Source organism: Rhinopithecus roxellana, chromosome 4, assembly GCF_007565055.1.
Source record: "Rhinopithecus roxellana isolate Shanxi Qingling chromosome 4, ASM756505v1, whole genome shotgun sequence".
Taxonomy (NCBI): domain Eukaryota; kingdom Metazoa; phylum Chordata; class Mammalia; order Primates; family Cercopithecidae; genus Rhinopithecus; species Rhinopithecus roxellana.
Genome location: NC_044552.1, coordinates 21,977,867 through 22,049,513, shown reverse-complemented (window position 1 = coordinate 22,049,513; position 71,647 = coordinate 21,977,867). Strand labels below are relative to the sequence as shown.

At 42.6% G+C, this 71,647-nt stretch overlaps 9 non-coding genes and 1 pseudogene across 9 annotated transcripts; 9 read left to right on the top strand and 1 right to left on the bottom strand.

Annotated features, from left to right (window-relative positions):
* The first annotated feature begins 7,383 nt into the window (after positions 1–7,383).
* Positions 7,384–7,455, top strand: TRNAA-AGC. The gene has a single exon. It is a non-coding gene; the product is annotated as a tRNA-Ala (tRNA).
* A 14,150-nt stretch (positions 7,456–21,605) lies between these two features.
* TRNAF-GAA lies at positions 21,606–21,678 on the top strand. The gene has a single exon. It is a non-coding gene; the product is annotated as a tRNA-Phe (tRNA).
* A 5,476-nt stretch (positions 21,679–27,154) lies between these two features.
* TRNAA-UGC lies at positions 27,155–27,226 on the top strand. The gene has a single exon. It is a non-coding gene; the product is annotated as a tRNA-Ala (tRNA).
* Positions 27,227–32,325: 5,099 nt separating this feature from the next.
* Positions 32,326–32,397, top strand: TRNAA-AGC. Its single transcript has one exon. It is a non-coding gene; the product is annotated as a tRNA-Ala (tRNA).
* Positions 32,398–36,845: 4,448 nt separating this feature from the next.
* Positions 36,846–36,918, top strand: TRNAF-GAA. The gene has a single exon. It is a non-coding gene; the product is annotated as a tRNA-Phe (tRNA).
* Positions 36,919–41,855: 4,937 nt separating this feature from the next.
* Positions 41,856–41,927, top strand: TRNAA-UGC. Its single transcript has one exon. It is a non-coding gene; the product is annotated as a tRNA-Ala (tRNA).
* Positions 41,928–46,891: 4,964 nt separating this feature from the next.
* LOC104673275 lies at positions 46,892–47,854 on the bottom strand (annotated as a pseudogene).
* Positions 47,855–47,965: 111 nt separating this feature from the next.
* Positions 47,966–48,037, top strand: TRNAA-AGC. Its single transcript has one exon. It is a non-coding gene; the product is annotated as a tRNA-Ala (tRNA).
* A 10,305-nt stretch (positions 48,038–58,342) lies between these two features.
* On the top strand, positions 58,343–58,416 carry TRNAF-GAA. The gene has a single exon. It is a non-coding gene; the product is annotated as a tRNA-Phe (tRNA).
* An 883-nt stretch (positions 58,417–59,299) lies between these two features.
* On the top strand, positions 59,300–59,371 carry TRNAA-UGC. The gene has a single exon. It is a non-coding gene; the product is annotated as a tRNA-Ala (tRNA).
* The last annotated feature ends 12,276 nt before the right edge of the window (positions 59,372–71,647 follow it).

Sequence of the window (71,647 nt, the reverse complement as noted above, 5' to 3'; positions counted from 1 at the left end):
CCCATTCTGAATTAATTTTTTTGTATATGTATAGAGATAAGGTCCACTTCTTTCTTTTGCATGTAGATATCCACTTTTTCCAATACTGTTTGTTGAAGGATCTGTCCTTTCTCCATTGTGTAGTTCTTGGCATCATTGTCAAAATTGTTCATCCATATATGCAAGGATTTATTTCTGGGCTCTCTGTTCCATGAATCTATATACCTGTCTTTAAGTCAGTACTACAACCATCTTTTTTTTTTTTTTTTTTTTGAGACGGAGTCTCGCTCTGTCGCTGGAGTGCAGTGGTACAATCTCGGCTCACTGCAACCTCTATCTGCCGGGTTCAAGCAATTCTCCTGCCTCACCCTCCCGCCGTAGCTGGGACTATAGGCGCGCACCACCATGCCCAACTAATCTTTTGTATTTTTAGTAGAGAGAGGGTTTTACTATGCTGGCCAGGCTGGCCTCGAACTCCTGACCTAGTGATCCACCCGCCTCAGCCTCCCAAAGTGCTGGGATTACAGGCATGAGCCACCGCACCTGGCCCCTACAACCATCTTAATTAACATTGCTTTGTAGTATGGTTCAAACTCAGGAAGAGTGAGTTCTACAACTTTGTTCTTCTTTTTCAAGATTGTTTTGGCTATTTGGGTTCCCTGGAGATTCCATGTGAGTCTTAGGATGGTTCTTTCCTATTTCTGCAAAAAATGCCATTGAGTTTTTGACAAGAATTCCATTGAATCTGTGGATCACGTTGGATAATAGGTGCGTATTCACAGTATTAAAGTCTTCCACTCCACAAGCACAGGATGCCTTTCCATTTATTTGTATCTTCCCTGATTTCTTTTAGCAATGTTTTGTAGTTCTTTCTGTACGAAAACTTTTACCTCCTTGGTTCAGTTTATGCCTAAATATTTTATTCTTTTTGGTGCTATAGTAAATGGGATTGTTTTCTTAATTTTCTTTTCAGGTTGGTCATTGTAGTTTGTAGAAATGCAACTGATTTTTGTGTGTTCATTTTATACCTTGCTACTTTCCTAAAGTTGTTTATTAGTTGTAATAGCTTTTTTGTGTGATATGATCATGTCATCTGTAAACAGATAATTTTAGTATTCTTTTCCAGTTTGGATGACTTTTGTTTCTTTTTCTCTTCTTCCTTTTCTTTTCTTACAAGACGAGGTCTGGCTCTGTCGCCCATGCTGAAGTGCAATGGTGTGATCTCAGCTCACTGCTGTCCGGAGCCGTGAGGCCCGGAAATTGCCGCGGTCTTTGTTGCTTAAACTCAGCATTGCGGAGACAAGATGGCGCACTTCCTGGTTCTTCATCATCAACTTTTCCCGTGCGCGCGAACTTTTCCCGCGCGCACGTAGGTAACTTCCCGCGCCCGGGAAAGACTAAGTCTACCGAGCATGCGCCTGGTGACATCGCTCATTATTCTCCTCCCCACCTGCTCTGCCGCACTTCCTCTTCCCTGCCAGCCTATATAAGGCATTGCACCACCGCCATTAAACGAGACTTGATCAGGATACTGTCTTGTCTTCATTTCTTGTGTCTCTTGTCTCTCTAAATTCCCACCCCCTCCTCCAAGGTCTGTGTTAACGATCCCGCTGGACGGGACACACTGCAACCTCCGCTTCCCGGGTTCAAGTGAACCTTGCCTCAGCCTCCCAAGTAGCTGGGATTACAGGTGTATGCCATCGTGTCTGGCTAGTTTTTTGTGGTGATGGGGTTTCACCATGTTGCCTAGGCTGATCTTGAACACTTGGGCTTAAGCAGTGCACCCTCTCGGCCTCCCGAAGTGCTGGAATTACAGGCGGTAGTCACCGCAATGGGGCTCTTTTTCTTGTCTGATTGCTCTGAGTAGGACTTCTAGTGCTATGCTGAACAGTAGTGGTGAGAGTAAGCCTTCTTGCCTTGTTCTAGATCTTAGAGGAAAAGCTTAAGGCCACTGAATATATTACCTGTGGGCTTTTCATATATGGCTTTTATTAAGTTGAGGTAGTTTCATTCTATTCCTAGCTTGCTGAGTGCTTTTATCATAAAAGTGTGTTGAATTTTGTTGAATGCTTTCTCTATGTCACTTGAGATGATCATGTGATTATTGCCCTTCATTTTATTAATATGGAGTATTGTGTATCCCTGGATATTTCACTCCCAGGAATGCTAATCCTCTGATATTACCCTTCGTGGTGATGCAGTTTTTGGTATGCCCCCAGTCACCCTGGGATGACGGTGGTGCTGGCAATGTTCTTTTTCTGACCACACCCTACTGTTATGTTTCACTTATTGCTGACCAGTTGTTGCATTGTTTTCAACAATGCCCTGAGGTATAAATTCCTCTATGAACCAATCCAATCAAAATGTAGCTCCTTAAATGGAATAGTTTCTGATGTAAGTATTTGATATTTGTCCTGACCCCAAAAGGGTTCCTCCTAACTGTCTTATCTCCTGATGCTCTCCTGCATAATAGCCAGACTACAGTTTAAGATCCATCTTTCTTAGATTCACAAATTTCCTCCCAATTACCTTTCATCAGAATCTCCACCATTCTTGAGAATGCCCTTAGCTTTCAACTTCTCTATTCTCTGTTACAAATTAAATCAGTTATTTTGGGAAGGATTGGAAGCTATCTACTTTTTGGCTCACTTCTTCTTTTTTTTCTTTTTTTGGGATGGAGTCTTGCTCTGTCACCCAGGCTGGGGTGTAGTGGCGCAATCTCAGCTCACTGCAACCTTCACCTCCTGGGTTCAAGCGATTCTCCTGCCTCAGCCTCCATAGTAGCTGGGATTACAGGCACACACCACCATGCCCAGGTTTTTTTTTTTTTTTTTTTTTTGTATTTTTAGTAGAGATGGGTTTTCGCCATGTTGGCCAGGCTGGTCTCAAACTCATGACCTCAGGTGATCTGCCCATCTTGGCCTCCCAAAGTGCTGGGATTATAGGCATGAGCCACCATGCCTGGCTGGCTCACTTATTTCTATAGGAAAAATCTCAGAGCTAGGACTCTGGAGCTAGAGGTGGGAACAATTGCATGCTTCTCTTTGTGAAAGAAATGTTCTAGATGCTAAACACTCAGTGGATGGAGTGCAGTAGTCTGAAATCCTCTTGGCTTGTATTTCCTGTTTTGAAGCCACTGCCTCACATGCTGCAGTAAGAGCTATTAGCACCTCAGTATTCTCTGTGTGCCATGCTCAAGGTAGAGTATTAACTATCTAAGGATGGAGGAAAAGCTTCTTCTCTGCCCACTGAAATTTGCTGAAAATGAAGTGACAAAGGCAGATTAATAAAAGAAAAAGACACACAGCATTTATTTAACATACATAAGCATGGGGTAATTGTAGAAGAGTGATTGCCCAGTGTCCTAGTGAAGTTCAGATGCATATACGCCCTTCTTCATAGGGGAAGGGGAGATTGAAGCTGATCATTTTGTATTCGTTTTTTTGTTTTTGTTTTTTTTTGAGACGGAGTCTGGCTGTGTCGCCCAGGCTGGAGTGCAGTGGCCGGATCTCAGCTCACTGCAAGCTCCGCCTCTCGGGTTCACGCCATTCTCCTGCCTCAGCCTCCCAAGTAGCTAAGACTACAGGCGCCTGCCACCACGCCCGGCTAATTTTTTGTATTTTTAGTAGAGACAGGGTTTCACCGTGTTGGCCAGGATGGTCTCGATCTCCTAACCTCGTGATCTGCCCGTCTCGGCCTCCCAAAGTGCTGGCATTACAGGCGTGAGCCACCACACCCGGCCCTGTATTCCTTTTTACAGTGACATTATATTGATGTACCATAGTTTTCTCAAATTGACCCTTTTGTCAGACATTTGGCATTTGGACTGTTTCCTTCTTCTTCTTCTTCTTTTTTTTTTTTTCTTTTTTTTTTTTGAGATGGAGTCTAGCTCTGTCTCCCAGGCTAGAGCGCAGTGGAGTGATCTTGGCTCACCGCAACTTTCCCCTCCCAGGTTCAAGCGATTCTCCTGCCTCAGCCTCCCGAATAGCTGGGACTACAGGCACCCACCACCACCCCCGGCTAATTTTTTGTATTTTTAGTAGAGACGAGGTTTTTCATCGTGTTAGCCAGGATGGTCTCGATCTCCTAACCTCGTGATCCACCCGCCTCTGCCTTCCAAAGTGCTGGGACTACAGGCGTGAGCCACCGTGCCTGGCCCTGGATTGTTTCCTTCTTTTGCTTTACAAATAGAGTTGTGATGAATAGTCATGCATCTATTTCCTTCTTATTTATTTGTTTGTTTGTTTGTTTATTATTTGAGATGGAGTCTTGCTCTGTCGCCCAGGCTGGAGTGCTGTGGTGTGATGCTGGCTTACTGCACCCTCTGCCTCCTGGATTCAAGCAATTCTCCTGCCTCAGCCTCTTGAGGAGCTGAAATTACAAGTGCCCGCCATCACATCTGACTACTTTTTGTATTTTTAGTAGAGACAGGGTTTCACCATGTTGGCCAGGCTGGTCTCAAACTTTTGGCCTCAAGTGATTTGCCGGCCTCAGCCTTCCAAAGGGTTGAGATTACAGGAGTAAGCCAATGTGCCTGGCCCTTTTAATTTTGATAGTATATATTAGGGATAGCTTTGTAGAAGTGAATTTGTGGGTTAAAGGGTAAATAATTATACCCTTTTTCTAGATACTGCAAATTTTCTGCCCTTGAAATTATACCAATTTCTCTTCCCACCAGTACTCTATGAAAAGACTAATTTCTTAGCAACCTTGACAACAAAGTGTGCTATCCAATCTAATTTAGTATGTATTTCACTTATTATGAGTAAAGTCAGTGTATTTGGGGTATCCATCACTTTGAGTATTTATCATTTCCGTGTGTTGATTTCAGGTTCTCTCTTCTAGCTACTTTGAAATATACAATACATTGTTACTAACTACAGTCACCCCACTCTACTATCAACATTAGAGGCTGGCTGTGGTGGCAGGCACCTCTAATCCCAGCTACTCGGGAGGCTGAGGCAGAAGAATCACTTGAACCTGGGAGGTAGAGGTTGCAGTGAGCTGAGATGGTGCCACTGCACTCCAGCCTGGGCAAGAGAGCCAGACTCCAACTCAAAAAAAAAAAAAAAAAAAAAAAGAACCTATACCTTCTATCTAATTATGTTTGTACCCATTGACCAACCTCTCTTTGTACGCAGCTCCAACGCACACACCCTTCCCTGACCCTGGTGTCTATGATTCTACTTTCTACCTCCATGAGATCAACATTTTTAACTCCCACATATGACTGAAAAGATGTGAAATTTGTCTTTCTGTTTCTCACTTACTTTACTTAACATAATGACCTCCAGTTCCAATTACAATGGATTATATTAATATCTTTCCTAATAATGAGTGATCTTTACATGCCTGGAATAAACCCCACTTGGACATCCTGTATTATTGTTTTAAATGTGCTGTTGGATTCTGTTTACTATTAATTTTATTTAAGATTTAGGCATTACATTTCATATATTTCATATGTGAAATTGACCTGTAGTTTTCATTTTTAGTGCAAACTGAAATGTTTGTGATCAATGTTATACTAACTTTATAAAATGCTGTTTCTTAATGCTTCGAATAATTTAAGTAGCATGATGATTTTTTTGATATTTGACATTTTGGTAGAATTTCTTTATGAAAGTATTTGAACTTGGTGCCCTTTTATTGAGTATGCCTGTTAAACTATTTTTCTTAACTTGTCTGTTTAGACTTTCTGTCTCTACAAGGCTTAATTTGAGTATGCTACATTTATCTACAAAATCCACCAAGTTTGCCAGTTATTTGCTAGTTGTGTTATATTATCTCCGATGATTTCAAAAAAGGTCTTCTGTGTTGATGATTATTTCCTTCAGTTAGTTCTAATTTTGTGTATTTGCACTTATTTTCTTTGTTGGCTAGAGGTTTGTCTATTTTGTTGACTTTCAAATAGCCAACGTTTTTGTATCTTTATTAGTTCTACTTTGTTTCTAACTCATTCTCTGAATTTGTCCTTATAACCCTTTCTTCCTCATGCTTTTATTTTATTTTGTTTTCATTTAATAGCATCTTGAGCTGTGTTTGATTCATTTGTTGTTTTTCGTTGTTATCGATATAGGTATGTGAGGGAATAAATTTCCTTCTGATAAATTCTTTAGCTCTATCTCACAGATTCTACGTCACATTTGCACTTTTGTCCTTTTCAAAAAATTGTGTAATTAAAATTTGTATTTCCTTCTTGACTCGAGTTGTATTATAGCATGCTTTAACATTTTCAGGTAGAAGGGACTTTTATTTTTTATTTTATCAATTTCTAGTTTTATTGCGTGATGGTCAGAGAATGGTCAGAGAATGATGTTTGTGTGATCAACATGCTTTGGAACTTACGGAGGTTTTCTTCTGTGGTCCATTTTCATGTATGTTTCACAGGTACCACAAAAGAATGTGGTGCGGAGACAAGTATACTGGACCCAAACTCTCTCACCACACTCTTCCCCGTTCCTTGATTATTTCCGATAGTGCCCCTGAATCCACATTTTTATGAAAAAACCCACTTTATTCTTCTTGTATGCGACCCTTTGCAAACTTTTTTATTTTTTATAAAGTATTCAAGTGTGATTGACGTCCCTTTAATCTCAGTTGGGCTGATAATAGGATTGGATAATTCTATTATTCATCACATCCGCTTATCTTGTCTTTCTGCCGGTGTAAGCTAGTCTCCAGATATTGGCTGAGATCCTGTGGGTTCGTTGGGCTGGGAGGCAGAAGACCAGAGCTCAGAGGATGAGTTTAGTGAGCCAGACCCGGCACATGGAGGGCTTGATGTATCGTTCATGCTCGTGTTGAATGTATACTGCCCTCGTATCTTTTTCTGCCGAATCGGGACTGGACCAGGAGCAGATTCTGCCCGAAAGGGGGCGCGATCTGGCGCGTGCTCCTCTTCCTAGCGCCCAAGTCCGCGCCTCGCTGGGCTCAGCACCCCGGCCGCCGGCGGGACGGACGCTAGGGTCCAAAGCAGTGGCTGCACCGACACGTACCTGTCTGCTTTTGTCCACCTGTCTTCCCTCGCCACCTGCATCTAATATGGTCTCTAAATGCCTCGCTTTGTACTTTGTGACTTTCTCGTAGCCCTTTAAAGCAGCGGAGAAAGAAAGGAGACAGTCAAGACTCGGGAGAAAATGTTTCATCCCTGGTTCTTCTAGTGGTGGCCAGGAAGTGACTCCGGACTGACGAGCAGAAAAATCCCAGGACCATCAATAGAGGTCTTTGGTGTAGAATGCGGTTTGCTCAGCTGTCAGCAAACAGGGACACAAAACCTAAATTTAAGATATAAGAAATAACTAAATAAAGTAGACTTTGGCTTGTTACAACTAATTGCTCTGAAACGTAGCAAAATGGTCAGATTCTGTCTTGAATATATTCTCGAGAGACCGATTTCAGTAAGGGGGTGTAGCTCAGTGGTAGAGCGCGTGCTTAGCATGCACGAGGCCCCGGGTTCAATCCCCGGCACCTCCAGTTATTTTTGTGTTTAAATTCTTTTCCATTGCTTTACTTTCTTTTCCTTGTTAAACAGAAAGCAAACCTATTTCACAAAGGTTTCGCCATTAATGTTAGTGCTGTTCCATTTCTACTCCTCGGCCTTGACACGACTCACCGGGGGCTGCCCCAGCAAAAGGTGGAAAAGATGGAGCTGGAAGACAAAGACGGCTCCTGATTCCAAAACTTCAATGGCCTCGCCAAATTGACGAGCTCATTAACCTTCGGGGTATTATTACTTTGCAGTATTATTACTTAAAAAGTAGGAAATAAAAGATAAATGTAGAAATATTTAATAAAAGAAAAACGTAAGCTCTCAGACAATTTCCTTTCTTTTCTGGTCCTTGTTTAGCCATAATCCATTGCAGGCTGAGCACTGAGAAACGCAGAGCCTTCCAAACTGGGAAATTGAGAAAGTTATTTTCATCAGGGAATGTAGAGGCGTCACACTTCTGCCGAAATAGCTCCATTGGGAAGCATGCTCTGCTGAAGATCTCAAAGTTCACGCATTGATTTCCAGTTTTATTCTGTCTTTACTCTTGCCGGATAATTTGACTTCCCTTAGATGACGTTACAGAAGTAATTTTACCTAAGACAGGGGCGCCCTCTATCGTAAAGATATTTTTCAGACTCTTGGTCCACACAAGAGTTGGTGGCACCGGAGAGCTTGTTAGAAGAGCGAAATCTCAGCTTCACCTCAGACGTATTGAACCAGAAGCAGCAGTTTAACAGGATCCACAAGAGATTCTTTTGCATATTTAAGAAGCATTATGACGTGCTTTGACGTGGAGTAAGGGTGTATGGTATAAATACACGGCTGTATTTTTTTCCCCAATTTTCTATTCTAACACAGAAAACATAATTGCAAAAAAATTCATTTCTATTGCTGAATCATTTTTGTGTTCTTATCATTGACTCTGTTCCTTCTCTCTCTGGTAATATTGTGTTTATTAATATTTTTTGAATCACTATTCATGATTGAATATGATGTGAAGTTTTCTTTTTCTTTCTTTTTTTTTTTTTTTTTTGAGACAGAGTCTCGCTCTGTCGTCCAGGTTCGAGTGCCTTGGCGCGCTCTCGGCTCACTGCAACCTCCGCCTCCCCGGTTCAAGCGATTCTCCTGCCTCAGCATCCCAAGTAACTGGGACAACAGGCGCGCGCCACCGCGCCCGGCTAATTTTTTATATTTTTAGTAGGGACGGGGTTTCACCATATTGGCCAGATTGGTCTCGAACTCCTGACCTCATGAGCTGCTTGTCTCGCAAAGTGCTGGGATTACAGGCATGAGCCATCACGCCCGGCCTTCATTTTCTTTTTAATAAAAGTTTCTCAAGTTTTGCAATAAAGGCTGTGCTAACTTTTAATGTAAACTGGGAAGTTTGTATCTTTGCTCTGAAACATTTTAAATAGGATAAGACCTTGTAATCATTCCAGAATACACAGCCCTCTCCTCATCAACTACCACCAAATCTTCAGGAACTTTTGTATTAACTGCATTTTGTATCCTAAGCCCTGTGATAGATTTTAAAGATCCCAAACCCTTGCTAATCCTAATGAACGTGTGAGCTGAAGGATATTGCAAGAATTGGGAAATCCTTGGTTTCCGATATACTGTTAGGCCACCTCTCTCCCTGTGAAGTGATTAGGAAATTTTCAGTGGAGAAAATAAGTTCCAAAAGTCATTCTTTCTCAGATTAAGATGTCTTGGGTTTCAGTTTACTTCTTTAAAGAAAGATTCGGAGCTAGTACTGAGGAGCCACACTTTCTTGATGTGGGAAATAGATAATTTTCTGTTCTGTTGACGTTTTTTCTCTCTCTTCTCTCGTTTTGAAAGTACAGTTCCACAATGTCTCTTTGCCACTTATACCCACTGTGGAAGGAGAAAATTAGTCACAGGCTTCAATCATGGGAATTAATTTGCAAAGGAATATAGTAAAAGTGTGAGGAAGAATATCATGAATTATTACCATTGCTTTATGCTAGGGCTCAGGCCCACATGGAAATATTTTTTTCTGCTCACCACAATAGACTTTAAGGAAGTCCACCTCTGTAATTTAAGGTAGAAATGGATAGGATGCAAAAATCAAGAGTTTAATATAAGTAAGCTATAGGAAATACAGGATGGAGATTTCAAAAACATCTTGGGACAACGAAAACAAATGACATATGACAGACAGAAATACTTCTTTGAGAGCAAACAGTGCCTATCTTTGGCCTGGGACAATAGTGAATCATTTTAAGGTACATTATAGATGAATTTTGGAAATTCAACTATATTTTATTTTGGGGTTGTACACTTCAATGAGATCATATTTAAAGAATTTTTTCTCCAGGGAGAAATTAAGAACCTCTTTCAAAAATCAGCTGGGCATGGTGGCGGCCACCTGTAATCACTGCTACTTAGGAGGCTGAGGCAGGAGAATTGCTTGAACCTGGGAGGCAGAGGTTGCAGTGAGCCAAGATTGTGCCACTACACTCCAACCTGGGTGACAGAATGAGACTCCATCTCAAAAAATAAATAAATAAATAAGGACTTCTGAGAGGAATGAGGATGTGGCCATGTGTGAGACCCTGGGTGAATGTGTGGGAAGCAGCAGGTGGGCAGGACCATTGGTTGCACAGTGACATGGAAGCAGACACTATTCATTAGGCCATGTAGTCAATCTGACTCAAAAGGTAGAGTTTTATTCTTTTCAAAGACATATTTAATTAAAGAAAAAAATATTATTTAACCCTTTACTGTCTAGTTCAGGAATTTTTTTTAATATTCAATTAAGTTGGGAGACTTACAACAGTGTAATCAAACCTCCTTCTCCCTGTCAACAAATCAAGATGTAAATACCAAAGAATATAGAGTGTGAATTCAATTTCTAGATTATCATATAAAAGTTCCTTACGTAAAAACTATTACTCCACCTTTTTGATCTGTCAACTTTAGGAAAACAATACTCAACCCGTTACAATCTTCTCTCTGGTTCTAGATGCACTAGAGATGTCTTTCCCATGTCTGCAGGCTCCCCGAACAGAGTAATTAGGTATGAATGAGTTCTATCTCCCGAGATAAATGGTTGGTTCCTCAGAAAAATCTCATACATTTAGAACTCATCCTATGTCTCCCCATGCATAGATATTTCTGAATGCTTACAGAAACTTAATAAACAATTCTCACAGTGTTCTCTGTACCTTGGGGCAAACAGAGTCAAAAAAAAAAAAAAAAAAAAAAAACCCAGAAAGAAAGAAACACCTCCTTGTGAGGAACTTCGGGTAATCTAACTAGTATCTTGGTTTCTTCAGGTGCAAGTCAGAGAATAATCACATGATGACTCTGGAAACTTTCACATCATCAAACAGCCTAGATAATTTTCCTCACATCCTCCTAGCACTTTCACGTACATACACACACACACACACACACACACACACACACACACACCCCACAGAGCTTGTAGAGTTTTTTGAGTGACACGTCTCTAATACTCAATTTCAGTGAAACCTGCCATTTATGTTTCCTCTTACCTATTCCACTATCCCCATGAGCCAACTGAGAGAAATTCTGCCAAACCATAAGGTGTTCTCAACTTCGAAAGGGGCTCAGTGATATACTTACCAATATAGGTAAAGTCATACACATGGAGGATGAGAATGAAGACGAATGAGAAAATATAATCCTACTGGGAAACTGGCAGGAAATGAGACTTTCTGGGTCTTTTGCGAAAGTTTCAAGGCTATGGTGATAACCAGTGTGAATTCCAGGGCTGAAGATCATCTAGGAAGAAGTTCATTTTTTTGCTTTTCACAACTATCAGTAAATAAATTCTTGATCTTCATATCTCAAAGGACACTTTGAGTTCTCATTGTACTCACACTTTATTGGTGCCTTCTACTCACTCCCACCTCCACGTGTTCAGGTCAGAGCACTGGGCTGAGTTCACTGTGTTTCATCAATGGGCAGGATCCTAAGGAAGAATATGGTAAGTTCAACACGTTCCCAAACAAACTCACCTCCTCCTCCTAATATCTTGTTCATTCCTTCAAAGAACAATAAGCCTCTCTATTCTGCTTTTTTTCCTCCTGTTTGTGGAGGCTTTCTTTTACGGATTCCCCACTTTCTGGCTTGCTCTGTAGATCCAATAAGTCTTCGAATCCTGTGTCTAGCTACCTATGAACGTGCTTTCAAAATTTCAAAGTTTTTCTCCATCCTTGAATCTACTATTTATTTCATGTCTTGAACATTATTCTGGACTACTCCATGAACCTCCTCAGTTGCCTTCATGCTGTAATACAGTCAAGAACCCCTTGGCAATGAATAACAAGTTGCATGTGGTTTTATTCTCACCTGGGGTTTTCTCATCCAAGTTTTGCTCTTACCATTCCTGAGGAGCAAACGGCAATAGCAGAAGTGTTTTATTTAGGAAAAAGCTGGTCAGTTTTCTAATGCAACTTTCCAGTATTTTGTGTTCCATTTCAAACTTTATTTGCCAAAATTTCAATATCCCCCACAGCTGGGGGTCTTCTAACTTAAAATGGTCACAAATCCTGCTTCTACACCCAACACTCAGTGCTAAAACAATGAACCCAGGAATGGTGACCCACAGAATAGAGTGACATATTCCTTTATTTTTCATTTTATTTAATTTTTTACATCTTTAGATTGGAGAAAAGTCTTTTTAGGGTTTTTTTGGCTTTTGTTTGTTTGTTTGTTTTTTGAGACAGAGTCTCACTCTGTCCCCCAGGCTGGAGTGCAGTTGCGCCATCTCAGCTCACTGCAGCCTCCACCTCCCAGGTTCAAGAGATTCTCCTGCCTCAACCTCTGAGCAGCTGGGATTACAGGTGTGTGCCATCATGCCTGGCTAATTTTTGTGTTTTAAGTAGAGACAGGGTTTCACCATGTTGGCTCAGCTGGCCTCGAACTTCTATTCTTAAATGATCTACCCGCCTCCACCTTCCAAACTGCTGCGATTACAAGCATGAGCTACCGTGCTCGGCCACCTTTTAAATTTTAAAGTTATTTTTTATTTCCATATTTTTATTGTTTTCATATACTGCAATAGTACTTGGAGGACCACACAAATATCTCTTGCCATGAGGAGATGTAGTTCAACGATAGTACGTGTGCCTTACATATAGGAGGCCTCAGGTTCAGCTCCCAAGCACCTCCAACGGTCAGTTTCCAAGTTCTTAATACCACTCCTCAGTACAATGCACACTCAGGTGTCTTACTCTCTTTTCGTTGCCTGCCACATGAGAAGTAAACACGTGACTCAAGACGTTAATTTTTTTTTTCTTGAGGTTTTTTTTTTTTATTTTATACTCTAAGTTCTAGGGTACATGTGCACAACGTGCAGATTTGTTACATATGTATACATGTGCCATGTTGGTGTGCTGCACCCATTAACTCCTCATTTACATTAGGTATTTCTCCTAATACTATCCCATCCCTCTCCTCCTACGCTGAAACAGGCCCCAGTGTGTAATGTTCCCCACCATATGTCCAAATGTTCTCATTGTTCAATTTCCCACCTATGAGTGAGAACATGTGGTGTTCGGTTTTCTGTCCTTGTTGTAGTTCGTTCAGAATGATGGTTTCCAGCTTCATCCATGTCCCTACAAATGACATGAACTCATCCTTTTGTATGGCTGCATAGTATTCCATGGTATATATGTGCCACATTTTCTTAATTCAGTCTATCATTGATGGACATTTGGGTTGGTTCCAAGTCTTTGCTATTGTGAATAGTGCCACAATAAACATACATGTACCTGTGTCCTTATAGTAGTATGATTTATAATCCTTTGGGTATATACCCAGTAATGGGATGGCTGGGTCAAATGGTATTTCTAGTTCTAGATCGTTGAGGAATTGCCACACTGTCTTCCACAAAGGTTGAACTAGTTTGGAGTCCCACCAACAGTGTAAAAGTGTTCCTATTTTTCCACATCCTCTCCAGCACTGTTGTTTCCTGACTTTTTAATGATTGCCATTCTAACTGAAGTGAGATGGTATCTCATTGTGGTTTTGATTTGCATTTCTCTGATGGCCAGTGATGATGACCATTTTTTCATGTGTCTGTTGGGCTGCATATATGTCTTCTTTTGAGAAGCATTTGTTCATATCCTTTGCCCACTTTTTGATGGGGTTGTTTGATTTTTTATTGTAAATTTGTTTAAGTTCTTTGTAGATTCTAGATACTAGCCCTTTGTCAGATGGGTAGATTGCAAAAGTTTTCTCCCATTCTGTAGGTTGCCTGTTCACTCTGATAGTGGTTTCTTTCGCTATGCAGAAACTCTTTAGTTTAATTGGATCCCATTTGTCTATTTTGCCTTTTGTTGTCATTGCTTTTGGTGTTTTAGACATGAAGTCCTTGTCCATGCCTATGCCTTGAATGGTATTGCCTAGGTTTTCTTCTAGGGTCTTCACGGTTTTAGGTCTAACATTTAAGTCTTTAATCCATCTTGAATTAATTTTTGTATAAGGTGTAAGGAAGGGATCCAGTTTCAGCTTTCTACTTATGGCTAGCCAGTTTTCCCAGCACCATTTATTAAATAGGGAATCTTCTCCCCATTTCTTGTTTTTGTCAGGTTTGTCAAAGATCAGATGGTTGTAGATGTGTGCTATTATTTCTGAGGGCTCTGTTCTGTTCCATTGGTCTACGTATCTATTTTGGTACCAGTACCATGCTGTTTTGGTTACTGTAGCCTTGTAGTGTAATTTGAAGTCAGGTAGCATGATGCCTCCAGCTTTGTTCTTTTTTGTTTAGGATTGTCTTGGCAATGTAGGCTCTTTTTTTGGTTCCATATGAACTTTAAAGTAGTTTTTCTCCAATTCTGTGAAGAAAGTCATTGGTAGCTTGATGGGGATGGCATTGAATCTATAAATTACTTGGGCAGTATGGCCATTTTCACGATATTGATTCTTCCTATCCATGAGCATGGAATGTTCTTCCATTTGTTTGTGTCCTCTTTTACTTTGTTGAGCAGTGGTTTGTACTTCTCCTTGAAGAGGTCTTTCACATGCCATATAAGTTGGATTCCTAGGTATTTTGTTCTCTTTTTAGCAATTGTGAATGGGAGTTCACTCATGATTTGGCTCTGTTTATCTGTTATTGGTGTATAGGAATGCTTGTGATTTTTGCACACTGATTTTGTATCCTGAGACTTTGCTGAAGTTGCTTATCAGCTTAAGGAGATTGTGGACTGAGACAATGGGGTTTTCTAAATATACAATCATGTCATCTGCAAACAGGGACAATTTGACTTCCTCTTTTCCTAATTGAATACTCTCTATTTCTTTCTCCTGCCTGATTGCCCTAGCCAGAACTTCCAACACTATGTTGAATAGGAGTGGTGAGAGAGGGCATCCCTGTCTTGTGCCAATTTTCAAAGGGAATGCTTCCAGTTTTTGCCCATTCAGTATGATATTGGCTGTGGGTTTGTCATAAATAGCTCTTATTATTTTGAGATACGTCCCATCAATACCTAGTTTATTGAGAGTTTTTGGCGTGAAAGGCTGCTGAATTTTGCCAAGATGGTAATTTCAATGTTACGTTATTTAGACTTCATGAGCCTCAAAACCACTCAAGGCAGCTGGCAGAGTAGAATAAGCTTGTCGTTGATTAGTTTCCTATGGCTGCTGTAACAAATTATCCCAAATTGAGTGGCTTATAACAACAGAAATTTATTATTTCACACTTCTGGAGGCCAAAAATCTGATATGAGTACAGTAATGTGCTACATGTTGACGTTTTAGTAAATCACAGACCGCATATCCTACGGTGGTCTTGTAAGATTACAAAGGAGCTGGCCGGGCACAGTGGCTTACACCTGTAATCCCAACACTGAGAGGCTGAGACGGGCAGATCACCTGAGGTTGGGGGTTTGAGACCAGCCTGACCAACATGGTGAAATTCCCATCTCTACTAAAAATAAAAAATTAGTCGGGGATGGTGGCGCACACCTGTAATCCCAGCTACTTGGGAGGCTGAGGCAGGAGAATCACTTGAACCAGGTAGGCCGAGTTTGCAGTGAGATGAGATCCCACCACTGGAGTTCAGCCTGGGCAACAAGAGCAAAACTCTGTCTCAGAACAAAACAGAGCAAACCATCTGCTAAATTCTAATATAAATTGGGGAATTTGTGTCTTTGTCTCAGCCTAGCAACGTTTAAAATGGAATGGGAACCATCTGAGAAACACATATTGTCCAAATCTTGACATCATTTCAGAACACTATCTTGCCTCTTCCTCACCTCAACAACCAAACAATCAGCAACAGTGGAATCTACATGTGTGTGTGTGTGAGTGTGTGTATGTGTGTGTATATATATTTATCTATAGATGACAAAAAATATTTCTCTAAACTATTTGATAATGATTTTCAGACATTATGTCTTTTTATTCCTAAATACTTCAATGTGTATTTCTTAAGAATGAGGTCAATTTCTTACCACAGCACAATTATCAAATTTAGTGAACTTAACATTGATAAAATAGTATTATCTAATATACAGTCTATACAAATTTAAATCATATCAATAAAATATTTTATAGAAATTTTTCTCCCAAACTAGGTGCCATTTCAGAATCACACATGAATCTAGTTGTCTTGACTTTTCAGTCTCCTTCACTTTGGAACAGATTCTTAATCTTCTTGTCTTTCACGACATGAATATGTTTTTGAAGAGCATATGCCTGTGGTTTTGTGGAATGTTTCTTAATTTGTGTAGCCATGGTTAGATTCAGGTTATGGAAATGTCACAGAAATCATGTTATCCTCTATCACACCAAGAGGCATGTGATGTCAGTTTTTCTCATTATTGTTTATTATTATTATTATTATTATTATTATTGAGATGGAATTTCACTCTTCTTGCCCAGGCTGGAGTGCAATGGTGTGATCTTGGCTCACCACAACCTCTGCCTCCCAGGTTCAAGCGATTCTCTTGCCTCCCAGCCTCCTGAGTAGCTGGGATTACAGGCATGCGCCACCACGCCCAACTAATTTTGTATTTTTAGTAGAGATGGGGTTTCTCCATGTTGGTCAGGCTGGTCTCGAACTGCCAACCTCAGGTGATCCCCCCCCAACTTGGCCTCCCAAAGTGCTGGAATTACAGGTGTAAGCCACCACGCCCGGCCCAAATGAGGATTTTCTAATTTTATCCTTACTTCCACATTTATCACTTGGCATACAACTGTAAGGAAAATCTCACCATCTTCCATATTTATTTGCTTAAGTTCCCAAGATTGATAATCACTTATTGTCATCATTAATGCTCAAAATGTGTCAGATTTGACCATTTAGATCCCTTTCAAGCTGGCTTCTGTGTCCTTTTAATCATATCCATCAATTCTGAGCACTTATATTCTGGCACAGCAAGATATCTTAGGTTCATCTTGTAGTTTCCTTGGCACGGTCCTGGAGTCAGTGTAGTTGACACTAGTAGCTACTTTCTATTAGTATGGCTGGTTCCTTTTAGTAGGGAATGGTATTTGAAAATCAATACATAGAATTATCTTTGCTCATTGCATCTGAGGTATCATTTATTCTAGTCCCAGTTAGCAGAGAGATCTGTGGAGAAATTTTACAATTAAGTGTGTAACTTCATACTGATGCCTCTAATTCCCATCATCACCAATAGGACTATTCTTTACCATCCTCCTTTCCCACAGTGAGAACCTGCTTCCAACAACACACAGGTGCACACACTCTCATTTTCCCAATCCTAAAATTCACACAAAATATCAGAATTGCTGTTGCCTTAGCATTACAGAAAATATTCCTGATACATAGAGTTTAAGATTTGCTTGCTGTTATTTTTCTTTTTACAATGAGAACAATGTGTAAACCATTTTCTTAGGTCAATTCTTTCCTGAATTTTCAATGTGGTTGTGTTATACTTTTGAAATGCAGTTAATTTGCTCTATTTGGAAATAGATTTGCTGATCCCAAATCAGGAACAGTGCTTTTCTTTTTATGGTGAAAAGCGGTTACCTTTTCATGGTGTAACCGTGCCTAAGAGAGGGGGCACTCAGATATAGGGAAATCAAAAACAGTGGAATTGGAAATACATGGCAATTGTCTTTACGACATAGAGCACGTACTCAGATAATGGTGGTCACCAGTGTTCCAAATACACAGGAGTTATGAGGGGGTATAGCTCAGTGGTGGAGTGTGTACTTATCATGCACAAGGTCCTGGGCTCATTCCTCAGTACCTCCTGAGATCTATTTTCTTCCTGGTGGCACTGTAAGAAGAGCTCCATGACCTTCCCCAGCTGTCCAAAATTTCCTGCCTTGTCAAGATATCTGGGTTGACCTCTACATCTCTCTCTCATACAGAGAGGTAATTCTTGTTCATTCACTTAAGGTTATTTGCTGCTTATGATTATCCACCTATTCTTTCTAAGCAGTCCCAGTAGTCACTAAGGTGAACCACACAATATGGAAGCAAGTACTATTCCTGGCGATCCAGCCAATTTCTAGCTGTAAGAAATAATCAGAAACCACAGAACTGTGTGGCTTAAGTCCTTTTGTGTGTGTGGTGTTTGTTTGTTTGGTTTTTTTTGAGACAGAATTTCGCTCTTGTTGCCCAGGCTGGAGTGCAATAGCGCAATCTTGGCTCACCACAACCTCTGCCTCTTGGATTCAAGTGATTCTCCTGCCTCAGCCTCCCGAGTAGCTGGGATTACAAGCATGCACCACCATGCCCGGCTAAATTTTGTATTTTTAGTAGAGATGGAGGTTTCTCCCTCTTGGTCAGGCTAGTCTCGAAATCCCAACCTCAGGTGATCCATCCACCTCAGCCTCCCAAAGTGCTGGGATTACAGGCTTGTGCTACCATGCCTGGCCTTGCGTTTCTTCTTCTAAACAAGGTTTCAGAAGCCCTACAAGCTTTCACTAAACGATTTCACTGCCAGTGGCTGAGGACCTGATATGCTGGTGGTCACTATTTCCATTAGAAACCCACAAACTCTAAAACTTAATGTAAACTATTTAACTACAAGCATACAATAAGTGGCAAACATAATGACAAATGACAAAAAGACCACAGTCACTTCAGCTGACATTTGGTAGGGGGAACATACTTCTCTGGGTCTTCTAAAGAAGTTTCTGCCCTGAGATGCAAGCACTCTGAACTCCAGGGACCAAGACCAGTATAGGATAAAGCTCATTTCTTTGTTTTCCATAAATAAAAATAATGAATGAACTTTTATTCTCCCAATCCCAATGGATCCTTTTCTACTGGCTGCACTTATTCTCCAGGAATAACCTCTTTCTAAGCTACTGAACAACCCATACCTCCAGATTAGAGCTCTTTGCACAGTTTCTGATGCTGGTATCACAGGGCTAAGCAGAAATCCAAGGGGGGATACTCTGCAAGTATCTCAATACTATCTCGTTGAAAGGAATTCTCCTTCTATTTTCAGCTCTATTTCATTTAAACAAAAGATAAAAAATTAAGTTACTAAACACCCGGAAGGCAGAAAAGCGATCTCTCTCTCTGCATCTGTAGAAGCCAAGTAAGCGAGTGGGCATCCGTATGCATCCTTTCTTTTACTGACTTTCTAAACGCTGTAATGGTCCACCACCTACCAGGTGGTCACAAGCCATCGCTAAAGTCAGTTTTGAGGTTAACCCACTCGACTTGTGAGGGATTCACCTATATTACCTCTGCACCTATAATAGAACTAAGAAGACGGTGGCTGCACACGTAGTTAACACCTATTGTACCGCGACTTTGCCTTTCCGTAGCCGCTGTGCGAATCTGCAGAGTTCTTTTGAGCCAAGAGGTGGACGTGAGGAGTAAAGAAGCTCATTTCAAACTCCAGGAGGAGTTTCTTCAGGGTGAAATTGACTTTCTATCGGCTTCATTCTAAAGGAAATATGTGGAGCAAACAAACAGGAACTTTCTTTCTCATCTTTTGCATTTCAAGCAAAGCCTAATAAAATTAGACGTTTCCACTGTCGTGCTCAGTCTCGAAGCTGTCGGCGGATCCCGCTTCTAACTCTCAACACAGACACGCAGGAAATCGGGAAATCCCTGCAGCTCCCTCAGAAGCTACAGTCTCAGCGGTTCCGGAACCACAAACAAAAAAACGCAACAACACGTGCTCCCCCAAAGAGCCCAGCCTATCTATCGAGCGACGGAAAGAGCGGCGAGGCGCTCTCAAAGCCGTGGCAGTCTGGACAAAACGAACTGGGTCTCCTTCCTGGTCGAGCCTACTTCCCTAGGGACAAAAAGGAACCTTTCTTCCCTCATATCCAGAGGAAACGACGGAGAGATGCATGCTTAGGCTCACTGTACCATTCCGTCCATCCAAGTCCTAATAATCTTGAGGATGCTTTTCCTTGCCCTCTACCCCTCTCCCTTTTTGTGTTTCTTTCTCCACTTCACCGCACCTCGTCTCTTCCCTCTCTCCACCAGCTGGCGCTCGGCTCCTCTCCACCTTCCCTCCCGTTTACTTCTGAATGAACTTTTCACAATAGTACAGTGCACTCCTAGAACCATTTACACACATTTTAAGCACTGTATTGAGATTTATATATGTAGCCACTGTTTTAATTTCCACATCACTTTCCATTTTTTTTCCCTTCTCTATATGCTCAACTTCAAACATTTCTGCAGCATAGGCTGAGGCTGCGCTCAGCTAGGGAGAGAGGTCAGGCGGCGGGGATAAACCTAGAGGAATGTTGTTTCCTGTCTGGGGAGGCTCAGGCCTTACAAGAGGGAGAGGAAGAAAAAAAAAAAAAAAGCCTGTAAAAGAATCTAAATTTTTTAACAGAAAGCCTGGACTCTCTCGGAATAGGTGACCGAGTTTGAAAACTGTCCAGACATAGGGACGGTTTTATTAAAATTCAATTTGCAAGTCATTGTTGGCTGTAGTTATTTCCTCATTCCAGAGAGGATTGTTTCAGAAATTCGGTAAACTCTGAAATTGTTTCTAAGTTATTTAACAAGAGGAGTCCAATGTTCTCACACTTTTGAAGTTATATAAGAATTTCTAGGCTGAGGTGGGAGAACTGATTGAGCCGGGAGGCGAAAGTTGCAATGAGAGGAGATTGCCACTGCACTCCAGCCTGGCAGAGTGGGACTGTCTCTCTCTTTCTCTCTCTCTCTCTCTCTCTCGCTGGAATCTTCTCTCTCTATATATATGTATTTTTATATTATATAATATTTATATCATAATATATTTATATTTTTAATTTTAAATTTATATATTTATATGTATTATATATATTGCGTGGTCACACTAAAATAAACATATGTTTGCCGTTTCCACTCCCTGGGTCTCCGTACCACCTAAGGTGGATGTGTTAGCACTAGACTGGTAAAAGGACGAAAACAGAGAAAAAGAATTGGCTCGCTCAGGATTTCTTCAGTTGCAAGCTATAAACCTACTACCACGTTAACGTGTCCAATAATCTTCTGTTCCTTTTTGCCGTGTCATTGAAGAACAAGACAGAAAACAAAACAAAAAAGTAGCCAAAAGAAGAGAAAAGAAAAAGTCTGGATAATTTCATTTTAGTTTTAGATAATTTCCCTTAGTTTTCTGAGCAGTGTTTCCATGGTGACCAAGCATGGGAGCATCTTCCTGATCTGACCTATTCCTCGCTTTTTCTTTCTTTTTTTTTGTTTAGAGACGGAGTCTCACTGTCGCCCAGGCTGGAGTGCAGTGGTGCGATCTCAGCTCACTGCAACCTCGAACTCCCTGGTTCAAGTGATTCTCCTGCCTCAGCCTCCGAAGTAGCTGGTACTATAGGCGTGCGCCACCACTTCTGGCTAATTTTTATATTTTTTGTAGGTGGGGTGTGTTTCACCACGTTGGCCAGGCTGGTCTTGAACTCCTGACCTCAAGTGATCCACCCACCACAGCCTCCCAAAGTGCCGAGATTACAGGCGTGAGTCATCGTGCCCTGTCGTCTCGCCTTTTCTTTCCCGTCTTTTGCGGGGGGAAATTGGATCCTATTTTCGGACATAAATTGCAGCAGAACTTGTATTTTTGGATTGGCGGGAAGGTGAGTGAATGACGGGTGATACTGAAGACAACAGAATTAGGCATTGGAAAACGCACTGACCTTACAAATGGCAGTTTTTACATTTTGAAGAAATGACTAATGAAACAAGTCCAGGGCAGCCGAAATAGCTCAGTTGGGAGAGCGTTAGACTGAAGATCTAAAGGTCCCTGGTTCAATCCCGGGTTTCGGCAGATGCCTTTTGGTTATTTGCATAATTGTCTTTCCATTATACAACACTTGCACACCAATTCCAGAGGTATATATATAACTCCAATTTTTTCGCTGTTTTTTGAAAATTCCATAAAGGTAATGTACATATATATGTATGTATATTTGTATCACTCTCTCCAGTGAAATCTTCCATGAAGTGTTAACTGATGGCATGTAAATTATTTAAAATCTTAAATCTAGAAAGTTACTAATTTTAAAATCTAAGAAATTCCAATATGCTATAGACTGTGGCAATTACAATTCATTTCTGATTTGATGTTATTTATGTGTGTTGGGTGGGGGTATTTTAAATCACAAGAAATGTGAAGAAACCTGTAAAAGAAGAACTATGTGGTGGTGGTGGTGGTATATTCAAGAAACATTTTGCAATTAGAAACCCCTCAGTTTGTATCTTAAGTCACCTCCATAGCTCTGCAGTTAAACTGCTGGAAAAATAACTTTTGTTTTGTTTTGTTTTGTTTTGTTTTGTTTTGTTGAGGCAGGGTCTCACTCTGTCACCCATACTGGAGTGCAGTGGTATGATCACAGCTCACTGCAGCCTCAGCCTCCCTGGACTCAAGTGATCCTCACATGTCAGGGAGGATCTGAGACTACAGAAATGCAACAACAAGCCTGGCTTTCTCTGTCTCTCTTTTGTACTTTTTTTGTAGAAACTGGGCTTCACTATGTTCCCCCGGCTGTTGTTGAAATCCTGGGCTCAAGCAACCTGCCCACTTCTGCCTCCCAACATGCTGGGATTACAGGTGGGAACCACCGCACCAGACCTAATTACAGGAATATTTTAAGTTTCTTACTGACAGGACATTTCTTCAGCCTGGAATCCTTGTCTAGAATTTCCAAATCTTAAGTTATTTCTGTATTGGTATCCAGGAAAGAATAAAAATAAGTATTTCTTTTCTTTTTTCTTTCTATTTTTTTGGAGACGGAGCCTTGCTATGTCACTCAGGCTAGAGTGCAGTGGAAGGATCTCAGCTCACTGCAACGTCCGCCTCCCCCGCACAAGCAATTCTCCTGCCTCAGCCTCCCAAGCAGCTGGGATTACAGGCATCCACCACCATGCCCGACTAATTTTTGTATTTTTAGTAGAGACGGGATTTCACCACGTTGGCCAGGCTGGTCTCCAAATCCTGACCTCGTGATCCACCTGCCTCGGCCTCCCAAAGTGCTGGAATTATAGGTGTGAGCCACTGTGTCCAGTCAAAAATAAGTATTTCTAAATTAATTATTCTGTCAAACATTCATGAGGGGCCCTAGAATACTGGAAATGAAAGCAAATGGGCAGCAAAGTCAAGACTCAGGTGCATGTGCCCCATTTTCCTTTTTTCACTTCAACTCCTCTCGAAATTCTGTGTTGGGATACTGGGCCTTTTTTATCCTGAGTTTTTTTTTTTTTTTTTAATATCTTTTCTTCTTTCAAATTTGTGTTTCATTTTCAGTGTTATTTTCCTCTTACTCCTGCATACTGTGTGAGGAGACAATGATCTACAGTACTTTCAACATCAGAACTGCAGCAAATTGTGAAAGGAAAATTGATACCAAATAAGAAGCAACCTCAGGGTGGGGACACTGACTGTACAGGAACTAGGAATCAGATACTTTATCCTTTAAGTCACTGACACTTTCTCAACTCAGAAGCTTGTGTTTTATTTCAGTAAGAAATATTTGATGGGGTGGGCATGGTGGCTCACTCCTGCAATCCCAGCACTTTGGGAGGCCAAGGCAGGTAGATCACCTGAGATCAGAAGTTTAAGACCAGCCTGGCCAACGTGGTGATACCCTGTCGTTACTAAAAATACAAAATAATAATAATAATAATAAATTAGCCGGGCGTGGTGGTGGATGCCTGTAATCCCACCTACTCAGGAGGCTGAAGCAGGAGAATCCCTTGAACCCGGGAGGCAGAGGTTACAGTGAGCCTAGATCACACCATTGCACTCCACCCTAGGCAACAAGAGCAAGACTCCGTCATAAAAAAAAAAAAAAAGGAAATATTTGATTACACAAATGGCAGCGTTAAATGTTTTCTTGTCTAGCACAGTAATGATTCCTTTACATTTTGTTGAAATCGAAGGCCTAGGGTAATTCTAAGCATGATTTGTCTCTCATTCAATACCTTAAAAATGAGGCTAATAATGATTATGTAAAATGGGATGTTGTAAAGGTCTAAGGAGATCATGCATAGGAATGCATTTAGTCAGGTCCCCTCGTGGTGTGAAACCTAATTACCGGCAGGCCATGTTCCATGTCCTTTGGCTCTGGGATTCTCCCAGAACAGCACCTAAATAGATAACATTGTCTCTAGACAATGCTGTCCAATCAAAAGATTATACAAGTCTTCTACTTTAGCTTCTGGGATAAAAAGAATTTTTTTTAAAAAAAATACAAATCATAAACGAGAGCCACTTCTGTAGTTTTAAATTTTCTAGTAGTCACATTTAAAAAACAAACAGGCAATACTTATTTTATATCATTTTTTAATAATTTCAACTTTTAGCCAGGCAAAGTGGGTCATACCTGTAATTCCAGAGCTTTGGGAGGCCGAGGTGGGCAGATCACCTGACGTCAGGGGTTCGAGACCAGCCTGACCAACATGGTGAAACCCCGTCTCCAGTAAAAATACAAAAATTAGCTGGGTGTGGTGGCGCACACTTGTAATTTCAGCTACTTGGGAGTCTGAGATAGGAGAATCACTTGAAACCTGGAGGAAGAGTTTGCAGCGAGCCCAGATAGCGCCACTGCACTCTAGCCTGAGACAGAGCAAGACTGTCTCGAAATAATAATAACACTAATAATAATAATTTCAACTTTTATTTTAGATTCAGAGGGTACGTGTCCAGGTTTGTTACATGGGTATATTGCATGATGCTGTGGTTGGGGTGGGATTAATCCCATCACCCGGGTAGTCAGCATAGTATCCAATAGTTAGCTTTTCAAGTCTTTCCCCTTCTCGCCTCCCCCTCTAGTAGTCCCCAGTGTCTATTGTTTCCATCTTTTGTGTCCAGTTTTACTAATATATGTAAATCACCTTGCATGTCCAAAATATTGTTTTAACAAGTAATCAATCTTAAAATTATCAGTGAGATATTTTATGTTTAAAAAATGATACTACATCTGGCCAGGTGTGGCAGCTCCTGCCTGTAATCCCAGCACTTTGGGAGGCCGAGAAGGGCAGATGACGAGGTCAGGAGTTTGAAACCAGCCTGGCCAGCACGGTGAAACCCCATCTCTACTAAAACTACAAAAAAAAAAAAAAAAAAAAAATTAGCCGGGCATGGTGGCACACGCCTGTAATCCCAGCTACTCAGGAGGCTGAGGCAGGAGAACGGCTTGAACCCGGCAGGCAGAGGTTGCAGTAAGCCAAGATTGTCCCACTGCACTCCAGTCTGGGTGACAAAGCGAGACTCCACGAAAAAAAAGAAAATTATGTCTTTGAAATCTGGTACATATTTCTCACTTTCAACACATCTTAACTTGGACTGGGCAATTTTCACTACTCAATACCCGTTGTGGCTAACAATAACCATATTGGACAGTGCAGATTTAAACATATGCTTTACATATTTTTAGGTTTTCAAAATTGAGTATGTATGACAGAGTATGTATGTCTTCAAAATTAAATGTTTAATTTCTCAGAAGAATGCTGTGTTAAATGAGTTCATCCTACAGATTATATGCAAAAAACATGTTGTTGGTAGATAGCCTGAAAATAGCTACAGATGCTTAATGATTTAAAATTCTCCCATTTTTATCAGGCAACCTTCTTACTATGAATTCCCAAGAATCCAATAGACGGCCAAGTTTCTCTTGGTGTAACACAACATAAAGATGAAGGAGTTTCTGCAAACTGTGCTAATATTGCTTTTACAGCATCAAAGAGCCAAGATAATCCTTCCCATCATTTACATGCACACACAGACAGAGTTAGGCAGGCAAACACACATGAATACACATCAGTTTTGTATATAACAATTTTCTAGTTTCTCCTTCAGTGAAATCTATCACTCATTGTTTCCTATTTTTATTCTAGAAATCCCATCAGCCAACTGAAAAGCCAAGTCTGCCACACAACTTGCAATCTGCCAGTTTTTAAAGGCATCAATGTTATTTTATTAACATTGGCAAAGGCTCGTATATGGGCAAACCAGAATGAGCAAGAGTTAATAGTCACTAGAAATTTGGTGCTGAGAAATGGGTTTTCTTCTCATCTTCTTATATAGTTCAAAGGACACACAATAAGTCCCAAGAGTCAAGAACTTCTTAGGAACAAACTTGTTTGTTGACTACAAATATCACGAATAGGTTTCTAATTTCCATATCTCAAAGTACACTTAAAAGTCTTTATTCATCCTCCATGTAATGTGTCTACTACTACTAATGCTTACAAATCCCAGGCTGGAGACGGAGTTAATTGACTGAGTTCTCTATGTAACATCCTCACAAACGTGCCCCACAGATACTTTAAATTTAGTATGAGCCAAACTAACTCATTTCCATCTTCCAATCTATCTCCCATTCCTAAAAGCTGTTAAAACCTCTCCCCTTTTCTGCACCTGCTTGTGTTTGGCAATAGACTTTGTTTTTTTAAACCATTCTTCAATCCTGTTTGTATTTATCTTCGGTCTTATTCTCATAATTCAACCCTTCTCTCCATCCCCATAGCTGTTTTTCATTCACGCCTTATGAATCCCTTCCCCTCCCCTTCCCTCCCCTCCTCTCTTCTCTCCCCTTCCCTTCCCTTCCCTTCCCTTCCCTTCCCTTCCCTTCCCTTCCCTTCCCTTCCCTTCCCTTCCCTTCCCTTCCCTTCCCTTCCTTTCCCTCTCTGTTGCCCAGGCTGGAGGGCAGTGGCGCAATCATAGCTCCCTACAACCACCAACTCTTGAGCTCAAGCCATCCTCCCTCCTCAGCCTCTGGAGTACCTGTGAGTACAGGCGTAAGACGCCACACCAGCTAGGGACCCTTATGAAAAACATGCTGAGTGCCTCGCTCTCAGGTTTTCTTCTGATTGTGGCTTTCCTCCACCAAGTCTTACCTTTAACATTCCTATTGAGCAAACAACAATTATGAAGCGTTTTAGGCAGGAAAACGCTGAATTTCAATGGCTTCGTGTGTTATCTGGAAGAAATCGAAAGAAACGAAAACCAGAACTTGATTCTTGCCAAGCATAATAGAAGGAGACCCGAATAACTCAATGTCTTGAAGCCACAATGGAAACTTCTTGTAGTTATTACCTGACACTTTTCTAATCTTTTGTTTCTCATTTCAAGTCCTACATAGTATTCTAAAGAATCTGTATCCCCCGTTAGTTCCAAGTATCTCCTGCTCAGAACGGCTCTCCACACTCCATAATACTGACCACTACTACCAGCATGCTCACGGAGAGTCTCAGGAAATGAAAGTTACCTCCTGGAAATTATTACAAACAGGTCTTTTTAGCAAGGGGGTGTAGCTCAGTGGTAGAGCGCACGCTTTGCATGTATGAGGCCTCGGGTTCGGTCCCCGACACCTCCAAGTGATGGTTTTGCTCTGGCAGTTCTCAAGCAGCAGATTTCTGCCTTTTCGCATTTTTCTATCCTATTTCTGCACAAATAGACAGTAAAAATGTAGCCCAATACGCAGCCTCAAACTATCTCCACTGGCTATGCCTTGAGCCTCGACATCACCTAAGGCCATTGCCACAGCAGAAGGAAGACAAACAAGAAATGAGGGAGAAAGAAGAACGGAATCTCAACAGGGTCTCTGGAAACCAAACAAAAGCGTGCACATTCACAGGCGGCTCGCGTTCCCTCCCATTTTGTACTATGATTAAAGAGACGCCAAGACAAAGGAAAAGAAGGAAGAAAAGCGCTCTGCAGGCATCTATTTTTTTTTTTTTTTTTTTTTTTACGTTATTTTTGTTTTCTGGGTTAAAGAACAGAGCGAAAGCCTCTGTCCACTGATTTCTCCACCGGTCTCTCCTTGTCGACCTGAGCAGAGAGCGCAGCCACCAGTGTGATCCGGTACTGAGACAAGGACTGTTGTGGCTCTCCAGCCGCTTGAGATGGGAGTGGCAGGACACTGGACAACCGAACGAAGACCATAGGGGAATTAGAGGCCTTCAACGTGCGAGGAGCAGAAACCAATACGGATCAACATTCCGTACTAATATTCCATAAGACTGATTTGTATTCCTGTATTTCCTCAGCCACTCCGTTTTCCTCGTTACAATAAAATATTGCCTGGAAACTTCTGGTAACAGCAAACGGAGGCCCCATATAAAAAACTAGGAAAAGATTTTCTGTCACAATGGAAAATACATGCAGACTAAAAGGTAAGTAGATCACAGGTGTGTTATGCACTTCCTGCCCTGGGAAAAACCAGACAAACTTTTCATGTTCTTTCTCCATCCATCTGATTACATCTGCTTTTTTTGGAGAGGGAACTCCCAAGAAATCCTATGCACTCATGATACCTTTTAGGGTTTCCAGTGATGTATGATTTCCAAACTGCTGTTCTCTCTGTACGTATTTCCTGTTGAATTAAAGTGTCTTTGAGAGGCAAGAGAGTATGACGTTTGTTCCTAGTCCACCAGCCTGTCAGGCTGGCATGATAGATACACTCTATGAGGCTGACATGACCTTACTTGCTTCTTTTGTCCAGTGAAAATGTCTATAACCAGCATCCAGGAAGGATACCGTCTGGTGAAACCTGCTTAGCTGAGGACTGGCCGTGTATGTGCCTCCAGGCCAATCATATGTTTGTTTTGAGATACATTTTTTGGAGGAAGGTAATACACACATGCCATGTATTTTCTTTTTGTTTCATACTTTTCCTTCTTTAATTTCCTGATATCCATTGGTTTTCTCCAGGCAAACGGTGGCATGTTAGCCACAGTGGACACTGCACAGGAGAACAAGGGGTGGGGGATTTGGGTGCTGCAAGCAGAATAATAAATTTCAGGCCCAACCTTAGGTCTATTGAATCAGAACTGCTGAGTATGGGGCTCAGCCTCCTGTGTTTGAATAAGCCCTCAAGTGACCCTGATGCTAAAGTTTGTGAAGCACTGCTCTAGAAGTTTCAGGAGGTCCCAGGGTCAGGCACCTGCTGAGGAGGAAGAGTTGGTCCTGGGGTTCCCTACCTATTCTCAATAAAAAACTCAAACCTACGAAAAGTCAGTGAGTATTGTATTCATCTTATGTCAGGGCTGGGGTTTTACCATTTCTTTGACCCTTTGAATATTTTAGGTAACTTTTCAGGTCACACACAACAGACTGATTTTCCTCTGGAAGAACTGACAGGAATTCTCTTGAACCAGGAGACTCTTTTGAGCTGAAATATCTGGAGCTTTCTCAAGCTATTTGGGCCCTTCAATTTGAAACCCAGGCTTGGACGATTCTAAGCCCTATGACAGAGAGCAATCATTTTCTCTCCACCTTCAGGGTGGGGACTAACCCTCAGGGTTGGGAGTACTGCTGTCTCTTCAGCCCCCACCAATTCTACCAATGCTCTGGTTGTTAAAATCCAGTGTATGCATGAAATGTAATAAAAGTATCTTCGCAGCAGTAAGTAGAGAGTTCCTTGTTGTGAGTAGACCATTCCTCTTCCTCCTTGGAAAACATTCTCTATCCACTTTCTACATTTTCACGTTTGTCTCTTCCTCTACACACACACCTCAGCTGCTGCTTTATTTCCACTTGTCTCATGTAAGGATCTTCTTTTATGTAGTAACCTTGGCTTTCCCAGTGTTCGTGCTTCCACGAGTTGGATGTAAGTAATATAGGAGCACACTGCAAAAGTGTAGGTGATACTGTCCAGAAAGGAACCCGAATTTCAGAGGCTTGCTGATGTAGAAGAAAGCCAAGATATTAGACTCATAGAGCTTCTCTCTGCTAGGTAGGTTGAAATCTGGACACCCTGAATTCCATAAAAACAAGGTAGTTCTCCTTCTGAAAACCCTCTTAAGTTTAAAATATACTGGGACTGCCCTACCTTTCTTGTTTTCCATGACTTGTATTCCAAGCTTGACAAGCTAAAACAAAAACAAAAGGAAAGAACACTCTTCCTATCTATAACAAAGGGGCTTAAGCAGGAGGGTCTCTCTTCCTGGTTCAACACTCTTCCCTCGCGAACAGTAGGGATTGGAAATAGGCAGCTTCTCTGTCCTTTCCTCGGAAGCCACCAATACCACCCACCTGTACCAAAACTCAAGAGTACCCGTTATCCCCAGTGTCCGAGTCAGTAAAGGAGCTGCGAGGCATTCTCAATGCTGCGACTGCCTTAAGCAAAACGAGAGAGATCTTGCGGGAAAGCGTTTTCAGTTCACTTCTACAGGGAATGAGCCCTCTCGCTCATCGCGGACACCGAGGAAACGCAGCGGAGATGGGCTTCCGGGCTGCACTCCGCCTCCCGGCTCACCCAGATCCTCTGGCAGCCTCGGGCGCTCGCCCACTTCGCTTCTCCTCCGCCTTTGCCGCCGCAGCCGTAGGTTGCGCATCCCACCGCGTCCCTGCTTCCCTCTCGAGCTCTTTTCGCAGGCGGTCCTCGTTCTCTCCATCCGTCGTTTCTTGAGTGTCAGAACTGGAGCAATAGCGTCCCTAAGACGAAATCCATGCTGGGTTTCGAGACCACGGTGCTGGCCCAGGCGCTGGCGAGGGTAAGGACGGGCAGCGACCCACACTCCTGGGTCTTCATTTCTAATAGCTGGGAATTCCACTTTCTCACCTCCTCACCTGCACCTAAATCCCCGAGGCGGTACTGACCCTTCTGTTTTAGTATCCACCTACGTTAACTCTTGATAGAAGAGTACAGCCCCTGAAGGAAGAGGGAAAAGAAATGTGAGAAGGGATAATTTAAAACAAGCTTTTTGGTTTGAAAATATTTCAAACCTACAGAAAAGTTGCAAAAATAGTACAAAGAACTACCATACACACGTTACTCAGATTTAGCAATTCCCGGTATTTTGCCACAATGATTCTCCCCTCTCTTTACTTCTAAATACACACACACACACTATTATTTTTCTCGTGGACTTTATTTTTATTTATTTATTGAGACAGGTCTTGCCCTCTTGTCCAGGCTGGTGTGCAGTGGTGCGATCTCGGCTCACTTCAACCTCTGCCTCCGGGTTCAAGCGATTCTCCTATCTCTGCTTCCCGAGTAGCTGGGATTAGAGGCATGCACCACTACGCCAGGCCAGTTTTTGTATTTTTAATAGAGATGGAGCTTCACCATGTTGGCCAGGTGGTTCTGGAACTCCTAACCTCTGGTGATCTGCCCGCCTCGGTCTCCCGAAGTGCTGGGATTATAGGCGCGAGCTAACCCTGCGCTTCTGTGTTCTTTTAAATCATCCCCATCATTCTGGCACAGCAAGATATCTTAGGTTCATCTTGTAGTTTTCCTGGCACAGTCCTGGAATCAGTGTAGTTGATAATAGTAGCTACTTTCTATTAGTATCTCTGGTTCCTTTTAGTAGAGAATGGTATTTGAAAATCAAAATATAGAGTTATCTTGCTCATTGTTTCTCAGGTATTTCTTCCAGGCCCAGTTAGCAGACAGATCTGTAGGGAAAATGTACTTTTTGTTTTCTTTCTTTTTTTTTTTCTTGAGACAGAGTCTCACTCAGTCGCCCAGACTGAGTGCAGTGGCGCGATCTTGGCTCGCTGCAACGTCCTCCTCCCGAATTCAAGCGATTACCCTGCCTCAGCCTCCCGAATAGCTGGGACTACAGGCCCGGCCCCTACACCCGGCAAAGTTTTGTATTTTTAGTAGATACGGGATTTTGCCATGTTGGCCGGGCTGTTCTCGATTTCTGACCTGAAAGAAGTGATCCACACGTCTCAGCCTCCCGAAGTGTTGAGATTACTAGCGCGAGCCACTGCGCCCGGCTATGTATAATTTCATACTGATGCCTCCAATTCCCATCAACACCAACAGGACTATTCTTTACCTTCTTTTTCTTACAGTGACAACCTGGTTCCAACAACACACACACTCTCTCACACTCATTTTCCCAATCCTAATATTAACACAAAATCTCAGAATTCCTACAGCTTTAGCTCTACAAAAAATAACCCTCATACATAGAGTTTAAGATTTCTTTCCTCTTCTTTTTGTGCTTACAATTAAACAACGAACTGTGTAAAGCATTTTCTTAAATCAGTTATTTCAATGGGGTTATGTTATTGTTTCACAATGCAGTTTTAATTTGCGTCTATTTGTATTGAATTTTAGGGTATTTTCATACACACGAGTCAGTTTCATTTTTTGACTATGTGAGACTAACATGCTTCCAAGAGTCAAAAGAATACGGAATATTATAATCAGAAAATTTGCAAGAGAATGTTGTATGCCAGGACACACTCAATGACTGAATGGAAGTACGCCCCAGGAAATCTAACGCGATGGGGAGCCCACCTTGGGGTGAGTTGATCTTGGGCTGACCACAAATCAGGAACAGTGCCTTTATTTGTACTATTAAGCTGCCTTTCTTTTGGTGTAGCGGGTCCTAAGACAGGAAACGCTTCCTGTAGAAAATTAAGAGTGGAATTAGAAACATGAAGATTGTCAAGACAGAGCCCAGACTCAGACTATAATAGTCATGAAAGTATTCTCTGAAACAAGAGTTTCGCAGAGGGGGTGTAGCTCAGTGGTAGAGCGCGTGCTTAGCATGCACGAGGTCCTGGGTTCAATCCCCAGTACTTCCAGGTTTTCTTTTCTTCCTGGGGTACTAGTAAGAAGCGGCCCGTGATAATCCCCAACTTTAAAATTTTCTGTCTGTCAAGGTGAATTGTGTTGGCTTTTCTCTCTCATACACAGAGGTGACTCGTGTTTATTCCTTTAAATCTATTTGCTGCTTAGGGTTATCCACTTATATTTTCTAAGCAGTCCACCAATTACTAACATGGACCACGCACGAGGGAAGCAAGTAGTATTCCTGGCCATGCAGCCGATATCTAGTTGTAAATGAAATCATCAGGAACCATAGAACTGTGCGGCCCAAGTCTGATTTCAGATCGGAAGCTAAAAGCCTCAAGTCCTTTTCTGTTTCTTCTTTTAACTCCCTCAAACCAGGTTGCAGAAGCCCTACAAGCTTTCACTAAACGATTACACGGCCGGTGGTTGACGATTTGATGTGCTGGTGGTCACTTTTTCCATTAGAGACTCACATAGTTTGAAACTTAAACTATTTAACTACAAACACAGGGCAAATGATGAAAAGATAGCAGTCATCTCAGCTGAAATTTGGTGGAAGTAAAAAGCACTTCTCTGGGTCCTCTGAGGAAGTTTCTGGTCTGAGATGCAAACATTCTGAACTCCAGGAACCAAGATCAGTATAGGAGAAAGCTCATTTTGTTGTTTTTCATACATAAAAGTAATGAACGTTTATTCTCCCAAGCTCAACGGATCCTTTTCTACTTCATTGTACTTACTCTCCGGAAATAATCTCCTTCTAAGCTAGGGAACAACCCATATCTCCAGATTAGAGCTCTTTTTAGAGTTTCGGATTCTGGCATTACAGTACTAAGCAGAAATCCACAGGGAAATACTCTGCAAGCATGTTAATACTAACTTGTTGAAAGAAAATCTGTTTTATTTTCAGCTTTATTTCATGCCAACAAAGGGGGAAAAAATAAGTTACTAAACACCCAGAAGGCAGAAAAGCGACCTCTCTCCATCTGCAGAAGCCAAGCAAGCCTGTCGGCTTCTGTATGCATCCTTTCTTTTACTCACTTTCTAAATGCTGTAACGGTCCACCATTTACCAGGGGGTCACAAGTCATCGCTAAACTCCAATGTGAGGTCAGCCCACTCGACTTGTGAGGGGTTCACTTATATTGCCTCTGCACCTGTAATAGGACTAAGAAGACGGTGGCTGCACACTTAGTTAACACCGGTTGTACCGCGACTTCGCCTTGCTGCAGCCGCTGTGCAGCTCTGCAGAGTCCTGAGCCAAGAGCTGGACGTGAGGAGTAAAGGAGCTCGTTGTAAACGCCGGGAAGAATTTCTTTAGGGTGAAGTTGGCTTTCGATTGGCTTTATTCTAGGAGATATATGTGGAGCAAACAAACGGAAACTTTCTTTCTCATCTTTTGCATTTCAAGCAAAAACTAATAAAATTAGATGTTTCCACTGTCATGCAAGCTGCCGGGAGATCCCACTTCTAACTCTCAACACAGGCACTCAGGAAGTCAGGAAATCCCTGCAACTCTCTCAGAAGCTACAGTATCAGCGGTTCCTGAAGCGCAAACCAAAACCCAACATCACTCCAAAGAGCTCAGCCGGTCTGTTGAGCGACGGAAATAGCGGAGAGGCGCTCGTGAAGCCGTGACAGCCTGGGCAAAACGAACCAGGTTTCCTTCCTGGTCGAGCCTACCTCCCTAGGGACACCTCTCTTCCCTCATGGCCAGAGGAAGCGACGGAGAGATGTGGCGCTTAGATTCACTCTACGATCCCGTCCATCCAAATCCGAACCATCTTAAGGATGTTTTTCCTTGCCTTCTATCTCTCTCCCTTTTGTGTTGTTCTTCCTCCACTTCACGGCACCCCACCTTTTCCCTCTCTCCGCCAGTTGGCGCTCGGCTCCTCTTCACCTTCCCTACCGTTTACTTCTGAATGAACTTTTCACAATAGTGCAGAGCAGTCCTAGAACCATTTACACACATTTTAAGCAGTGTTGAGATTTATATGTAGCTGCTGTTTAAATTTCCGCATCACTTTCCATTATTTTCCTCTCTATATGTTCAACTTTAAACATTTCGGCAGCATAGGCTAAGGCTGAACCCAGCTGGGAAGAGACCTGAGGCGGCGGGGATAAACCTAGTGGAATGTTGTTTCCTGTCTGAGAAGACTCGGACCTTTACACGCGGGAGGAAAAAACAAAGCCTGTAAGAGAACATTTTTTAAAAAATTTTATTTATTTATTTTTTAGGAAATCATCCAATCATCCAAAAAAATTTTTTTTTTGGAACGAAGTTTTGCTCTTGTTGCCAGGTTGGAGGGCAGTGGCACGATCTCGGGTCACTGCAACCTCTGCCTCCCGGGTTCAAACGATTCTCCTGCCTCAGCCTTCTGAGTAGCTGGGATTACAGGTGCCTGCCACCACGCCCGGCTAATTTTTGAATATTTAGTAGAGACAGGGTTTCACCATGTTGACCAGGCCGGTCTTGAACTTCTGACCTCAGGTTATCTGCCCGCCTCGGCCTCCCAAAGTGCTGGGATTACAGGCGTGAGCCACCACGCCCCCTTAAAAACAATTTCTTATTCACTCTTCCATCAAATTTTGGCTAAAACTGAAAGCCTTGACTCTTTCAGAATAGGAGACTCAGTTTGAAAACTGTCCAGACATAGAGAGGGTTTTATTAAAATTCAGTTTGCAAATAATTATTGGCCACAGCAATTCTCTCATTCCAGAGAGAATTGTTTCTGAAATTCTGTAAACGTCTTAAATTGTTTTTAAGTTATTTAGCAAGAGGAGTCCAATGTCTTGACACTTTTGAATTGATATAAAATTTCTAGGCTGAGGTGGGGGAACCGATTGAGGCAGCAGGTGAAAGTTTCGGTGAGAGGAGATTGCCACTGCACTCCAGTCTGGTAGAGTGGGACACTGTCAAAATAAAAACAAGCAAATAAATAAATAAAATCTCATGATCACAGATGTGTATGTAAAAGGCATTTTTTTTTTTTTTTTTTTTTTGAGACGCAGTCTTGCTTTGTCGCCCAGGCTGGAGTGTAGTGGTGTGATCTCGGCTCACTGCAACCTCCGTCTCCTGGGTTCAAGTGATTCCGTAGCGGGACTACAGGGGCGCGTCTCGACGCCGGGCTAATTTTTGCGTTTTCAGTAGAGACAACACGGGGTTTCACCATGTTGAATAGGCTAGTCTCGAACTTCTGACCTCAGGTGATCTGCCCGCCTTGGCCTCCTAAAGTGCTGGCATTACAGGCGTGAGCCACTGCACCCAGGCGGAAAAAAAAATACTTATGCATCAATGTGCAGACCACAATTCTTTGAACCCTAAGGCATAGGCCGGGAACGGTGTCTCACTCCTGTAATCCTAGCGCTTTGCGAGGCCGAAGAGAGACCAGACTGACCAACAAGGTGAAACCTAGTCTCTACTAATAATACAAAAAACTTAGCTGGGCGTGGTGGCGCTCGCCTGTAATCCCGCCTACTGGAAGAGACTGAGTCGGGAGAATCGCTTGAACCTGGAAGATGGAGGTTGCAGTGAGTTCAAATCGTGCCACTGCACTCTAGCCCGGGTGACAGGGCGAGACTCCGTCTCAAAACAAAGAAACAAAGAAACAAACATATTATACCTTCCATTTTCACTCCCTGGATCTCCGTACCAACCAAGGTGGATGTGTGAGCACAAGACTGGTAAAAGCAAGAAAACAGAAAAAAAGAACTGCCTCGCTCAGGATATCTTTTTTCGGAAGCTATAAGCCCACTACCATGTTAACGTGTCCAATAATCTTCTGTTCCTTTATGCCTTGTCATTGAAGAGCAAGTCAGAAAAAGAAAAGCCGAAAAAAGAGAAAAGTAGGCGGAGCGCGGTGGCTCACACCTGTAATCCCAGCACTTTGGGAGGCCGAGGAGGGCGGATCACGAGGTCTGGAGATCGAGACCATCCTGGCTAATACGGTGAAAATACAAAAAATTAGCCAGGCGTGGTGGTGGGCGCCTATAGTCCCAGCTACTCGGGAGGCTGAACGCAGAAGAATGGCATGAACCCGGGAGGCAGAGCTTGCAGTGAGCCGAGATCGCGCCACTGCACTCCAGCCTGGGGGACAGAGCGAGACTCCGTCCCAAAAATAAATAAATAAATAAAATAAAAAATAAAAAAAAGTAAAAGCCGAGATAATTTCATTTTGAATTCCTTAGTTTTCTGAGGAGTGTTTTATACGGTGACCAAGCATGGAAATATCTTCCTGATTTGACCAATTCCTCGCCTTTTCTTTCCCGTCTTTTGCTGGGGAAAATTGGATCCTATTTCACATATAAATTGCAGCAGAACTTATATTTTTGGGGTGTAGGGAAGGTAAGTGAATGACCGGTGATATTGAAGACAACAGAATTAGGCATTGGAAGATACACTGACCTTAGAAATGGCAGTTTCTGTATTTTGAAGAAATGACAAAAGGAACATGCACAGTGTGGCCGAAATAGCTCAGTTGGGAGAGCGTTAGACTGAAGATCTAAAGGTCCCTGGTTCAATCCTGGGTTTCGGCAGATGCCTTTTGGTTTTAGCATATTTGTCATTCCCTTAACACAGCACTTGCCCAGCAATCCCAGAGGTCTATATATAACTCCACTTCTTTTTGCTGTTTTCTGAAAATTCCATAAAGGTAACGTACATAGATATATATATTTGTAACACTCTCTCCACTGAAGACTTCCATGAGGTGTTAACTGGCAGGATGTAAATTATTTAAAGCCTTAAACCTAGGAAGTTATTACTTTTAAAACCTAAGAAATTCCAATATGCTATATGCTGTGGCACTTACAATTCATTTCTGACTTGATGTTATTTATGTGTGTTGGATGGAGGTGTTTTAAATCACAAGAAATGTGAAGAAACCTGTGGAAGAAGAACTATTATACTGTATGAGTGTATATATGGTGGTGGTATATTCAAGAAACATTTTGTAATTAGAAAAACCTGGGTTTGTACCTTGAGTCAACTCCATAGCTCTGCAGTTAAACTGCTGGAAAAATAACTTTTGTTTTGTTTTGTTTTGTTTTGTTTGAGGCAGGGTCTCACTCTGTCACCCATGCTGGAGTGCAGTGATATGATCACAGCTCACTGCAGCCTCAGCCTCCCTGGACTCAAGTGATCCTCCCATGTCAGCCTCCTGAGTAGCTGAGACTACAGAAATGCAACAACAAGCCTGGCTTTTTTTTTTTTTTTTTTTTTTTTTTGGAATTTTTTGGTGGAGACTGGGTTTCACCGTGTTGCCCTGGCTCTTCTCGAAATCCTGGCCTGCCTCTGCCTCCCACCGTGCTGGGATTACAGGCTGGAGCCACCACACCAGGCCTAATTACAGGAATAGTCTAAGTTTTCTTACTGACAGGACATTTCTTCCAACTGGCACCCTTGTCTACAATTTCCAAATCTTAACTTATTTCTGTGTTGGTATCCAGGAAAGAACAAAAATAAGTACTTCTATATGAATTATTCTGTCAGACATTCATGAAGGGTTCTGGAATACTGAAAATGAAAGCAAATGGGCAGCAAAGTCATCAAGATTCAGGTGCATGTGCCCCATTTTCCCTTTTTCACTTCAACTTCTCTGTTGAAATGCTGTGTTGGGGGTAATCGGTCTTCCCCCCGCCCTCTTTTTTTCTTTCAAATTGCTGTTTCATTTTCAGAGCTATTTCCCCCTTACTCCTGCATACTGTGTGAGGAGACAATAATCTACAGTACTTCAACATCAGAACTGCAGCAAGTTGAAAAAGGAAAATTAGTACCAAATGAGAAGCAACCTCAAGGTGGGAACATTGACTGCACAGAAACTGGGAATCAGATACTTTATCCTTTAGGTAACTGAGGCTTTCTCAACTCAGAAGCTTGTGTTTTATTTCGTTAAGAAATATTTGATTAGACAAATGGTAGTACTGAATGTTTTCTTGCCTAACACAGTAATGATTCCTTTACATTCTGTTGAAATGGAAGTTCTAGGGTAATTCCCAGCAAGATTTTTCTCCTATTCAATAGCTTAAAAATGCGGCTAATAATAATTATGTAAAATGGGATGTTGTAAAGATTTAAGGAGATTGTGCATAGAAATGCATTCTGTCGAGAACACTCGAAGCATGAAACTTAATTACTCGGAGACCATGCTCCATGCTCTCTGGCTCTGGGAATCTCCCAGAACCGTATTTAAAGAGATAACATCATCTCTAGACAATGCTGTCCAACAAAAGATAATACAAGTCTTCTACTTTATCTTCTGGGATAAAAATAATTTAAAAAAATGCAAGTCATAAATGCGAGCCACTTTTGTAGTTTTCCATTTTCTAGTAGTCACATTTTAAAAAAGGCAATACTTATTCTATATCTTTTTTTTTTTTTTTTTTTTTTTTTTTTTTTTTTTTTTTTTTTTGAGACGCAGTTTCGCTCTTGTTGCCCAGGCTGGAGTGCAGTGGTGCGATCTCGGCTAATCGCAACCTCCGCCTCCTGGGTTCAAGGGATTCTCCTGCCTCAGCTTTCCGAGTAGCTGGGATTACAGGCATACGCTACCACACCGGCCAATTTTTTTGTTTGTTTTGTTTTGTTTTGTTTTGTTTCGCTTTTTGAGACGGAGTCTCGCTCTGTCATCCAGACTGGGGTGCAGTGGCGCGCTCTGCAAGCTCTGCCTCCCGGGTTCACGCCATTCTCCTGCCTCAGCCTCTCGAGTAGCTGGGACTACAGGCGCCTGCCACCACGCCCAGCTACCTTTTTGTATTTTTTAGTAGAGACGGGGTTTCACCGTGTTAGCCAGAATGATCTCGATCTCCTGACCTCGTGATCCGCCCGCCTCGGCCTCCCAAAGTGCTGAGATTACAGGCCTGAGCCACCTCGCCTGGCCTTAATTTTGTATTTTTAGTAGAGACGAGGTTTCTCCATGTTGGTCAGGCTGGTCTTGAACTCCCGATCTCAGATGATCCACCCGCCTCGGTCTCTTAAAGTGCTGAGATTACAGGCATGAGCCACTGTGCCCGGCCTCTATATCATTTTTAAAATAATTTCAACTTTTATTTTAGATTCATGGGGTACATGTGCAAGATTGTTACATGGGTATATTGCATGATGCTGGGGTTGGGGTGGGATTAATCCCATCACCCGGGTAGTGAGCATAGTATCCAATAGCTAGCTTTTCAAGCCTTTCCCCTTCCCGGCTACTCCCTAGTAGTCCCCGGTGTTTACTCTTTCCGTCTTTTATGTCCAGTTTTAATAATATATGTAAATCGCCTTGTATAACAAAAACATTATTTTAAGTAATCCATCTTAAAATTATAAGTGAGTTATTTTATATTAAAAATGATATTGCATCTTTGAAATCCGGTATATATTTTATACTTACAACACATCTTACCTCGGACTGGGCAATTTCATGCATTCAATAGCCAATGTGGCTAATGGTAACCATATTGGACAGTGCAGATATAAACAGATACTTTATATATTTTTTAGGTTTTCAAAACTGAGTATGTATGACATGAGGGTGTTCTGTCTTCAAAATTAAACGTTTAATTCCTCAGAAGAATGCTGTGTTAAACGAGCTCATCCTACAGATTATACGCAAAAAAAAAAAAAAAAAAGTGTTTCCATCATGTTGTTGGTAGATAGTCTGAAGATAGATATGGAGATTTAATCATTTCAAATCCCCCCCTTTTATGTGGCAAACAAAAAAGTATACCTTCTTATTATGAATTCCCAAGAATCTGATAGATAACCCGGTTTCTCTGGGTGTGACATGACATAAGGATGAAGGAGAGTTTCTGCAAACTGTCCTAATATTACTTTTACGGCATCAAAGAGTCAAGATAATCCTCCCCAGTATTTACATGCACACACACACAGACAGACAGGCAGACACACACGCATGAATACACACCAATTTTGTGTGTAACGCTTCTCTAGTCTCTCATTCAGTGAAATCTGTTACTCGGTGTTTCCTATTTTCATTCTGGAAATCCCATCAGTCAACTGAAAAGCCAAGTCTGGCATACAACTTGCGATCTGCCAATTTTAAAATGGATCAATGTTATTTTATTAACATTGGCAAAGGTTCATATATGGGCAAACCAGAATGAGAAAGAGTTAACAGTCACTAGAAATTTCATTCCTGGAAATGGGTTTTCTTCTCATCTTCTTATATAGTTCAAAGAACCCAGTCTCACCATGATAAGTCCCAAGATTTGAGAACTATTTAGGAGCAAACTTGTTTGTTGCCTACGAATATCACGAATAGGTTTGTAATTCCCATATCTCAAAGTACACTTTTTAGTCTTTATTCACCTCCACATAATGTGTCTACTACTACTAACGCTTACAAATCCCAGGCTGGAGATGGAGTTAATTGCCTGAGTTCTCTGTGTAATATCCTCACAAGTGTGCCCCACAGATATTTTAAATTTAGCATGAGCCAAACTAACTCATCTTCTCCATCTTTCAATCTTTCTCCCATTCCTAAAAGAGTTGTTAAAACCTCTCCCTTTCTGTACCTGCTTGTCTTTGGCAATAGCATGTTTGTTTTTCTGAACTACTCTTCAATCCTATTTCTATTTATCTTTCGTGTTACTCTCATAATTCAACCCTCCTCTCCATCCCCAAAGCTGTTTTTCATTTATGCTTTGTGAATTCCCTCCCCTCCCCTCACCTCCTGTCTCCTTTTCTCTCTCTCTCTCTCCTTTCCTTCCTTCCCTCTCTACCTCTGTCTTTCTCCCTCCTTCCTTCCTTCCGTCCTTCCTTCCTTCCTTCCTTCTTTCCTTCCTTCCTTCCCTCTTTTCCGGCCCCCCCTTACTCCCTCACTCCCACTTTCTCTTGCTTGCTTGCTTGCCTTTCTCACTTCGTAGCCCGGGCTCGAGGGTAGTGGCGCAATCATAGCTCCCTACAACCACCAACTCCCGAGCTCAAGCCATCCTCCCGCCTCGACCTCTGGAGTAGCTGTGAGTACAGGCGTAAGACACCACGCCAGCTAGGGACCCTTATGAAAACATGCTGAGTGTCTCGCTCTCAGGTTTTCTTCTGATTATGGCTTTCCCCCTTCAAATCTTACCTTTGATATTCCGACTGAGTAAACAACAAATATGAAGCGTTTTAGGCAGGGAAAAGCTGAATTTCAATGGCTTTCTGTCATATCTGGAAGAAATCAAAAGAAACGAAAACCAGAACTTGATTCTTGCCAAGCATAGTAGAAGGAGACCCGAAGAACTCAATGTCTTGAAGCCACAATGGAAACTTCTTGTGGTTATTATCTGACACTCTTCTATCTTTTGTTTTTCGTTTCAAGCCCTACACAGTATTCTAAAGAATCTGTATCCCCCATTAGTACCAAATATCTCCTGCTCAGAGTAGCTCTCCACGCTCTATAGTACTGACCACTACTACCAGCATACTCATGGAGAGTGTCAGGATATGAAAGTGACCTCCTGGAAATTATTACAAACAGGTCTTTTAGCAAGGGGGTGTAGCTCAGTGGTAGAGCGCATGCTTTGCATGTATGAGGCCTCGGGTTCGATCCCCGACACCTCCAAGTTATGGTTTCACTCTGGTAGTTCTCAAGCAACAGTCTTCTGCCTCCTCACATTTTTCTATCCTATTTCTGCACATATAGAGAGTAACAATGTACTCCAATGCATTGCCTTGAACTATCTCCAACCTCTATGCTGTGAGCCTCAACATCACATGAGGCGATTGCGACAGCAGAAGGAAGACAAAAAAGTAACGAGTGGGAAAGAAGAACGGGATAGAAACAAGGGTCTCTGGAAACCAAACAAAAGCGTGCACATTCACAGGCGGCTCGCGTTGGCTCCCATTTTGTTTTGTTTTGTTTTTGGGTTGGTTTTTTTTTTTTTTTTTTTTTTTTTTTTTGAGACAGAGTTTTGCTCCCATTGCCCAGGTTAGAGTGCAGTGGCACAATCTCGGCCCACTGCAACCTCCGTCTTCCGGTTTCAAGCGATTCTCCTGCCTCAGCCTCCCAAGCAGCTGGGATTACAGGCACCCGCCACCACGCCCAGCTAATTTTTTTGTATTTTTAGTAGAGACGGGGTTTCGTCATGTTGGTCGGGCTGGTCTGGAGCTGCTGACCTCGTGATCCACCCGCCTTGGCCTCCCAAAGTGCTGGAACTACAGGCATAAGCCACCGCACCCGGCTTTCCATTTTGTACTGTGATTAAAGAGATGCAAAGATGAAAAGGTGGTGAATATGTTTTTGTTTGTTTTCTGGGGCAAAGAACAGAGCGAAAGCATCTGTCCGCTGATTTCTCCACCAGTCTCTCCCTGTCGACCTGCACAGGGACACAAGTGCGATCCAATACTGAGACAAGGACTGCTGTGGCTCTCTAGCCGCTTGAGATAGGAGTGGAAGGACGCTGGATGACCGAACAAAGACTGTCGGGGAATTAGAGGCCTTCAACATGCGAGAAACAGAAACCAATATGGATCAACATTCGTACTGATATTCCATGAGACTGATTCATGTTCATATTCCTGTATTTCCTCAGTCACTGCAATATTGCCTGGGAACTTCTGGTAACAACAAACGGAGGCCCATATGAAAAAAACAGGAAAAGATTTTCTGTCACAATGGAAAATACCTGCAGAGTAAAAGGTAAGTAGATTGCAATCATATTGGGCACTTCCTCTGGTGGAAAAAAACAAACAAACATTTCATGTTCTTTCTCGATCCATCTGATTACAACTGCTTTTTTTTGAAAAGGGAACTCCCAAGAAATTTTATGCATTCATGGTACCTGTTAAGGGTTTCCAATGGTGTACAGTTTCAAAACTGCTGTTCTCTCTGTACATATTTATTTATTGTCGAATTAAAGTGTCTTTGAGAGGCAAGAAACTACAATGTTTGTTCCCAGTCCACCAGCCTAACACTCTATCAGGCTGGCATGTCTTTACTTCTTGATTCTTTTGTCCAGTGAAAATATCTATAACTAGCATCCAGGAGGAATACTGTCTAGTGAAACCTGTTTAGCTGAGGACTGGCTGTGTGTGTGACCCCAGGCCAATCATGTGTTTGTTTTGAGATACATTTTTCGGAGGAAGGTAATACACACATGCCGTGTATTTTCTTTTTGTTTCATACTTTTTCTTTTTTAATTTCCTGGCATCCATTGGTTCTCTCCAGGCAAACAGTGGCATGCCAGTCACAGTGGACACTGCATGGGAGAGCAAGGGGTGGTGAATTAGGGTGCTGCAAGCAGAATGCTAAATTCCAGGCCCAACCTCAGATCTATTGAATCAGAACTGCTGAGTGTAGGGCCCAGTCTCCTGTGTTTGAATAAGCCCTCAAGTGACTCTGATGTTAAAGTTTGAGAAGCACTGTTCTAGAGGTTTAAGAAGGAGGTCCCAGGATTAGGCACCAGCTGAGGGGCAAGATTTGTTCCTGGGGTTCCTTGCCTATTCTCAATCAAAAACTTAAACCACGTGGGAAAGCCAGTGAGGTTTGTAGTTGCATTATGTCAGGGGTGGGGTTGGATTTACCGTCTCTTTTTTGTTTGTTTTTGTTTTGTTCTTTTGAGAGGGAGTCTTTCTCTGTCACCCAGGCTGGAGCACAGTGGTGAGATCTTGGCTCACTGCAACCTCCACCTCCCGGGTTCAAGTGGTTCTCCTGCCTCAGTCTCCTGAGTATCTGGAATCACAGGTGCCTGCCACCATGCCCAGCTAATTTTTGTATTTTTCGTAGAGATGGGGTTTTGACATGTTGGTCAGGCTGGTCTCAAACTCCTGACCTCAAGTGATCTGCCCACCTCAGCCTCCCAAAGTGCTGGGATTACAGGGGTGATCCCACCATGCCAGCCTATGCTTTTCTTTTATAGGTAGGGAGGGCTAGGCAAAATTTTGTATTTCTCTACTAAAAATACAAAAATTAGCCAGGCGTGGTGTTGCACCTGTAATCCCAGTTACTCAGGAGGCTGAGGCAGGAGAATCGCTTGAACTCAGGAGGTGGAGGTTGCAGTGAGCCAAGATTGTGCCATTGCACTCCAGCCTGGGTGACAGAGCAAGACTCCATCTCAAAAAGAAAAAAAAAGAAAGAAAGAAAAAAGAAAAGGAAAAAGAAAAGCGTTTTCTGTTTGATTTTCAGATGCTTAGATTGCTGAGTGCTCTCCTATTGCAATAGTCTTTCTTTTGAATATGATCTCTTCTTATTTTAGCTTGGATTTGTCTTTATATGACAGTGATAGACGAGCTTGTGTTTTGCATTTTTGCGGCCCTGGGTTCAACTCTGTGTACTTTTATTTTTTACTTTTCTCTGACTCACTCCTCAAACACACTCCTCAAAGAACTCTGATTCAACTCTTCCAATTTTCTTTCTTTCATTTCTTCTATCTTCTCCCTTCTCTTTCTTTCTTCCCTTCTCTCTCTTTCTCTCCTTTTCTTCTTTCTTTTTCTCTCATTTCTTGATCAAATAAAAAGTAAAAACAGGCCGAGTGTGATGGTGCACGCCTGTAATCCCAGCACTTTGGGAGGCAGAGTCAGGTTGGTCAACTGAGGTCAGGAGTTTGAGACTAGCCTGACCAACAAGGTAAAACCCTATCTCTACTAAATACAAAAAATTAGCTGGGCATGGTGTCACATGCATGTAATCGCAGCTACTTGGGAGGCTTAGGCAGGAGAATCTCTTAAACCCAGGAGGCAGAGGTTGTGGTGAGCCGAGATTGAGCAATTGCGTTGTAGCCTGGTCAACAAGAGGGAAGAAACTCCATCTCAAAAAAAAAAAAAAAAAAAAAAAAAAAAAAAAGAAGAAGAAGAAGAAGAAAATAAAAGAGTAAAGACATGACCCAATTAGTTGCCTTTAATGCTCTCCTATTTGCGTTTCCTATTTCCAGCCTCAGCATCACCCAAAACAAATGACACAGCAGGAGAGAGTAAGAGGAAAAGAAGAACCAGTTTTACAAGATCTCTGGATCATGTTTCCATGTCAACTGCAAAATTATTTGCCTTGCCCTAGATCCAAAAGATTTTCTTCCATGATTTTTCCTAAAAGTTTTATACTTTCACGTTTTACATTTACATCCTTGATCTATTCTGAGTTCATTTTTGTGTAAGGCATAATGTTGACATTCTTTTAAAAAATTTTTTAATTAAAAAACAAAATTTTTTCTGATAGCCGGGAGTGGTGGCAGTCGCCTGTAATCCCAGCTACTCGGGAGGCTGAAGCAGGAGAAACACTTGAACCCAGGAGGAAGCAGAGGTTTCAGTGAGCCAAGATCATGCCATTGCACTCCAGCCTGGGCAACAGAGCAAGACTCCGTCTCAAAAAAAAAAAAAAAACAATTGAGACAGAGCTTTGTTTTGTCATCCAGGCTGGAGTGCAGTGGTAGTATCATTGCTCACTGCAGTCTCAACCTCTAGGACCCCAGTGACCCTCCCACCTCAGTCTCCCTGAGTATCTGGAACCACAGGCGCAAGACCACTATGACCAGCTTTTTTTTTTTTTTTTTTTTTTTTGGTATTGGCAGGATCGTCCTTTGTTGCTCAGGCTGATCTGCAACTCCTGGGCTCAAGCAATCCTCCCGCCTCAGTCTTCCGAAGTGTTGTTGAGGCTACAGGCATGAGCCAGGGCCCCGGACTTGCTTCCTCCCTTTCTTATACAATAATATAAAAATACAACAATGTAATACAATAGTCTTGAAATCAAATTGACTATTTCTTCCCCTTATATTTTTATTCTTAGTGATTATTTTAGCTATTCTAATTCCTTTAACTTCCTATATACATTTTAGAATAATTGTGTCTATATTAATAAAAATCTTGCTTGGATTTTGATAAGAATTTCATTAAACCTATATGTCAATTTGAGAAGAACTGCCATCTTTACCATGTTGAGTTTTGCAAACTGTTAACCCTGTACATCTCTCCATTTATTTAGTTTTTGTTGTTGTTGTTGTTGTTGTTGTATTTTTGGTTTTTTAAAACTTATTTCATCAGCATTGTGTACATTACATTGTGTACACTTCTCTTTTTTTAACGGAGTCTTGCTCTATAGCCCAGGCTGAAGTGCAATGGCATGATTCGGCTCACTGCAACCTCTGCTTCCTGGGTTCAAGTGATTCTCCCGCCTCAGCCTCCTGAGTAGCTGGGATTACAGGCATCTGCCATCATGCCTGGCTAAGTTTTGTATTTCTGTAGAGATGGGGTTTCACCATGTTGGCCAGGCTGGTCTTGAACTCCTGACCTCAGGTGATCCAACTGCCTTGGCCTCCCAAAGTGCTGGGATTACAGGCTGGAGGCACCACACCCACCTTACATTGCATTGTGTCTTTTTCAGCATTATTCAGGTTTTGTTAGATTTACATCTAAGTATTTCTTTTTTGTTAGAAATTATACGTTATTGTCTTTTTAAAATTATTATTATTTTTTTCACGTTACTAAGTTCTCTCTAATATGGCAATATTCAGTAGCTTATGCTACTCTTTTATCCTTTGGTTCCCCATGACAAACAATGCAGTAATAATGTCTCTGGTTTCAGTTCCTCTCGGATGACATTTATTAGCAGAGAGAGAGACCTGGTGCTTTAGCTGAAATTTGTCAGCCCAAGAAGTGCACTAACTGCTCCAAAGTATCCCTCACGTTCTAGAAACAATGCTTTCAGTTGACCTTTTGACCAGAAACCCAGTGCATATGCCAAAAGTTTCACTGAGAGAGTATTGACATGTAAAACGTTTCCAACAAAGACAACTCTGTTTATTTCCTCATTAACAGCACACATTCGTGCCACAGAACCAAAGCTATTGGTGATAGTAACTAAAGTAGTTCTTGCCAGATCTTCTTTACTAACAGATTCTCTCTTCTCTTTATAAATCATATTCCTAAAACTAGATGTTACAGTCCAACCTGGCAAACCAAATCTTTCATGATCTCCTCCATAAATATCATGGGACAGCTTGTCAGCTTGTGTGTTGTCATCTTTGGATGCCATTTCAAGAGCCTCTTCAAAACTTTCACAGCCATACAATAAACTGCATAAACCCAGAAAGTTACCCTCTCCAAGGCTTGTCCCAGTCACTCGTTTGTAGTTGTCTTTGGAATGGACTGCTAAAATACTGACTCCTGAGCCAATGTTCACTACAAGCAGCGAATAGGGATCATCCAGGTTAGAAGGCATCTTTTGGCGTCGCTGAGGTTCTGGGCATTAGCTAAATAATAGCATTCTGCTTGTCCATTGAAACTGACAGAGTCTAGACACAGCAAACGCTTTGTAAGACAGTCAAGTTCATCCAAGTGGAGGTTTCCAATTGTGCGAAAATCTTTTTCAAACTTGTAGGCACCACCTCCTGTAGCACATAGCACCGTTTGCAATGTTGAGAAGTTTTTATCTCTTCCCATTTGGATAAAAGTAGACAGGTCCTGGGTTGGAAAACTGATAAAGTGCAAGTTCCCTCTTTGGCCGAGAAGTGTTAAATCTTTTAGTTCAAGGTGTACATCCCGAATGCCGGTGGATCCATATGTAGGGAATTAACAGCGGAGTTGGAAACATACAATGATTATCCTGACACAGAGGGCAGACTCAGATATTGGCGGTCACCAAAGTGTTTCCCGAAAGACTTGCATTGCCGAGGGGGTATAGCTCAGTGGTAGAGCGCGTGCTTAGCATGCACGAGGCCCTGGGTTCGATCCCCGGTACCTCCAGGTTTTGTTTTCTTCCCTGGGACACCAGTAAGAAGTGGTCCATGATATTCCCCAACTTTAAAATTTTCTGTCAAGGTGAATTGTGTTGGTCTCTGCATTTCTCTCTCATACAGAGGGTGATTCGTGTTCACGTGAGGTTATTTGCTGCTTAGGATTATCCGCCTGTTCTTCGTAAACAGACCCATCAATCATTAACATGGACTACGCACGGTGGGGGGGGGGGAGGGGGGGGGAAGCCAGTAGCATTCCTGGCCATCCAGCTGATTTCTAACTGTAAATGAAATCATCAGAAACCATAGAACTGTGTGGCCCAAGTCTGATTTCAGATCAGAAGCTAAGAGGCTCAAGTCCTTTTCTATTTCTTTTTCTAACTCCCGCTAACCAGGTTGCAGAAGCCCTACAAGCTTTCACTAAAAGATTACACTATCAGGGGTTGATGATTTGATGTGTGGTGGTCACTTTTTCCATTGGAGACCCACAAACTCTGAAACTTAAACTATTTAACTACAAACACACAGCAAATGACAAACAGATAGCATTCACCTCAGCTGAAATTTGGTGGAAGTAAAAAGCACTTCTCTGGGTCCTCTGAGGAAGCTTCTGGTCTGAGATGCTAACACTCTGAACTCCAGGAACCAAGATCAGGATAGGAGAAAGCTCATTTTGTTGTTTTACATAAATAAAAGTAATGAACGTTTATTCTTCCAATCCCAAAGGATCATTTTATACCTCACTGTACTTACTCTCCAGGATTGACCTCCTTGTAAGCTAGGGAACATTTCTCTCTCTCTCTCTCTCTTTCTTTCTTTTTTGAGACGGAGTCTCGCTCTATTACCCAGGCTGGAGTGCAGTGGTACGGTCTCGGCTCACTGCAAGCTCCGCCTCCCGGGTTCACGCCATTCTCCTGCCTCAACCTTCGGAGTAGCTGGGACTACAGGCGCCCGCCACCACGCCCGGTTACCTTTTTGTATTTTTAGTAGAGACGGGTTTCACCGTGTTAGCCAGGGTGGTCTCGATCTCCTGACCTCGTGATCCGCCCGCCTCGGCCTCCCAAAGTGCTGGGATTACAGGGGTGAGCCACCGCGCCCGGCCTGCATCCTTTCTTTTACTCACTTTCTAAACGCTGTGACGGCCACCATCTATCGAGCCATCGCTAAAGTCAATCTGGAGGTCAACCCACTCGACTTGTGAGGGATTCATCCATACTGCCTCTGCACCTGTAATAGGACTAAAGAGGCAGTGGCTGCACACGTAGTTAACACCATTGTACCGTGACTCCGCCTTTCCGCAGCCGCTCTCCAGCTCTTTAGAGTCCTTTCGAGTCAGGCTGGATGTAAGGCATAAAGGAGATCGTTGCGGCCGGGCGCGGTGGCTCAAGCTTGTAATCCCAGCACTTTGGGAGGCCCAGACGGGCGGATCACGAGGTCAGGAGATCAAGACCATCCTGGCTAACACGGTGAAACCCCGTCTCTACCAAAAAGTACAAAAAAACTAGCCGGGCGAGGTGGCGGGCGCCTGTAGTCCCAGCTACTCGGGAGGCTGAGGCAGGAAAATGGCATAAACCCGGGAGGCGGAGCTTGCAGTGAGCCGAGATCCGGCCACCGCACTCCAGCCTGGGCGACAGAGCAAAACTCCGTCTCAAAAAAAAAAAAAAAAAAGAAAGAAAGAAAAAAGAAAAAGAAAAAGAAAGGAGATCGTTGCAAACGCCAGAAGGAGTTTCTTCAGGGTGAAGTTAACTTTCAATCGGCTTCATTCTAAGAGGAAATATGTGGAGCAAACAAACGGGAACTTGCTTTTTCATCTTTTGCATTTCAGGCAAAAACTAGTAAAATTAGATGTTGCCACCGTCATGCTCAGTTTCGAAGCTGCCAGCAGATTCCGCTTCTAACTTTAAACACAGGCACGCAGGAAATAAGGAAATCCCTGCAGCTCCCGCAGCAGCTACAGTATCGGCGGTTCCTGAAGCGCAAACCAAAATCCAACATCCCTTGCTCCTCCAAAGAGCTCAGCCGATCTGTTGAGCGACGGAAATAGCGGAGAGTCGCTCTTGAAGCCGTGACAGCCTGGCCGAAACGAACCAGGTCCCCTTCCTCGTGGAGCCTACCTCCCTAGAGACAAAAAAGTACCCCTCTTCCCTCATATCCAGAGGAAGCGACGGAGGAATGTAGCGCTTAGACTCCCTCTACCATCCCGTCCATCCGAGTCCTAATAATCTTGAGGATGCGACAGAGCGAGACTCCGTCTCAAAACAAAACAACCCTAAGAAAGAGAGAGAATGTGCTGGAGGATAGGAAGTATCTAGGAGAACCTTCTTTTTTTTTTTCTTGTATTTAAATTTAAGCCTTCATTTATATAAAATAAAACGCATGAAACCTATTCAGTTTATAGCTTATTATATATATAACCAAAACTCAGACCAAGATACTGAATTTTTCAGCAACCAACAGCTGCCTTTTGCCTCATTTCAATTATCCTAACTCTCTGACCTCCACCTCCATAGATTATTTTCCTTATGTTTTAAATAATATAAGTGGGATCATATAATGTCATCGTATTTTGGGCTGCTACAAAATCACTCAAGACTGGTAATTTGTAACCAACAGAAACTTATTTCCTTCCTTCCTTCCTGGTAATTTGTAACAAACAGAAACTTCCTTCCTTCCTTTCCTCCTTCCCTCCCTCTTTCTTTTCTTTTCTTTTCTTTTCTTTTCTTTTCTTTTCTTTTCAACAGAATTTCACTCTTGTTGCCCAGGCTGGAGTGCAGAGTTTCACTCTTGTTCCCCACGCTGGAGCCATCTTGGCTCACTGCAACCTATGCCTCTGGATTCAAGCAATTCTCCTGTCTCAACTCCCTGGGTAGCTGGGATTACAGGCGAGTGCCACCACACCGGGCTAATATTTCTGTATTTTTAGTAAAGATGGGGTTTCACCATGTTTGCCAGGGTGGTCTTGAACTCCTGATCTCAGGTGATCCATTCACCTTGGCCTTCCAAAATGCTGCGATTACAGGAAAGAGCCACTGTGCCAGGCCCAGAAACTTATTTTCTCACAGTTCTGGAGGCTGGGAAGTCCAAGATCAAGGCACTGGCTCTGCTGTCTGGTGATGGCCTTTTTGTTGTGTCCTCACATGGCAGAAAACTGAGGGCAATAGAGAGATGAACTTCCTTTGTCAAGTCTTATTATAAGGGTACCTAATATTATTCATGTGGAAGGAACCCTCATGGCTTAATCTTCTTAAAGGCCCTATCTCTTGATAATTATCACATGGTGACACCTAAGCTTTGGAGGGGACACTTTCAAACCATAGCAAATCTGTACTCATCTGAGTATGGATTCTTTTACTCAATTTCTGTAAAAAAAAAAAAAAATTAGATTCATTGTCGATATATTGTTGCTAGTAACAGTAGTTATTTTTTATTGCTCTAGAGTATTCCATTGTCTGAATACTGTACACCATGATTGATTCGTTTTACTGTCCAAGTACATTTGCAGCACCCCTAGTTTTTGGTTGAAATGTTTACTGCTGCTGTAAACATTCTGATACATGTCCTTCAAGGGAAATGCTCATGCACGTCTCTTGGGCATAAATGTTACTGTCTAGTTTTGGGTCACAGGTTTTATATATATATTTAGTTTTAGTTGATATTTTCAGATAGTTTCCCAGTGTAGATATAGCAGTTTACAGTCTCATCAGCCATGTTTGCATGCTCCAATTGCTTCACATACTCAGCAACACTTGATATTATCCACTTTTTACGTTAAATGTTTCTGATGAAGAGCAGTATTATTTTTTTTGTGTGTGTGTTTTTGATGGTGTTTTGCTCTGCTGCCCAGGCTGGAGTGCAGTGGTACAGTCTCAGCTGTCTGTAGCCTTTGCTTCCCAGGATCAAGAGATTCTCATGTCTCAGCCTCCCCCAGTAGCTGGGACTACCGGGGCACGTGGCAGTCTAAATTTTTGTATTTGTGGTAGAGACCAGGTTTTGCCATGTTGGCCAGGCTTGAACTCCCGACCTCAGGAGATACAGCCGCCTCGACCTCCCAAAGTGCTGGGAGTATAGGCATGAGCCACCGTGCTCAGCTTTGTTGTGTTTTTAATTTGCATTTCCTTTTTAGCAAAAGATGTTGAGCATATTTTATATCACTCAATAGCGATTTTTTGTGAAGTGCATATTAATTTGCTCTTTCTTATTGAAGTTTTAGTCTTTTTCTTAGTACTTTGTAGAAGTTCTTAACATATTTCAGATAAAGATCCTTAGTAAAACATAAGTATTGAAATATCTTCTCCTAGACTGTGGCTCATCATCTTTTTTTTTTTTTTTTTTTTTTTTTTTGAGACAGAGTCTTGCTCTGCCACCCAGGCTGGAGTGCAGTGGCGCGATCTTGGCTCACTGCAAGCTCCACCTCCCGGTTTCACACCATTCTCCTGCCTCAGCCTCCCGAGTAGCTGGGACTACAGGTGCATGCCACCGTGCCCAGCTAATTTTTTGTATTTTTAGTAGAGATGGGGTTTACACCATGTTAGCTAGGATGGTCTTGATCTCCTGACCTCGTGATTTGACCACTTCGGCCTCCCAAAGTGCTGGGATTACAGGTGTGAGCCACCACGCCCAGCCTCATCTTTTCTTAAAGAGGATGGGGCTTGAAAAACTTTGTAAGCAGATGAAAGAGAAGAAATGGACACAGACAGGTTGAAGACCCCAGAGAAAGTTCCATCTGGACATCTTACCTGTTGGCTGTGGGAGAAAATACCCCCAGGCAGTTTGCTGGAGAGAAAAACCTCAGAATAAACTGATGGGATGAAATGTTCTAGAAGCAGAAACAGTGTGATTTGGTCTGTGATTCTCTTACATTTCTCCTAGCAGCTTTAGGGGATATAGTTTAGGGGTAAGAAATACTGAGATATGAGACAGTGGATTTTCTATCTGGCCAACTTACCATATTTTTGAAGACCTCTCAGAAATATGGCTAAAGCATCAAAAAAGATCTTCACTATGTTTCTGTAGTGAGAGAGGTGTAGCTTAGTGGTAGTGTGTCCTTGCCTTGCACAGGATTCAAAAGCATACATATTCATCTGTTTTTCACAATTCTTGCCATTCTGTACTTTTCTCCTTTTAAAAACATGTTTTGTGTGGTCACACTAAAATAAACATATTATACTTTCCATTTCCACTCCCTGGGTCTCTGTACCACCTAAGGTGGATGTGTCAGCCCGAGATGAGTGACAGGAAGGGAATAGCAAAAATGAATTGTCTTCCTCAGGATTTCTTTAGTCGGAAGCTATAAACCCACCATCACATTAACATGCCCAATAATCCTTTGTTCCTTTTTGCCATATTGTTGAAGAGTAAGACAGAAAAACAAGAGCCCAGAGAAGAGAAAAGGTTTTGAAAAGCCTAGAAATTTTTCTGTTGAATTCCCTTGGTATTCTGAGTAGTGACCATGTTGGGGAACATGTTCTTGCTGTAGCAGGATGAGCCACAGACAAAACTCCTCAGACACCGGATTAAAGAAAGAAGAGGTTTTTATTTGGCCGGGAGCATCGGCAGATGCTCTTAAGAGCCGAGCTCCCTGAAGACAGAGTTCCTGGCCCTTTTAGGGCTTACAACTCCAAGGGGTTCCACATGAAAGGGTCGTGATAGATTGAAAGCACATGTGGAAAGAGTAGGGGGTTAATCTTTTAACCTCAGGCCTGGTCATCAGTGGCACTGGCTGGTCTTGCCACTAACTTAATTCCTGTTGTTTTTCAACTTTTCCTTCCTTCTCCTCTTCAGAGACAGGAGACAGTAAGAGAAATGGTTTCGCTCCTCATTCCCCCCTTTGAGAACCTCACTCACTAGTGGGAGTTCCCACTCTCATCTTCACTACCCAGGTCTTCCTGCCAGTCCAGTTCCATTGACTTCTAGAGTTACATACTTTCCTGTTTTCCAATGGGGATCAAGTAGTTCTAACGGGTTATAGCACACATCAGTCTGGTCACTTCCTGGGCTGCATACCTTGCACTGGGTGGCATTATACACACAAGTCCCTTTTAAACAAAACGACTGTTTCAACTTTTTGCCCTATCTCAGTCTGAGGAAGGTCAGTTGAAGTCCTTACTGTACAAGTCCAAAATTTAAGAAAAATGAATCCCATGATGAACTTCCTTACGCTTCGGCCATGCGTGGACCAGTCAGCTTCCGGGTGTGACTGGAGCAGGGCTTATCATCTACTTCAGAGTCACTCTGCAATGGTTGTCCAGCTTTGGTCTTGCCTCCCAGGTTTCAGGTGCTGCAGGTTTTACACAGCTGTGGTGGATCCAGGCTGGGATTCCCTCTACCTTCACAGCAGTGGGAGTGGTCAGGACGACAGTCTGGGGTCCTTTCCACTGTGGGCACAAAGAGGCTATGTTCCAGTCCTTGATCCACACTCGATCACCTGGGGAGAAAGGGTGAACTGGGGAGAAAAAGCTAACAGGGTGTCTCTCGTTTACCCAGGCTGAGATTGTGTGTGTAATTTTTCCTAAAGCCTGTAGCTGTTGCTGTAACTCAACTTCACTTAACTCTCAGGGAGTGCCTAGAGGTTCCCACAATATGGGAGGGGGCCTATGATATAATATTTCATAAGGGGAATATCGTGTTCTTTTAGAAAGGGTACGTCTAATTTTAAATAATACCATAGGGAGAGCCTGTATCCATTTTAATCTTGTTTCCTGACACACTTTCCCTAAACTATTTTTGATAGTCCAATTCATCCGTTCCACCTTTCTGGAACTTTGAGGCCAGTAGGTGGCATGCAGTTTCCATGTGATCCCCAATACCTTTGCCGTCTTCTGTACCAAGTCAACCACAAATGCTGGCCCGTTATCTGAGCCGATCCATAAGGGGAGTCCAAATTTAGGAATAAGATCTCAAAGAAGCACATGGATTACTTCATGAGCTTTCTCAGTTCGTGTTGGATAAGCCTCCACACACCCAGAGTAGGTACACACAAGAACTAGTAAATACTTGTTACCTCCACACTTTGGCATCTCTGTGAATTGAGATGGACCTGGATACCTTCAAGAGCTTCTCTTGGGACCGGGTACTATTTTTGCCTAACTGGCTGGGCCCCAGGCTTAACTTCCATAAGTACAGGGACTTGGTTGACTGCCAACCCTGGAGGGTTGTCTTGTGACCACATCTTTGGCCACCGCTTAGCTAGAGCTGGTCTTCTATCTTGGCCTGGCTCAGCTAAGAAAAGTCTCCATTCCTCCTCTCGGGGGACCGTAAGGGTCATAATGACTCCTGTTCCGGGTAACTTTAGCAACAAATAGCCGTGTTCTGTAAAAGAGATGGTGGCTCTCAGCTTGTTAAGCAAGTCCCTTCCCAACAAGAGCAAGGGACAGTCAGGCATGTACAAAAACTGATGAATCACTTTATGTCCTCCTACAGTACAAGTCTGGTGCAAGCAGCAAGCTTGCTTTGCTGAAACCCCTGTGGCTCCGATTGTCAAAAGTCTTTTTGGATAACGGGGTGAATGGGGCAGTTACTACCAAATGTTCAGCACTGGTATCAACAAGAAAATCAATGTCTTTATCCTTGACTCTCATTCTGACCATAGGCTCTTTTGGGGGCACTTGAGCCCGGTCCCCCTCAGTCCAATAACCCTTCTGCCAGGTTGAGCAGGGCCCCTTCCTCCTTGTCTGGGGCCTCCTGCTCTGAGTCACCTTGTTTTCCTTTTAGCTGAGGGCATTTGTTCTTCCAATGTCCTATTTCTTTACAATAAGCACACCAGTTATGCTGCAAACTCTGACAGCCAGGCTGAGTTTCTTTCCCAGGCCCCCCCTTCCCTTGCCTCTTTGAGGGGACCCCTCTGATTGCTGTAGCTAACAGGTCAGCGTTTCGCGGGGCCTGACATTCATCCTCTTTGCAGTTTTCCTTACGGCTTACTGCATCCCTGTTTACTAACACCTGGTTAGCTATTTCTAATAACTGTGATGTATTCATCCCTGCAAACCCAGCCTGTTTCTGCAGTTTTCCTCTAATGTCTTCTGCGCTTTGACTAACTAAAGCCATGTTAATCATGTGCTGATTTTCAGGGCTATCGGGATCAAACGATGGGCCTCACACAGTCTCTGGTAGAATTGTGCTGGATTTTCTTCTGTTCCCTGAGTGACCTCAGAGACTTTGTTAACGTTTGTGGCCTTCTGGGCTCCCCTCTTTAATCCTTCCAAGAGAGCTTCCCTGTATCAGTTTAGCCTTTCCACATCCTCTCTTTCATTTGGGTCCCACTGGGGTCAGTTGGTTCCTGGTAACTAGGTCTTTACATACTCTTGGGGGTTTTGTTAATCAGCCACTTAGTTGCTGCTTGGAGCACTCTCCGCCTTTCATCTGTGTTAAAGAGGAGCATGATCAACTGGTAGCAATCAGCCCAGGTGGGGTTGTGGGTCTGGATAATAGTTTGGAGCAAATCAATTAGAGCTTGTGACTTTTCAGTATAGGACAGGGTACCAGTTGAGAAGGTCAGCAGAGGTGAAGGGCTGGTACACAAAAACATGCCTCTCCACCATGTGACCATCCTCATCTAGCCCAGTATACCGCTGCTCTTTCAGAGGCATTTGTATCCCAGTTTTGGGTAGTAAACGAGCTGCCAAGGGAGGGGTTTCTGCCAAGTCTTCACTTCCTCTCTTGTCTACTCTGGGTGGCCTAGGGATATGTATGTCTTGTGGAGGGTCAAGCACTGTGGGCTCAAGAGTGGGGAGCTTCTCTCCCTAGTAAGGGGAGGGCATCACTGGGATCACTGGCACCATCTCCTGCAATGGATCTTCTGATGTTGGGTCGAACAGAGCTTCAGGAGTTGATTTCCCTTGGCAGGTGGAGTGGGATCCTTTCTTGGCTATCTGTCCCTTTGCTACTAGGACAGCTGCTGCCTGCCGTCTTAGCCACCGTGGGGGGGTCTAGCACCAGCTGTAACCAAGTATCTATGTATGGGAACTGGTCTGAGTATCCTGCCTTACCAGTTACCTTGTGCCATACTTTAGAAACAAAGGGACCTGTCCGAACTTCCTTCTGATGGCCAACCCACTTCTAATGTTGGCCAATCGATTTCACACGAAGTTCTAAGTTTTCCTGGTGTCATAGTAACCCCATAGTCTCCACTAAACCCTTCCTTGAAATTTTGCAACATAGTTCCTAGCGGAGTAGGCTTTGTGTCTGACCCATGTTTCCATGAGACAAAACAACACACTCACACCACACGCACACCACAGAACAAAGAACGTGTAAAAAGGTCACACACACACACTCTTTTAGTTTACACCAAACCAGAATCAAAACCAAAATCAGAGTATCCAGAAATCCAAGCCAAGTCAAAACCAAATCCAAAGTATCAAGCAATTCAAGTCAAGTCAAAGCCAAAGTGCCGGCTCAGGCAAGCCGTGGGTTATCTGGTGATCCACTCAAATGGAGTGGGCAAGTTCCAAAGACTAGTCATACCACGTTTCAGATGTCCAGACTTAAAGGGCCAGTTCCTTCCCCATGTTCAACCACTGTGTTGATCCTCTATGGGGCCTGCTGTGCACTGCTCTGAGGAGGCATTCCACCGGGGCAATTGCCTACCCAGGAGCGCTCTCAGGATCCCTGTCGCTCAAGCTGGCCAGAGTACCCTGCAGGGATGTTCCACAGGGCAGGCCTAAGTGGCCTAAAGGGCTGCCTCGACCGCGTGTTAATCACCTGGATTCCTGGTCAGTGAACCAACAAATGTAGCAGGACGAGTCACAGACAAAACTCCTCAGACACCGGATTAAAGAAGGAAGAGGTTTTTATTCCGCCGGGAGCGTTGGCAGACTCGTCTTAAGAGCCGAGCTCCCTGAAGACAGAGTTCCTGGCCCTTTTAAGGGCTTACAACTCCAAGGGGTTCTATGTGAAAGGGTCGTGATAGATTGAGAGCACATGTGGTTAGAGTAGGGGATTAATCTTTTAACCTCAGGCCTGGTCATCAGTGGCACTGGCGGGTCTTGCCACTGACTTTATTCCTGTTGTTTTTCAACTTTTTCTTCCTCCTCCTCTTCAGAGACAGGAGACAGTAAGAGAAATGGTTCTCTCCTCATTGCTTTGCTCTATTCTTCACCTTTGCCTTTTCTTTCCCCGGCTTTTGATAACCCATTCATTGTCCTTAAAATTGGGTCCTATTTTCAGACATAAATTGGAGCAGAATCTATATTTTGGGGGTGAAGGGGTGAGTGAATGACAGGGGATATTGAAGACAACAGAACTGGAAGATATACTGACCCTACAAATGACAGTTTTTATACTTTGAAGAAAGAGCTAAAAGAGTAGGCTCAGAGCAGCCGAAATAGCTCAGTTTGCGAGAGCATTAGACTGAAGATCTAAAGTTCCCTGGTTCAATCCCGGGTTTTGGCAGGCTTCTTTTTTCAGTTTTAGTTTTGCCTAATGGAACCCTTATTTTTATTTATTTATTTTTTTCTCGGAGTTTCACTCTTGTTGCCCAGGATGGAATGCAATGGAGCAAACTCAGTTCACTGCCACCTCTGCCTCCTGGGTTCAAGCTATTCTCCTGCCTCAGCCTCCCGAGTAGCTGGGATTACAGGCAGGCACCACCACACCTGGCTAATTTTGTATTTTTAGTACAGACGGACTTTCTCCATGTTGGTCAGGCTGGTCTCAAACTCCCGACCTCAGGTGATCCCCCAGCCTCGGCCTCCCAAAGGGCTGGGATTACAGGCGTTAGCCACAGCGCCCGGCTAATACAACCCTTATACAACACTTGCATGCCAATCCCAGAAGGGTGTATAGAACTCCAATTTTTTGATGTTGAAAATCCGATAAAGGTAATACACACACACACACACACACACATATGTGTGTGTATATACATATATATGCATGCATATATGCATCACTCTCTCCTTTGGTTTCATATTCCACTGAAGTCTTCCATGAAGCGCTGACATTAAATAAATTATTTAAAGTCTTAAACCTAGGAAGTGATTTTTTTGTTTTTCTTTTTTTTTTTTTTTTTGAGTTTTCCTCCGACGCCCAGGCTGGAGTGCCGTGGCGCATTCTCGGCTCACTGCAACCTCCGCCTCCCGGGTTCAAGGATTCTCCTGCCTCAGTAGCTGGGATTACAGGCGCCTTCCATTTCATGTCGTATACAGTATTCTAAATAATTTATATCCCCTGTTAGTACCGAGGATCTTCTACTCACAGCAGCTGCAGACGCTCCATAATACTCAGAAAAAGAAAGCTACCTCCTGAAAAATATTACAAGAAGGTATTTCAGGAAGGGGGTGTAGCTCAGTGGTAGAGCGCATGCTTTGCATGTATGAGGCCCCGGGTTCGATCCCCAGCACCTCCAAACATTGGTTTTGCTATGGCAGTGCTCAAACCTAATTCTCAAGCAACATTAGACTCCGAATTCTCAAGCAACATAGACTTTTGCCTCCGCACCTTTTTCTATCCTATTTCTGCACATGTAGAGAGTAAAGACGTAACCCAATGGGTTCCTTCATTTATAACCAATCTCTGTGCTGTGAGCTTCGACATCACGGAAGGCGATTGCTACGGCCGAAGGAAGGTGAAAACGAAATGAGGAAGAAAGAATGGGATCCCAATAGGGTCTCTTGAACCCAAACAAAAGCGTGCACATCCACGGGCGGTTCACATTCGCTCTCATTTTGTACTATGATTAAAGAGAAGGAAAGACAAAGAAGAAGAAGGGAGAAAAACGCCCAGCGGCCTTTTTTTTTTTTTGAAACGGAGTCTCTCTCTGTAGCCCAGGCTGCAGTGCAGTGGTGCGATCTCCGCTCACTGCAACCTCTGCCTCCCGGGTTCGAGCGATTCTGTTGCCTCAGCAGCTGGGATTACAGGCGCGTGCCATCATGCCTGGGTAATTTTTGTATTTTTAGTAGAGACGGGGTTACACCATGTTGGCCACACTGGTCTCGAACTCCAGACCTCAGATGATCCACCCGCCACAGTTTTCCAAAATGCTAGGATTACAGGCGTGAGCCACCGCTCCCAGCATCATCTTTTTTTTACATTAGTTTTGTTTTCTGGGCCAAAGAACAGAGCGAAAGCATCTATCCACTGATTTCTCCTACAGTCTCTCCCTGTCAACCTGCGCAGAGAGCACAGCCACAAGTGTGATCCCATACAGAGACAAGGACTGCTGTGGCTCTCCAGCAGCTTGAGATGGGAGTGGAAGGATGCTGGATGGCCGAACGAAGACGGTCGGGGAATTAGAGGCGTTCCACATGCGAGGAGCAGAAACCAATATGGATCAACGTTCCGTACTGATATTCCATACAATTGATTCATTTTCCTGTATTTCTTCAGCCGTTCCATTTCCTCGTTAAAATAAAACATTGCCTGGAAACCTCTGTTAACGGCCAACGGAGGACTCATATGAAAAAGTAGGAAAAGTTTTCCTGTAACAGTGGAAAATAGACGCAGAGTAAAAGGTGAGTGGATTGCAGATGTGTTGAGCACTTCCTCAGGTAAAAACAAAACAAAACAAAAATTTTTTTGTTCTTTCTCATCAATCCCATCACATCTGCATTGTATGACCAGGGAACTCCCAGGAATTCCATCCACTGATGATACCTTTTAGAGGTTTCCAATGCTATATGTTTCAAAATTGCTGTCCTCTGTGTATAGGTTTGCTGTTGAATCAAAGCATCTTTGAGAGGCAACAGAGTATGATGTTTGTCACCATCCACCAGTCTAACACTCTATCAGGCTGGGATGTCCTTACTTCTTGATTCTTTTATCTGGTGAAAATATCCATAAGCAGCTTCCAGGAGGGATACTGTCTTGTGAAACCTGCTTAGCTGAGGATTGGCTGTGTGTCCCCAGGCCAATCATATGTTTGTTTTAAGATGCATTTTCTGCAGAGGTAATGAAGACATGCCATATATTTTCTTTTCATTTCTTGCTTTTCCCCCCTGCTATCTACTGGTTCTCTCGAGGCACTTTAAGGAAACAGTGTCATATTTGCCACAAAGGATGCTGCACAGGAGAGCAAGGGGTGAGGGATTAGGGTGCTACCAGTGGAATGCCAAATTCCAGGCCCAACCTCAGATCTACAGAATCAGAATTGATAAGAGTGGGGCCCAGCTGCCCTTGTTGGATAAGCCCTCAAGTGACTCTGATGCTAAGGTTTGAGAAGCACTGCTCTAGGAGTTTCAGAAGGAGGTCCCAGGGCCAGATGTTTGCTAAGGAGAAAGAGTTGCTCCCGGGGTTCCCTGCCTATTTTCAATAAAAAACTCAGACCACATAGGAAAGCCAGTGAGGTTTATATTTGCCTTATATCAGGGATGAGAGTGAATTTGTTGTCTCTTTGAGACCTTCAATACTTTAGATGACTGGAGATCACACATAAGAGCCTTTGATTTTCCTGTAGAAGAACTCACAGGGGTTCTTTAGAGCCAGAAGACTATTTCCAGCCAAAATACCTGGAGCCCTCTCGAGCTCTTTTGGCCTTTCAATTTGAAACCCGGGCTTGGAAGTTTCTAAGCTCTAAGGAAGACACTAATCACTCCTTCTCCATCCTCAGGGTTGGGATTCACCCTCCTGTCTCTCCAGCTCCCACCAATTCTGCCAATGTTCTGATCTAAGATCAAGTTGTTAAAACCCAGTCTATGTGGCTGAGGGTGGTGGCTCACGCCTGTAGTCCCAGCACTTTGGGAGGCCAAGTCGGGTGAATCACGAAGTCAAGAGATTAAGACCATCCTGGCCAACATGGTGAAACCCGTCTCTACCAAAAATACAAAAATTAGCTGGGCATGGTGGACAGGGAGGCTGAGGCAGGAGAATAAAAAATTAGCTTGGCATGGTGGCTGCGCCTGTAGTTCCAGCTACGGGGAAGCTGAAGAGGAGAATCCTTTGAACCCCGGAAGCGGAGATTACAGTGAGCCGAGATCGCGCCACTGCACACACGAGACTCCATCAAAAACAAAAAACAAAAACAAACAAAAAAGCTCAGTCTAATGCATAAAATGTAATTAAAATATCTTCGCAGCATTAAGTAGAGAATTCCTTGTTGTTAGCAGACTGTTCCTCTTCCTCCTTGGAAGATGTTCTCTGTCTGTTCACCTTCTGCGTTTTCACATTTGTCTCTTCCTTTCCACACCTAAGCCAGCGCTTTATTTCCACTTATCTCGTGTAGGGATACTCTTTTGTGTGGTGACCTTGACTTTCCCCACTCTTCTTGCTTCCAAGAGTTGGGTGTAGGCAATGTAGGAACCCACTGCCAAAGTGTGGGTGATATTCTCCAGGAAGAAATCTAAATTTCAGAGGCTTGCTGATGTGGAAGAAAGCCTAGGTTATTCGATTCATAGAGCTTCGCACTGCTAGGTAGGTTGAAATCTGGACACCCTGAATTCCTTAGGAACAAGGTAGAAGTGCTTCTGAAAACCAATTTAAGTTTAAAATATACTGAGGCTCCCTGACATTTCTTGTTTTTCACGATATATTCCAAGCCCAAGAAGCTATTCTCTCGGTCTCTCTCTCTCTCTCTCTCTCTCTCTCTCTCTCTCTCTCTCTCTCTCTCTCTCTCTCTCTCTCTCTCTCTCTCTCTCACATACGAAAACAGAACACACTCTCCCACCTATAACAAAGGGGCTTAAGCAGGAGGGTCTCTTCCTGGTTCAACACTCTCTCCCTCGCGAACAGTAGGGATTGGAAATAGCCGGCTTCTCTGTCGTTTCCTCGGAAGCCACCAGTACCACCCGCCTGTACGAAAACTCAAGAGTACCCGTGATCCCCAGTGTCCGAGCCAGTAAAGGAGCTACGAGGCATTCTCAACGCCGCGACTACCTTAAGCAAAACGAGAGAGATCTTGCGGGAAAGTGTTTTCAGTTCACTTCTCCTACTGGGAATGAGCCCTCTCGCTTATCGCGGACACCGAGGAAACGCAGTGGAGATGGGCACCCGGGCTGCCCAGATCCTCTGGCAGCCTCAGGCGCTCGTCCTCTTCGCTCCGCCTCCGCCTTTGCCGCCGCCGCCGCAGGTGCGCACCCCAACGCGTCCCTGCTTCCCTCCTCGCGCTCTTTTCGCAGGCGGTCCTCGTTCTCCTCTCCTTCCGTGGTTTCTTGAGTCTCAGAACTGGAGCCACAGTGTCCCCAAGATGAAATCCAAGCTGAGTTTCAGCCACGGTGCCGGCCCAGGGGCTGGCGAGGGTAAGGACGGTCAGCGACCCACGCTCCTGGGTTTTCATTTCTAAGAGCTGGGATTTCCACTTTCTCACCTCCTCACCTGGACCTAAATCCCCCCAGGCGGTACTGACCCTTCTGTTTTTGTATCCACCTACTTTACTCTCCGTGTGACAGCCCTTGAAGGCAGAAGGAAAAGAATATGTAAGAAGTGAGAAGTTAAAAAAAAGTTTTAGTTTGAAAGTATTTCAAGCCTACAGAAAAGTTGTAAAAGTAATACAAAGAACTACCATACACTCGTTACACAGATTTAGCAATTTCAAATACTTTACATTGATTCTTCTTTCTTTATCTGTCTCTACAAATATGAACACACACACACATTATTTTTCCCGATCGGTTTTTTATAGTTTGCGTATATCATGTATTTTTATCTCTGGTAATTCAATGTGTACTTCCTACGAAAAAGAACGTTCTCTTGTAAACCACAGTTAATTTTCAAACTCAGAAAATTAAACATTAATACAAAACTATTATTTAATATACACTCTATATCTAAATTTCACCATGAATTCCAACATATCATATCTTTTCTTGTTTCTTTTCTTTTTTCTTTTCTTTTTTTTTTTTTTTTGAGACGGAGTCTCATTCTGTCGCCCAAGCTGGAGTGCAGTGGCCAGATCTCAGCTCACTGCAAGCTCCGCCTCCCGGGTTCACGCCATTCTCTTGCCTCAGCCTCCCGAGTAGCTGGGACTACAGGCGCCCGCCACCTCGCCCGGCTAGTTTTTTGTATTTTTTAGTAGAGACGGGGTGTCACCGTGTTAGCCAGGATGGTCTCGATCTCCTGACCTCGTGATCCGCCCGCCTCAGCCTCCCAAAGTGCTGGGATTACAGGCTTGAGCCACCGCGCCCGGCCTTCTTGTTTCTTTAGTATCCTTTGATCTGAAGTGGTTTCCCAACCTTTCTTTTGTATTTTATCACATTGATTTTGAAGAATTCAAGCCAGTTGTCAGTAGAATGTTCTTTAGTTTGAGTTTTCTGATGTTTCCTCAGGATTAGATTCAGGTCATGTACATTTGGCGAGAATATAACATAAGATATGTTGTGTTTTTAGTACATTGCATAAGGATTTTTTCCCCCGTTTTTGGTGATGTTAACTAAATGTAAAGTCATAATTTCCTCCCCATGTAACTAGTATGTAATCTGTAAGGAAATATTTGAGGACATGCAAATATTCCATTTTCATCAAAGTTTTACTTATAATTTTATGGGTTGATGGATGAATTTTGCCTTAATCGATCATTACTGTATTGGTATCATGATATTTTAAATTTATCATTTCTTCCACATTTATTAGTTGGTATACCGTGGTGCAGTAACATGTCCCCTGTACCCCCGCTTTCCTCTTCAGTAATTTATTTACTACTAGTAATGACTCAATCTTTTTTATCCAATGGATTGAAATATTATTATTATTATTATTATTATTTTATTTTATTTTATTTTTGAAACAGGGTTTCACTCTGTCACCCAGGGTGGAGTGCAGTGGCGCGATCTCGGCCTACTTCAGCCTCTGCCTCTATGTTCAAGGGAGTCTCCCTTTAGCCTCCCCAGTAGCTGGGACTACAGGCCGTGCCCCCATACCCAGCTGATTTTTGTATTTTTTGTAGGCACTGGATTTTGCCATGTTGCCCAAACTGGTCTCAAACTCCTGGGCTCAAGCTATCAGCCTGCCTCAGCCTCCCACAGTGTTGGGATTAGAGGCCTGAGCCACCATGCCTGGATGTTCTTTAAAAATTAATTAACATCAATACTCAAAATATCCCCAGGTCATGTATCCTTTTACTTTTTCTTTTTCTTTTTTTTTTTTAAGACGGAGTCTGGCTCTGTCACCCAGGCTGGAGTGCAGTGGGGCTCACTGCAAGCTCCACCTCCTGAGTTCAGGCCATTCTCCTGCCTCAGCCTCCCTAGTAGCTGGGACTACAGGCGCCCGGCACTACGCCCGGCTAAGTTTTTGTATTTTTAGTAGAGACGGAATTTCACCGTGCTAGGCAGGATGGTCTCGATATTCTGACTTCGTGATCCGCCCGCCTCAGCCTCCCAAAGTGCTGGGATTACAGGCATGAGCCACCGTGCCCGGCCTGTCATGTATTCTTTTAAAATATGCCTACATTGGCCGGGCGCGGTGGCTCATGCCTGCAATCCCAGCACTTTGAGAGGCCAAGGCGGGTGGATCACCTGAGGCCAGGAGTTGGAAACCTGCCTGGCCGACAAGGTGAAACCCTGTCTCTACTAAAAATACAAAAATTAGCTGGGCGTGGTGGCACGTGCCTCTAATCCCAGCTACTTGGGAGGCTGAGGCAGGACAATCGCTTGAACTCAGGAGGTGGAGGTTGCAGTGAGCCGAGAGCCGAGATTGCACCACTGCACTCCAGCCTGGGCGACACAGCAAGACACCTTCTGGGGGGTGGGGTTGGGGGGGTGAATTATACAGTGAAACTTTCTTGAAACTGAAGTGTCTGGTTTTTTTTTTTAAGTTTTTATATCACAAATTTAATTCCCTTAGTAGTTACAAGGTTATAGAAAAATATATTTCATATTGAGGGAGTTGTGGTAGTTAGTGATTTTCAAGGAATTAGTCCATCTCATCTAAGTTTTCAAATTTGTGTGTAAAGTGTTGTTCATAGTATTCCTTTACCCTTTTGATGTCAGCAGAGTCTGTAGTGATATACTCCTCTTTTTATTCTTGATATTGTAATTTGTGTCATCTCTCTTCTTAAAAATTCTCAGTCCTCCGAGAGGACTTCTTTTATTGATCTTTTAAAGGAACTAACTCGTTGCTTGTTTTTCCATTTTTTGTGTGTGTTCAGTTCCATTTATTTCTGCTCATTTGCTTTCTCCTATTTGCTTTGGGTTACTTTGCCCTTTTCCCCACCTGAGTTCTTCAAGTAAGAGCTTAAAGGACTGATTTAATACTTTTTTCTTTTCTCTTTTTTTTTTGGCCAGGTTAGTCTCCAACTCCTGACCTCCTAATCCACACGCCTCGGCCTCCCAAAGTGCTGGGATTACAGGTGTGAGCAACCGCGCTGACTTTTTCTTTTCTAATGTATGCAAGTAGTGCTGTAAATTTCTCTCTCAGAGCTCCTTTAAGTTGTCTTGGACATTTTGATACGTTGTGTTTTCATTTTTATTCAGGTTAATTTATTTTTTGATCTCTTCTAAGGCTTTCTGTTTGTCCTATGGACTGTTTAGTAGTGTGTTTTTCATTTTCCAAGTGTTTGGATATTTTTGTTGTCTTTCTGTGACTGATTTTTAGTTTGATTTCATTGTGGTTAGGGATCATACCATATCAGTCACTTCTTTTAAATTTGTTGAGGCCCAAGATATGTTCTATCTTGATCTATGTTCTGTATGAATTTGAAATGAATGTGTGTTCTGCTTTTCTTGTGTGGACTGTTCTATACATGGTGGCTGAATTCTGCTGGCTGAAGATGATTTGAGGTTCTTCAATATCCTTGCAGATTTTCAGTTTATTTGTTCTTTTATTATGAAGGAAGTGAAGTCTCCAATGTAACTGAATTTGTCGATTCTTTTAGTTCTATCATTTTTTTCTCTTTTAAAAAAATATTTGTTTATGTATTACGTTTATTTATTTATTTATGAGTCAGAGTCTCGCTCTGTCACCCAGGCTGGAGTGTAGTGGCACCACCTCAGCTCACTGCAACCTCCACCTCCCAGGTTCAAGCAGTTCTCGAGCCTCAGCCTCCCTAGTAGCTGGGACTGCAGGCGCACACCACCGCGCCACCATGCCCGGCTAATGTTTGTATTTTTGGTATAGACGGTGTCACCATGTTGGCTAGGCTGGTTTCCAACTCCTGGCCTCAGGTGATCTGCCCACCTCGGCCTCCCAAAATGCTGAGATTACAGGCCTGAGCCACTGCGCCCTGCCTGTTTTGCTTTTTTTGTTTTTGTTTTTGTTTTTGTTTTTTTTGAGACGGAGTCTCACTTTGTTGCCCAGGCTGGAGTGCAGTGACACGATCTCGCTCACTGCAACCTCCGCCTCCCAGGTTCAAGTGATTCTCCTGCCTCAGCCTCCCGAGTAGCTGGGACTACAGGCGCGCACCACCACGCCCAGCTTTATTTTATTTTATTTTATTTTATTTATTTTATTTTATTTTATTTTTGCATTTTTAGTAGAAATGGGGTTTCACCATATTGGTCAGGATTGTCTCGATCTCCAGACCTTGTGATCCGTCCGCCTCGGCCTCCCAAAGTGCTGGGATTACAGGCGTGAGCCGCCACGCCCGGTCCTTTTTTTTTTTTTTCGTTACGTATGTTGCAGCTCTGCTGTTTGGTGTATACATATTTAGGATTGTTATGCCTTCTTGGTGAATTTTCTTTGTTCTGAAGTTTATATTAATATAGTCACTTTTGCTGTCTTTTGATTAACGTTTGCATGTAATATATTTTTATCCCCTGAACTTCAGACTGCTTGTATAATTATATTTGAAATGCGTTTCTTTTAGACGGTGTATAGTTGGATTACGTTTTCTAATCTATTCTGTCAATCTCTCCCTCCCTCCATTCCTTCTTTCCTTTTGCCTCCTCTCTCTTTCCTTCCTTTCTCTCTCTCGCTCCTTCCTTCTTTCCTCCTTCCTTTCTTTTCTGTCTTCCTTTATTTTCTTTCTATTTTTAATAGACGGAATCTTGTTTTGTTGACCAGACTGGAGTGCAGTGGCTATTCACCAGGGCAATCATAGAGCACTGGGGCTTTCAACTTTTGACCTCAAGCTGTTTTCCTGCCTCCTCCTCAGCCTCCTGAGTAGCTGTAGCTGGGACTATAGATGCAAGCCACCACGCCTGGCTCATGTTTTTGTGTGTTGTGTGTGTGTGTGTGTGTGTGTTTTAACTCATCCTTTTTTTTTGAGATGGAATCTCGCTGTGTCTCCCAGGCCTTCCGGGTTCACACGATTCTCCTACCTCAGCCTCCTGAGTGGCTGGGACTACAGATGCCCGCCACCAAACCCGGCTAATTTTTTTGTATTTTTAGTAGAGACAGGGTTTCACCGTGTTAGCCAGGATGGTCTCGATCTGCTGACCTTGTGATCTGCCCCCCTTGGCCTCCCAAAGTGCTGGGATTACAGGTGTGAGCCACCATGCCCGGCCGAACTCATCCTTCTTTTAAAGTAGCTAAATAAAAATCATGCCTGGATGTCTGGAAACGTCAGTAAACATCAAATATCTTGCTGCCATGAAGTGCCAAACAATTCTTTTTTAGTATCTAAAAAAGTGTCCCTCCTCTCAGAAGAAGACAAATAGTTCACAGATGTCTAAGACGTTTTAACTGTAGTGAAAGAGTAGCCATTTTCTCTGCTGTTTCCTGTCTATCTAATCACTTCTGGTTTTATTTTCAAGGCATTAATCAAAATTTCTGGCCTACTGATGGCCCTATTTAAATGGTTTCCAGGGATGTTATAGTTTCCAACCCTACCTTTCCTAAAGACTAATAAAGAGGAAAGAGAGTTCTGTTTGTTAACTTCACTGTTTCTTTTCCGTCTTCCCTTCCTTCCATTCTTTCTCTTTTTCTCCTCTCTCTCTTTTTGCTTCTTTTCTCCAAAAAAGAACAACTTCACCATTTCTCTCTCTTTTTGCTTCTTTTCTCCAAAAAAGAACAACTTCACCATTTCTTTCCCTATCGCAGCAGCCCCTCATCACCTCCTGACTCTGAGAAAGAAATTCTCTCTTTCAGATGTCTTTAGTTGATTGACTCACAAGCAAGGAGTGTGACAAGGAAGATAGAATAAAACACCTTCTACGTTCTAATACAAATTGAGAAATTTGTATCTTTGTCTCTGCCTAGCAACATTTAAAATGAAGTGGGAACCATCTGAGAAGCGTATATGGTTCAAATCTTGGAATAATTTCGGATTTTCCTCAATAACCAATCAACAATGCTAGAATACATATCATATGTATGTATTGTATAGTGTATATACATATATATATCAGACACAGATTATTTCTCTAAGTTATTTGATAATGATTTTCAGACATTATGTATTTTTATTCTTAAATACTTCAATGTGTATTTCTTAAGAACAAAGTCAATTCCTTAACACAGTACAATTATCAAGTTCAGTAAATTTAACATTTATAAATGTTAATATAGTCTAATATAAAGTCTATTAAAAATTGTCTAATTGTACCAATAAAAACTTTCATAGAAATTTCTCTCCCAAGCTAGGATCTATTTCTGAATCACATATGAATCTGGTTGTCTTGACTCTTTAGTGCCCTTTAATTTGGAACAGTTTCTTAATGTTCTTGTCTTTCACAACAGCGACATGTTTTTGAAGAGTTTTTCCAGTGGTTTTGTTCAACGTTTCTTAACCTGTACTAGTCATGATAAGATTACATCAGGCTATGGAAATTGGGAGAAATGTCACAGAAATCACATTATCATCCTCTCTCACACCAAGAGGCATGAGCTGACTGACGTTAGCTCGATCATTTGATTTTAAGTTTGTAATTACTGTTTCTTCCCTGAAAAATCATCATTTTCCATTGTAATTAATAAGGGAAATACTCTGAGACTACATAAATATCCTGATCCTAATCAAAATTTTACCTATTCTTTAACATTGACTCACAAATTTTGCCTGCACCTATCATCATTCTGATGGTGTTGTTTAAATGGGGATTTTTAAATTTTGTTCTCACTTTCACATCATTTGGCAAACCTCCATAAGGAAAATCATCCCATCTTCCATATTTATTTGTTTAAGTTCCCAAAATTGATAATCAGTTACTGTCATCATTGATGCTCAAAGTGTGTCAGATTTGGCCAGTGAGATTCCCTTCAAGCTGGCTTCTGTGTCCTTTTAAATTACCCCCATCATTTCTGAGCACCTACATTCTCGCACAGCAAGATATGTTAGGTTCATCTTGTAGTTTCCCTGGCACAGTCCTGGAGTCAGTGTAGTTGACACTAATTGTTATTTTCTGTTAGTATCTCTGGTTCCTTTTAGTAGGTAACGGTTTTTGAAAATCAAGGTACAGAGTTATCTGTGCTCATTGCTTCTGAGGTATCCTTTCTTCTAGGCCCAGTGAGCAGATAGATCTGTGGTGAAATTTTACAATTTCATATGTACAATTTCATACTGATGCCTCTAATTCCCATCAGGATCAACAGGACTATTCTTTACCTTCCTTCTTCTCCCACAGTGAGAGTCTGGTTCCAACACAGACACTCGGTTTCCCAATCCTAAAATTCACACAAAATATCAGAATTGCTACAGCCTTCACTCTTTAAAAAATAATCCTGATACATAGAGTTTAAGATTTGTTTGGTGTTCTTTTTGATCTTACAATTAGAACAACAATCTGTGTAAACCATATTTTTTAGATCAGTTCTTTCTGCTTCAATGTGGTTATGTGATTCTTTTGAAATGCAGTTAATTTGCCTCTATTTGTATTGAATTTTAGAGTATTTTCACACACACATCAGAGTTTCATTTTTTGACGATGTGAAACACTAACATGCTCCCCAGAGTCAAAAGAAAAGAAGTTATAATCAGAAAATTTGCAAGAGAATGTTGTGTGCCGGGAGTCACTCAACGGATAGAATGGAAGTATGCGCCAGAAAGTCTAATATGATGGGGAGACCACTTTGGGGTGAGTTGATCTTGGACTGACCACAAATCAGGAACAATGTCTTTCTTTTTACCACTAAGATATCTGTCTCCTGGTGTAGCCATGCCCAAGAGAGAGCGCGAACTTAGTGTCGAGAATTCATGAACAGTGGAATTGGAGACATACAGTGATTGTCATGATGACATAGAGCACAGACTCAGACAACAGCGATCACCAAAGCATTTTCCCAGGCTCCTGATCTCATGAGGGGGTATAGCTCAGGGATAAACCACCTGATTAGCATGCATGAGGTCCTGGGTTCAGTTTCCAGTATTTCCACCCTTTTTTCCCTATGAACAACTGTAGGAAGTTCTCCATGATATTCCCCACCTATTCAAGGTGAATTGTGTTGGCCTCTGCATTTCTCTCTCATACAGGGAGGTAATTCGTGTTCATTCACTTACAGTTATTTGTTGCTTAGGATTATCCACCTAAGTAGTTCCACAAATCACTAACGTGGATCACGCACTATAGAAGCAGGTAGTATTCCTTGCCATCCAGCCGATTTCCAGCTTAAATGAAATTTTCAGACACCATGGAATTCTGTGACCTAAGGCTGATTTCACATCAGAAGGTTAAGGCTCAAGTTCTTTTGTGTTTCTTACTTTCTTCTAACTGCTTCCTCACCCAGGTTGCAAAAGTCCTGCAAGTTTTCACCAAAAGATTCCACTACCAGTGGTTGATGATTGCTGGTGATGTGCTGGTGGTCATTTTTTCTGTTGGAGACCCACAAACTCTGAAACTTAATCCAAACTGTTTAGCTACAAACATAACGACAAATAACCAAT